Source organism: Giraffa tippelskirchi, chromosome 1, assembly GCF_054371585.1.
Source record: "Giraffa tippelskirchi isolate mGirTip1 chromosome 1, T2T-mGirTip1v1.2.pri, whole genome shotgun sequence".
Lineage (NCBI taxonomy): Eukaryota > Metazoa > Chordata > Mammalia > Artiodactyla > Giraffidae > Giraffa > Giraffa tippelskirchi.
Genome location: NC_137275.1, coordinates 63,394,795 through 63,466,883, shown reverse-complemented (window position 1 = coordinate 63,466,883; position 72,089 = coordinate 63,394,795). Strand labels below are relative to the sequence as shown.

General features: G+C 37.1%; 1 long non-coding RNA gene across 1 annotated transcript; it reads left to right on the top strand.

The window, feature by feature from the left end:
• The first annotated feature begins 28,014 nt into the window (after positions 1-28,014).
• LOC145521229 (uncharacterized) lies at positions 28,015-65,223 on the top strand. The gene is made up of 3 exons (XR_014065251.1): positions 28,015-28,157; positions 39,987-40,047; positions 63,320-65,223. It is a non-coding gene; the product is annotated as an uncharacterized LOC145521229 (long non-coding RNA).
• Positions 65,224-72,089: the final 6,866 nt, after the last annotated feature.

The window sequence follows — 72,089 nt, the reverse complement described above, 5'->3', positions numbered from 1 at the left end:
AAAGGTAAGAACTCCCCACCTCTCCCATCAATAACATCTGAAAGTGAACAAAAAATGGGTATTTAGTGGCTAAAACTGAGCCCCTAAGTTATAAAATTGACGTCTCCTTTTATATAATTGTCTATTGTACACCTGGAGAAGAAAAATCAGGCTTAAGAAGCTTTGCTAGACTTAGGCATGACAGGGAACTGCAATGGAGACATAAAATGATTTATCTTTTTATCTTGTGAACAAGATCTATGGCAAAGTAGAGATCCAAAACCTTATACAAAGCAATCATGGAGATATTTCAGACAAAGTCAGAAGAAAAATGATCATTTTTCCATGCCTCTCTAACCTCTGCTACCAGTTTCAGAATTAAATTGCTCTCTCTCTCTCACTTTTTTTTTTTTTTTGAGTCAGTAATTTGTCTCTTTGATTTCTCAGTTATTGAAAAAACAACAAAATATCATGTCTCTGAAACAGGCAGAACTTCTTTCTTTTCTGAAGGGAAGGAGACACCTTCCTGGGACAAGTCCTACAGACAGACCTGAGAAATAACACATTTAATAATTCTCTGGGGCTAGATGACCCAATCAATAGAACTGATAGTTTTTCCACTTATAAGCTTGAATTTTCCCACCTAGGACCTAGAGGCTTAATAAATCTATGGCATAGGGTCTGTTTTGAACAAGGCTTCAATTGACAATTGTAAGAGTAAGCGAGATAGAGACAAATCATGATTCTCTTCTTTCAAAATTATTTCTTGACACACCAAGTGTAAGATTTCAATCTCTGTGTGTGTGTGTTTAACAGCTGTTGCTGGTTAATATTTATGGTCTTTGGGAAGACAATATTGTTTAAGGAGAATGAGATAGCAATATGAGTTATATCCCTAGCCAAGTTTTTAAATCTACAGAGTATGACCTTGGGCATTCCTAGTGACTGAGGCATTGACTAGCCAATGCAATTTACATCACTGAAGTAAATGTAAATGGAAACTCCTGAGGTTATACAGTCCTGGCTCTACATTCCTAACCGAGTGGACCTGGTCATATGCCTCAATATCTATGACAGTCACTGATAAAGTGAGGATTTGGAACACTTTAATTTCCAAAGTCCTGACTGGTTCTAAAATTATGGGGTTCTTCATGCTTTCTCAGCAATTTACAATATTATCAAGATCTCTCAGCAAAAAGGCAGGCATTTCTAACAACAGATTCCAGATTTTTAAGGATTTGTTCTTTTAATTTTGTAAAGCACTCAGTCACTGTCCCTTTGAATATTAGCTTCTCATCATGGTATTTTCTTTCTTTTAAAACTCTGGTTTGTTTGCTGTTTTAGTCTCTAAGTCATGCCCAACTCTTTTGCAACCTTACAGACTATAGCTTCCCAGGCTCCTCTGTCCATGAGATTTCCCAGACAAGAATACTGGAGTGGGTTGCCATTTCCTTCTCCAGTTACTTTTAGGTTGAAACTTTTTTGGGTACTGTTAAATTTTAGCTTCTTGATGACTATTGATTCAAAAGACACCACCAGGCCAAAGAACGGGAAAAGGAAGGATTTATTACTTGCAGAAAGTAAGAAGAACACCAGGGATCTTTCTCAAAACAGTCTTTCCCAATAGCAATACTGGGGAAGTTTTAAGTTAAAGGTGCATGCATATTCATGAGGGGGCATCAGTGGTGTCATTGAATTTGGGCAAAGGTTGACGGAATCCAAGCTTTAGTTGACTGAAGTTACCGGGTTCAGAAAAAGTCAACCGTCATCATTCTTTAGGTTCTAATTGATCTTGTGGTTGAGTGCTTCAGGCAAATCTTTACCACTGAAACAGAACAAGGAGTCTTCACAACTGATATATTACCTTGCTATTGTTACTTCTCTTGCTTGATAAGATTCATTTGTTCCTGCATTTTTTGTACCCTTAAGATCATCAGTTAACTGAGACCTGTTCAAGGAAAAGCACTATGGCCAGGCTTAGATCATAAAATGCCTTAGGTCAAAAATGGCTTCTCGCAAGTCAAGAAAACCATGCCTGGTTCACTTTCTCCAAGACCCCCCTACTCTATCTGCTTAGAGAAGAAAAGAATGAAAAAATACATTGTAGTACATTCAAAAAATTGAAAATTATGTGGTGTTTAGAATGAAGGAATAGCAGCTACACACAAATAGATGACTATTAGAAGATGAAAGAGTTAAAAAAGAAAGTCACAAGAAAACAAAAAGAAAGTAAACATATATATATTTAATATATATATAAAATATATTAAATATATATATATTTAAAAGTCTGATAAAAATGTGAAAAAAAAAGCAGGAGAATGATTTAGAAAATAGTGTAAATCAGTATTCAGTGTTGTCTTTAGAGAACAGTTACAGACATCAAGGAGACAGACTGAATAAATTTAAAGATTTAATTGCCATTATTCAATGATTCATGAATCCATTTAGCAAACAGAAAGGAGCTCCAAGAAACTTACAAAGTGGGAGATTTTTTTATGTAGAAGGAGACAGGACAAGAAAGTTACTAGCAAAGAGTAGATTATTTTAGGGGAAGGCATAGGACTATCAGGCAGATTAGCTAACTAGTATTAAGCAGGTAATTCCGGATTGACTGGTTTAAGGTTCCACTCCGGGGAATGGTTGAAACTATAATTAATTTAGGTATTAATTCTTGGTTTGATGATCTGGGCTTAGAATAAATGACTCCATTTTGAGCCCATTTACTCTTTTTTTTAACACATGGAGCTTTAAGTTACATTATAGTTTTTTTAAGTTTAATTTTAGATTAATATACACTAGACCATTAATTTAATTCTAAAGCTGGGGCTTGTTACATTATAAAGGGCTTTCATATGCTGTATATTATTAATCACCTTTAACCTTTGCTCATATATGTATTATTTGATAACTGATAGTACTTTCCAATAAACAAATCTCTTATTTATCATTCCAATATGCAACCATATCCATATCTTCTCTTCTTGCTGTGAGCAGTCTCAATAATTTCTTTCTATTCCTATAATTTTAAACTAAGTATTGCGGACTCCTTTGGATATGTAGCTTGACATAGGTCAACTTTCCCTAAGGATGCATATTAATTGTCTGCTTCTTCCTCTCTGACTGTATTTCTACTATTGTGTTCAAGAAATACATGAATTATCCATTTTCATCTTCAAATTATTTGTTTGCTTTGTACAACACCTAAACTTTCTAGTGTTATTCTTAAATATGAAATAACACTAAACTGGGAATCCTATTTTAGACTGCAGAAAAGGAGATGCATAGAAGACCAGGAGTTTCACAGTAAGATAACTTGAGTGTGTATTGTCTAATGCAACAATTCCTTAGAGAAACAAGGATTGGAAGAACCATCCACACTATCTGCACTTTGAACGTGTATATTTAAATTTATCTATAACATTAATTTCCAGACTTTCCCTCAAACCAATTCTATACTCACATTTCAAATATTTCTTCTTTGAATATATTATATAAGAAAGTGTCCCCAAGTGTCAGGAGGAAAATCAGACACAATGCTCCTTTAGATGTTCCAAAACTAAGGGAAAGCATAATGCGAGCATCTTTTTTTCAATCAAAAAGATGCTAGAATTTTTCTGAAAAACACTTACCAGAAGGTTGTCATAAGAATGGATTCTCCATATTTCTGCAAACTTACTCAGTTACAATGCTGTTTCAAGTACCTAATACTTGAGCTGAAATAAAATGCATTTTTTTCTTAAGCTACAATTTAAAAAAAAAATTGCTTTATCAAAGTGTCCAATAAATAAGCCAGACTCTTCAATTACTAAAGTCTAGTTATGAAAGGAGAGTGATCAGAGGAAAGGAGGTTGTAGTTGGCTTTCTCTGGTCTTTTGTTATCTTCCCCTCTGTTTCTTACTGCAATATAAATGATGCCCTTTAGCTTGCTGACAGTAGCATTTGCTTTGGGCAAAAATAAAAAAGTATTCCTCAGAACACTGGCTAGAAAAATGAATGTTTGCTATCTCAACAAATTGCAGCATCTCCAAAATTCAAGATTTTTCATTATCCCTCAGTTGTAATAATATGAAAAATATAGCCTGACTCTCAGTTATGGAATATACTTAATGTTCAGCTTCTGGAATGAAGTCAAAGATGCATTAGGAAAAGCACTTAGACTTCCATGGTAGTCCAGTTTTGATTCCATGTTCCCAATGCAGAGGGCATGAGTTCAATCCCTGGTTGGGGAACTAAGATCCTGCATGCTGCAAGGCACCAAAAAAGAATAACATGTTTGCAAAGTTTGAATTGATTACATTAACTGAGGTTAAGGTGAAACACATAATACAATCAAATTACTCCTCCTTTTTGAAATCATTTAGCAACCCCTGGATCACTTATTCTTTGGAAATGCATACCCTGGCTAAGGTCACTGTCCCTGACACTGCTTCAGTCATAATTCTAGCTTTTTTCAATGCCTAGTGAAAGTCACTCAGTCATGTCTGACTGTTTCCGACCACATGGACTGTGCCATGGACAGAGGAGAATTCTCCAGGCCAGAATACTGGATTGGGTAGCTGTTCCCTTCTCCAGGGTATCTTCCCAACCCAGAGATGGAACCCAGGTCTCCTGCATTGCAGGCAGATTCTTTAGTGTCTGAGCTACCAGGGAAGACCTTCAATGCCTAGATTTATCCTTATTCTTAAAGTCTTGTCTCTCTGATTTTCTTATCAACCACTCTACCTCAATTTAAGTAACACTAACCAGATGGTCAACACCGAAATCAGATTGATTATATTCTTTGCAGCCAAAGATGGAGAAGCTCTATACAGTCAGCAAAAACAAGACCGGGAGCAGACTGTGGCTCAGATCATGAACTGCTTATTGCAAAATTCAGACTTAAATTGAAGAAAGTAGGGAAAACCACTAGTCCATTCAGGTATGACCTAGATCAAATCCCTTATGAGTATACAGTAGAAGTGACAAATAGATTTAAGGGACTAGATCTGATAGACAGAGTGCCTGATGAACTATGGACGGAGGTTCATGACATTGTACAGGGGACAGGGATCAAGACCATCCACATGGAAAAGAAAAGCAAAAAATGCAAAAAAGCAAAATGGTTGTCTAAGGAGGCCTTACAGATAGCTGGGAAGAGAAGAGAAGCGAAAAGCAAAGGAGAAAGGAAAAGATATTCCCATCTGAATGCAGAGTTCCAAAGAATAGAAAGGAGAGATAAGAAAGCCTTCTTCAGCGATCAATGCAAAGAAATAGAGGAAAACAACAGATTGGGAAAGACTAGAGATCTCTTCAAGAAAATTAGAGGTACCAAGGGAACATTTCATGCAAAGATGGACAAAATAAAGGACAGAAATGGTAGGGACCTAACAGAAGCAGAAGATATTAAGAAGAGGTGGCAAGAATACACAGAAGAACTGTACAAAAAAGATCTTCTTGACCCAGATAATCACAATGGTGTGATCACTCACCTCGAGCCAGACATCCTGGAATGTGAAGTCAAGTGGGCATTAGAAAGCATCACTATGAACAAAGCTAGTGGAGGTGATGGAATTCCAGTTGAGCTATTTCAAATCCTCAAAGATGATGCTGTGAAAGTGCTGCACTTGATATGCCAGCAAATTTGGAAAACTCAGCAGTGGTCACAGGACTGGAAAAGGTCAGTTTTCGTTCCAATCCCAAAGAAAGGCAATGCCAAAGAATGCTCAAACTACCGCACAATTGCACTCATCTCACACTCTAGTAAAGAAATGCTCAAAATTTTCCAAGCCAGGCTTCAGCAATATGTGAACTGTGAACTTCCAGATGTTCAAGCTGGTTTTAGAAAAGGAAGAGGAACCAGAGATCAAATTGCCAATATCTGCTGGATCATTGAAAAAGCAAGAGAGTTCCAGAAAAACATCTATTTCTGCTTTATTGACTATGCCAAAGCCTTTGACTGTGTGGATCACAATAAACTGTGGAAAATTATGAAAGAGATGGGAATACCAGACCATCTGACCTGTCTCTTGAGAAACCTGTATGCAGGTCAGGAAGTAACAGTTAGAACTGGACATGGAACAGCAGACTGGTTCCAAATAGGAAAAGGAGAACGTCAAGGTTGTATATTGTCACCCTGCTTATTTAACTTATATGCAGAGTACATCATGAGAAACGCTGGGCTGGAAGAAACACAAGCTGGAATCAAGATTGCTGGGAGAAATATCAATAACCTCAGATATGCAGATAACACCACCCTTATGGCAGAAAGTGAAGAACTAAAGAGCTTCTTGATGAAAGTGAAAGAGGAGAGTGAAAAAGTTGGCTTAAAACTCAACATTCAGAAAACTAAGATCATGGCATCTGGTCCCATCACTTCATGGAAATAGATGGGGAAACAGTGGAAACAGTGTCAGACTTTATTTTTGGGGGCTCCAAAATCACTGCAGATGGTGATTGCAGCCATGAAATTAAAAGATGCTTACTCCTTGGAAGGAAGGTTATGGCCAACCTATATAGCATATTTAAAAGCAGGGACATTACTTTGCCAACAAAAGTCCATCTAGTCAAGGCTATGGTTTTTCCAGTGTTCATGTATGGATGTGACAGTTGGACGGTGAAGAAAGCTGAGTGCCGAAGAATTGATGCTTTTGAACTGTGGTGTTGGAGAAGATTCTTGAGAGTCCCTTGGACTGCGAGGAGATCCAATCAATGCATCCTAAAGGAGATCAGTCCTGGGTGTTCATTGGAAGGACTGATGTTGAAGCTGAAACTCCAATACTTTGGCCACCTCATGCAAAGAGTTGACTCATTAGAAAAGACCCTAATGCTGAGAAGGATTAGGGGCAGGAGAAGAAGGGGACGACAGAGGATGAGATGGTTGGATGGCATCACTGACTCGATGGACATGGGTTTGGGTAGATTCCGGGAGTTGGTGATGGACAGGGAGGCCTGGCGTGCTGCAATTCATGGGGTCGCAAAGAGTCAGACACGACTGAGCGACTGAACTAAACTGAACTGAAGGTTGTGATCTAAACCTTATCCTTGTAAATAATTGCACCTCTCCATAATTTAAATTTTAACCACCACCATCTCCTCTCTCACCAGATGTTCTGTCTCTGAAATCTAACTCCCCCAATGCTTTGACTCTATATCACTTGATTCTATTACCATTCACTCTCCCTCACTGATGTCCTTACCTCCCTCTTTTCATAGCTTGAATTTCACAGTTAATCATTATGTATTCCCATCATGCACTCTTAGCAAAATTATCATACTTGCTTTCCTGCAGTCTTAGCAAGCCTCCAAATTTTGTCTAAAACTAAACTCTATTGTTTATTTAACTGTTAGCTAGGGTAAAGGATAAATTGTTTTATCAAAGAAACCTTCAAAACATGAAGACCTAAATAAAATAAAAAAAATTATTTTTTTTCTCAACTAAAGATATCAAAACAAGTGGCCCAGTTTAGCAGGGAGCCTGGACTCCATGCTGGGACTTAGACTTCCCTTCTCCTTCCCCATTGTTACAGCGTTATCTTCAGCTTCCTGATTAGAATTAGGTAACAGGTATGACCACAACTCAACTCATATTATCTGGAAAGACAGAATGTGTAGTTTAATAATGATATTCTAAACAAGTGAGGCAGGAGTTTCCCATATCACTTTGCTTGTACTCCAGGTAAAATTTAGCCACTTTTTCACACTTAGATAAAAAGGAATCTGTGAAAAAGAAGTCTCTAAGAAGGATGGACATTTGCATAAGTAACTTGATTATTATGAAAGGAAAAGTTAACAGTCCTTTTATTTGAACATAGCTGGAGGAAAGCATATAACCATGTTGGCAATTATTGTATTAAATTCAGTAGGAAATATGTATGAGTTCTCTGTGATTGTAACCTAAACTCATGCATGAGTACATTAGATCTGTACTCTCTAATTTCACCTGTCTAAGACCATCTTGTTAGGAATTTTCCCTTTTTTTTTTTGCATTATTAATTCCCTCTTTTTATTGGATCATCCACCTCATCATAAGCATATGTTTATGGTGTATATATATGCTGTATATTTATGGCATATGATGTGGTATATTTATATATATCATCTTTAAAATAAAGGAATACCTCTTGATTTTATATACACTAGTTGTGCTATTTATATTCCTAATTACTGTAAAGCACTTTTTTTTTAATGCTTATAATGTTCTCTCTTTTTTTTTTGTAAAGCACTCTTGAAAGAGTGGTCAATAAATGTCTTTATTTCTTTCCTCTCTTGATATTCATACATGTATTATATTTTTGCTTGCCTTCAACATTCCACCAAAATTACTATTCTCAGGATTATAAATGGCAGTCGTCTTGCTAAATCTAATGGCCAATTTTATTTTCAGTGCTCATCTTATGTGTCATTTTATGATCATTTAACACAATCACTCTACCTAGGTACGTTATAAGAGATATGCATGGTATCACAATTCTCTTATTTACCTTCTATTTCACTAGCTATACTTTCTTACTTTCATTCCTTCTTCCTCCTTCTCTCTCTGCTGCTAAAGATTGGATGCACCCTAGGACTTCCTTGTTTTTTTGATTCATACTGCTTCCTGTAGTAACTGCATCCAGTTTCATGGCTTTAAGTATTATCTATATGCTAAATAATCCATACTTGTGTATCTTACAATGAACTTAAAATTCTTACTTACAAGTCTAATAGGCATCTGAAATATAACATGTTTAAAAGTAAACTCACTTTCATCTCTAGATCTTGTCCTCCATCTCAATTAATAGCAACTTTATTCTTTTAGTTGGGACAGAAAACAGAGTTATCTTTGAAAACACTACATCATATCATACATTCATTCTTTCAGCAAATACAATTGGCTTTAATTTCACAAAATATACAGATTCTAAAGTATTTTTTCCACCATGATCATTCCTCTCATCTAAGCTACCAAAATTGCTCACTTTTGTTACTACAAGTGCTCCCTAAATTTCTTCCTGATTTTGCCCTTTTCCTCACAGTCATTCTTAATAAGATAGAAAGAGTGATCCTGTCAAGGCTAATTATGACACTTCTCTTCTTAAAATATTTAAGTGGCTTCTTATCTCAAATTAAATTCTTACATGTTTATAATCACCTACTCCACTCTCATCTTTCTATTCCCATCTCACCATGCAGTGGTTTATTGCATGGGTTCAGGAGACTGACTTCTCAATTTCCAGATGTTGTTTCTTCCTTGTACTCCTCAATGTTCTCTTCTGTACAGTGGAGATAAGAATATCTACATCACTGGGTTTTTTCTAGGATTGAATTAATTAAATGTAAAGTACCTAGAATATTCCTGACATAATCACTGAGCAGTAAGGCTTAGATTCTACTGCTTTCTTCCCTCAGTCTCCTCTACCCAGTGACCTTCTTCTGAAAGTGAAAGTGAAGTTTCTCAGTCGGGTCCTACTCTTTGTGACCCCATGGACTGTAGCCTACCAGGCTCCTCTGTCCATGGGATTTTCCAGGCAAGGGTACTGGAGTGTGTTGCCATTTCCTTCTCCAGGGGATCTTCCCAACCCAGGGATCGAACCCGGGTCTCCCACATTGCACTCAGGTGTTTTACCATCTGAGCCACCAGGGAAGCCCACCTTCCTATTGCTCATAAATATGTGGAGTGCATTGTCACCTCAAAACCCTCATATTTTTTTTTCCTTTGCCTGAGTTTCACACCACCATATAGTCTCATAACTTCTATTCATCTTACTTTGATTTTTGCTCAAACTTCATCTTATTAGTGAGGCTCCTATGATCACCATATTTGAAGTGGAATTTCCACTCCTACACTAGTACTCACCCTTCTCATTTCCTACATGAACTTGTCTAGGCCATGCATATATTTACTATTTTTCCCCTAAACCTAGTAATAGGTTCATATGTTCAATAAACATCTGTTGAATAAATGAGTAGGAAAATATAATGTAATGCATTTGTGTTCAGCTTACAAACATCATATTTTATCTTAACAGCAAACTATTAAGCAGATATAATCTCTGTTTTACAAATGCAAAACCAAAACCTCAGAGAAGTGGTTAATAATTTGCCCAGGATCACAAAGCCACAAATGAGTAGGACTGGACTCAGACTTATGCTTTTCTGGACTATATATATATACATATGCATATATATATAAATGTGTGGTTATTTAAATAGCATGGCAAGTTGATTTTTATGACTCTTTGATACAAAAAATTGAGATCACATATACTTCACATCTAGACATTAATATTTGTTCTGACTGATATTTAAAATTTGAAGGTTATATTTTATGTTGCCCCATCTTTAAAAATGTTTAAAAATATTTTGTGTATGTCAACTGAAAAATATGCACAACATGAGAGCTGTGAGTTTAGTTTTATTTGGGAACTGAGGCTTACAGCCTCAAAGATAGCCTCTCATGGATCTCTGAAGAGCTGCTCCAAAAAGCTAAGAGGGGAGATCAGTATATATGGAACTTTAGAGAAGGTGTACATGCAATCATGCACATATCTCAGTTGAAGATTGCTTCTATTTACCAGGAATGGATTTTTCCATTAATGATTTGATGCTTTTCTAGGTATAAGAAGATAAAAGAAATTAAGTTTATAAAATTTTCTCCGGAAAATATCTAACTACCCAAAGGCTTGTTCTGCAAGCTTCGTCAGAACAGAGTGTCTCACACCTGATCATCACTCTAAACTCCTTTCAAGGGGTGTTGAAGGTCAATGACTGCTGGGACTAGCAACTTCATTCTTATAGAAGCAGATGGTGAGCAACATTTTTTAGTAGTCATCTATATCTAAAAAACATTAAATCTTATCTGAAAAGGAATTGACTGTTTTTAATGAATTACTCTGATGAAGAAGACCACACCTTCATAATTAGAAATGTATTACTGTACTATATAATATTTTTAATATTAACATAAATACATCCCATGTGGTGGAGAACTACATATATATGAAAAAAAGTTTTTGAAATTCTGAGAGCATATAAAATTCTGTTCTGTGTTCCTCACAACTCCTCTGTTTGAAAAAAAATTAGGTCCTCAACCACTTCCTTCACAAGTAAAACAACACAAGAACACATTAGATTTCTGTCTAATTTCAAGCTCCAAAGTTACCAAATTACTAAGTAGGAAACCTTAATTTCTGTGTCAGAACAGAGACTATTCTTTAAAACCTAGAGCCAAAGGAAATATATGTGTTTGATGACTATCCAAAGAATAACATTTCCTCAGGTATTGAAAATAAAGACTATAAGCATTTGATAAGGAATGACTGCATCAAGTATTCCTAGAAGGAGGAGATTTAGTTTAGATCAAAATCAGGTGAATTAGTTTAAAACTGATCTAAGATTTTAAAAGGGTAAATATTTCTAGGTAGCTGACCTTTACTGTTACTGAACCAAATAAATTGGTTCTCAGAAATATGACAGAAATTGAGAACTGTAATTTTCTCATTAAGGAGATAATTACCCAAATAGGAATGCAATTACCCAGTGATGAACAGTTGCAAAAGATAGATTCAATTTTACTAGTGAGAATTGAAAAGCTGTCAGAGAAAGTTCCAGAAGGAACAAAAGAAGCACTCACCTTGGTCACAGATCTCCACTATTGTTAATGACAACCATGAACGCTTTACCTTTGAAAAGATACCTGCTGAGCCACACAATGGAAAGAGACCTGGGAGGAATTGATACTTTCACAAATTCAGGGCACTTTAGTACTAGATGACGGGATAGATAAAGTGAGAAATAAGAAAAACTGTCAGCTACTCCATCTTCAAACATACCATATTATCTCAAACAAGGCATTTTTTCACTTTCTTGACTAATCTCTTGCCCTTTTCTACCCCCAGCCATCCTCAAAATTTCTGGTATTTCAGCAGTTACTTCAGATTTTTGTTTGCTTATTGAAAATCCTTCTATATTTAACAAGCTTAATAAAGGAAGATTTATAAGGCTGGTTTATAATTGCAGAGAAATCCATTTGAAAATAATGGAATTTTATCTGTTTAGATATCAGTTTGGTGGTGGTTTAGTCTCTAAGTCATGTCCTACTCTTGGCAACCCCATGAACTGTAGTCTTCCAGGCTCCTTTCTCCATGGGATTTCCCAGACAAGGAGGTGGAGTTGCCTCTTCCTTCTCCAGGGGATCTTCCCAACCCAAGGATTGAACCGGGGTCCCTACATTGCAGGCAGTGTCCCGCATTTCAGGTGGATTCTTTACCAACTGAGCCATCAGGGAGATATTGAATTCTCCAGGTAGTGTGTATACACCAAAGTAAAAACGACGCTTGGATGGGATATTTTACAATTTAATATTATGATGAAGGGTATCAGAATATGACATCTCAAATATACCTTTTTGGCATATGGGTTATTTTGAGCTAAAGGCCATTTAGAACAGCAGACCAGAAATTCTCTAAATATAGGGCACACATTTTCTTAAAGGCAATTTGCACTTATAAAGAAAACTGGTATTTGTAAAGGTTGTCCCTCTCCCCTATCAAGACTCAAAAACCCTTACTGATGACAAAGCACTGACTTAAACTGCATAACAAACTTTGCTAAACAACTCCTGCTCACCATAATTTTATTGATCCCCTTCCTGTAACTGAGTGGTGACCCACAAGAATAAGAACAATGTTCAAAATGAGAACTCTGACTCCTAAATTGTCCAGTACTAAATTTTGAAAAGTGATAGAGACAGAATTGACATGAGTGTTAATACTGACTGAAAGGGATGAATCATTTTTACTAACTCTAACACTATGTCATGTAACTCATAGTATTAATATATTTGGGCAATTCCTAGACAACATTTAGGCTATGCTTGGGAAGGAGGATGAATAAAGGAATACATAGAAAAAATTAAAAATCATATCATAGAAATAACTGATAAGAATAAAATAGTGTAACTTACTTCCAGAAACAGAAACATGCACCACGGTGTGCCATTTTTCTCCTTTCTTTATTCCTCATTTTTCCTCTTTTGCCAAGGTATAGTAGCTCAAAACTGATGTCTGGAATTGTACATTTGAAAGAGCTTAAAAAAAGGAAGGCTTGGGAAATAGTTTTTCAGATGTTTACAGTGAAATTGTAAGACACCTGGAAAGCCTAAGAAATTTCCACTATGACTCTTACACGCCCTTTTCTCTAACACTTGTTTCTCTCCATCTCTTCTTACACATTTTAGCTTCCTAAATCTTCCCCCTCAAAGCACTTCATAAAAGCCAAATTGCCAAAACACTAGTTACTAGTTTACAGCAAATATTTTTCCTTTTTTCCAGGAGCCCTCTTTGATTAACTAGTTTCTGAAGTCAGCTGAAATATTACTGACAATTCCCTGGCTCCCAGACCAACTGAAAAATTTGCACCTGCTTTTTCCTAGATTGAATGCCCTTTCAGAGATGTCTCATGTGTAGCACTTAAAAATAATAGCTTCTAATGCCAATGATGCTCTGGTTCATTTTCATCCAGAATATGTTTTCTCATAGAGCTTCCTCTTCAGTGAAACTTTCCCTCAAGTTTATCCTAGGTGGGTTACAGGTGTAACCCTGGCTATTGACTTCTGTGAATGCTGCTCAGCGTTTGCCTAGTCTGAGGGCACTTTCAGCTGTCCCAGTGGGCAAGAAGAAGGATGAGCAACATCTAATACACTGGGATACTCTGCATATTCTGCAGCAGTGATCTGTGTGCGCCAGCAGCCAGCCTCATCTTGCCCCTCTGTCCATCAGTTCACAAGATCCCGATGGAGCTTTTGGACAGTTCCTTGGTCCAGGTGTTAGGGAACTGTTGACTGGAACCACTCTCCTTGGCCAGGCTTAGTGATAACCACTTGCCTGAGTGGTCTCACAACAGAAGGTCTCAACAAAGAATGAGGCCCTGCCACTGGAAACTAACCAGAAAAATTTAAGACTGGCCAAACAGAGGATGGGAAGTGATAACATGTCCTACCAAACTCCCAGAAACCCTCACACTGGAATCCATCTTTGCTGGAAAATGTGCACATCACCAGGGGAGACCCTGAATTAGACCAAATATGGGCCAAGAAAGATGAACGACCAGAGACAACCCGGGAACTAACCCCATTATCATAAAACCTGAGACTGTGAGCCACATAGCAGAGCAGTTCTGGGTTCCCTTCCCTTGCTGCTCTCCACCTGGATGCTCCTTCCCAATAAAATCTTCTGTTTTGTCAGTATGAGTGTCACCTTAGACAACTTATTCTGAGTGTTAGACAGAGCCTATTCTCAAGCCCTGGAAGTCAGTCCTCTTTCTTGAAACACAGGTGTTGTGGGATGTGCTATGTAGGATGAAGAGCCACCAGTTGGAGTGAGGGGGTAGACAAAGCTCTAGCTAGTTCACTTGACTGGCTGAATTCACACTTATTACATATTTTTGTCTCTCTGTCTCTAAAGCCCTTCTAGTGACAGCAAAGCTAGAGGCCTAGTGACAGCATACCAATGCCTGCTTGCTCTGGTCTTAGAGAGTCAATGATCCTTCGAAATGCTGACTTGCTTTCAATCTATCCTTCTAATCACCAGAAATTTTAACATTACATCTATAAATGAAAAGAAAGGAATTATTATTAGATTATTTAACTAAAATTTCAAAAACTATAAACTTTGAAATGATCACAAATATCTGTTTGAAAATTAAATTTGCTTTCATAACCCATTTTTTAGTTTTCTACATTTATCTGTTTTGCTGTTGCTGTTAACAGCGTCTTGTAGTTTTTAAGATATCGTTATTAAAAATGTTAATCAGATGTTACAAATAACTACTTAAACAATTTAAAAAAAAGTCATACTCGCTGATGTAAGCACATTTTTCTCATTAAAATTTTAAAAGTATTTTACCTTAAAACTTTTAGCAAATTAAATACTAATATATTTCTCAAAACTGGATTTAGTTTATTAGAAAACAAAAAGAGTCTTTTCTGCAAACCTTGTAAAAGTGGAAATACCAACTCCATTATCCCATCATGTCATTTCTATTGTGCAGCACAATGTAAACAACTTTGAGAAAAACTGACCTAACGGATTTGTGAAGATCTGTGGTCTCTGGGTTTTGAGTGTGTGATTACTCAAGGTTCTATATGCCTTGGCTGGAAAGACGATGTGAATAACACAGGCATCCCACACTGGGGTAACACAGTGGCACTCATACTGTTCCTGCATATACTGAAAATCACACCTAAATTTATTTTAAATAAGTAATAGATAGATAAATAGATGAACAAATAGATAGATAAAGATAGATGATAGATATATGATAGATAATAGATATAGAGAGATGAAAAGAGAAAGGTGTATTCTCAATAAACATTCATATGCCACAGATTCATTTTTCCATCTTCTAGATTTCAAGTTCAACCATGTGAGGGTTGCACATTTTGGAGTGTTTTGTACATAAAATAATTTTTGAAACTGTGCTCCTCAGAGATTTGATATAACTCACTGAAGCTTTTTCATGATTGGTGCTGTATTTTTAATGATTTTCATTAAATTTTGGTTTATTGGCATTTAAATTCTGTATATAAAAGTCATACACAATTTATCAATCAGTACCTCTTTTTTCCCAGATTTGGCTCATATCTTAAAAGGGTACCTATAATCCTACAAAAATAAATAAATAAATAAAATAAAGAAAGAAAGAAATATACAAGGCAAATAAAAGATAACCAAAAAAATCTATCCTAAAATTCTGAATTTTCTGCTCTACTATGAAACCTTACTATTTATTATTGTCTGTAACTTTTCTTCCTTATCTTGAATCACTGGCAATATCAACTAATCTTGACTAGACTATACACTCTAAAAATAGAGAAATCATCACTCTTACCTGGGCATGTGGTTTGCCACGTGATAGTTAATAAGTATTTGCTGGGTGTTGAATGAGTATATTTTGCTCTCTATTTTCTTGTATCTTTTCATAAATCTCTATGAATTTATAGAATATTTGCTTTTAATTTTATGTCATAATGTAATTGATTTAAAATGTTTAACATGCTTTAACTACATAATTTCTGAAGTTTCTTTTAAAAATAATGCTTCACTTTAAATTTTCACTAAAGTTTTATGTAACTCATTAGGCAATAATTCGATTAGACAGTCATATCTGTCTATGGCTGTTCTTCATTCAGCTTTTTTACTCTTCAAGGTGACTGCCTGTTTTTTTTTTTTTAATCATTTTATAAATCCCTTTTCTATGAGATAAAGTAAAAACAAACTTTTGATAAATATGTTATTGTAAATTTGGCATCAGAATCTCACAATTTTATTTTGGTTTAAATTTCCATTCTGGGAAAAAGATCAGAAAAATGTATCTCTTTAATACATAAACATCAATTATATCTGAAAATAGATGGATATTTGATTTGTTTCCTTATCAGGTAGAAAAATAATTCATCTCTACCCTATAGTTGATGGTGCACTGTATTTTTCCTTCTGAAAAGTTCTGACTGTTGGATAATTTCAACTTGGCCCTCTGATTGTTTGGTTTTTTTCTTGTATGTTCTATGAGCTACATACCAACTTATTTCAAAATGGCCTTCAGCCAGGATGAAAATTAATGAAACTCTTTTTCTTATAGTTTAAGGATTTGCTTGTCCCTTTGATGCTGTCTTGAGTCCCTTTGCTGTGTGTTGAGATATACGTACAAGTTCATATCTGAAAACATATTAGGCTTTATATTTTGAAATGACAATTTTAATTTCAATTCAATTGTTACATGTTATGGCTCAAAGATCTCTGTAGAAATCTAAAAAATAAGCATATTCCCTCTCAATGAGAGCAAAATCACATTTTGTTTATAAATCATAATTGACTTGGGCATAAATCCTGGCTTCAACATTTAGTAAGCAATCTTGAAGAATTTATGCTTCATTTATGCCAGATTCCTCAGATCTAAAATGGGAATAATAGGGATAACCACCTCTAAGGTTCTTCTAGTGTTTCTATTAAACGATGAAGATAAAGATAGCACATAGTAATTGACTAATAAACAATTGTGTTATAGTCATTAAATTATTATTATATAAGCAATAACTCCCTCATGCTTTAAGGTAATTTTGAGAAATTGAATTCACTTACTCATTTACCTTATTTACTATATATTTAAACATGTATCAGGCACTTCTACATTCTGTGATATAGGACTATGGACAAACCCTTACCTTTTTAACACTTATTGTCTATTGGGGAAAAAAAACAAATCAAAACATGTATCAGTGCAATTCATTAAGAGTAAATGTCAAAACAATTTGTTTAATAATAAAATTACTTTAATATACAGTGTACATTATAGTCCTAATACTTTATGTATATTAATTCATTTACTCTCACATGACTATCACATTTATCCTACTTTCATCACATTTTAAGGTGAGAAATATGAATCAATAAAGGTGAAGTAATTTGCCCATTGTCACAAAGACAGTATATGGTAAAATTTGGGAACCCCTTATATTCTGTTTTTAAGCCTGACTCATAAAATTACTAAATAATCTTATTTCATTACAAAAAAGAAAAAAAGGAACTGAAAAAAGTGTTCAGTATGTCAAAGTCATAGAGTAGGATTGCTGAGTCATATGGTAGTTTTATTCCTAGTATTTAAAGGAATCTCCATATGGTTTTCCATAGTGGCTGCAACAGTTTACCTTCCCACCAACAGTGCAAGAGGGTTCCCTTTTCTTCACAATCTTTCCAGCATTTATTGTTCGTGGATTTTTTGATAACAGCGATTCTGGCTGGTGTGACATGATACCTCATTCAGTTTTGATTTGCATCTCTAATAATTAGTGGTGCTGAACATCTTTTCATGTGCCTACTGTCTCCAAATAAACATTGGAAAAATGTCTATTTAGGTATTCTGCCCATTTTTTTAGTGGGTTCTTTTGTTTTGATGCTGCTAATCATCATGAGCTGTTTGTAAATTTTGGAGATTAATCCGTCATTGATCACATCATTTGGAGGTTCTGAGGATGCATGCTTCCTTAGACATAAAGTTAAGACAGCAGTAGTCATGAGAGAATGGATTATCATAACTGAACTCTCTAACACCTTGTAACATTTAGAGATTATACTTAATAGCACACAACTTTTTTTCTGAAAATAAGTAGAGTGAGAAATCCAGAGAAAGGAAAGATTAACAAACAGGATGAAGGCGCTAATATTTAAGTTTACATATCAAACACTTTATTCATTCTTAATATCACTACATGAAATTCATTTCCAATTGTCATACTTCAAATCACTTAAATAGGTAGCTAATAAGCAGCAAAAATAGTATTTGAACTTAAATCTGTCTTACTCCAAAGCTATGCTCTTGTCAGTACTCATGTTTCTTTAGTAAGGAAGTCAAATAACTCTAGCTTCATTTCCAAACCCAAACTATAACCTTGGGGCTGTCTCCAGTAAACTGCAAACATAAAACTTTACTTGGTGTCTGAAGAAAAGATGATATTCCACAGTTAACTCTGACAACTTATGATCCAGAGAATAGGGACAATCTTTCCTGCTCCCTGGAACCGTCAAAGGACAAATCTTGAAAATAAAGGTTTATAGGCAAACAGGCTTCAATATACAAAGAGAACTAGAATCTTTAGCTCAGTTTCTAAAGGTGGAGAATTCTGCTCATACCTTAATTTCATGCCTTGGAGTCGTGTTTGCAATAGAAATGCCAAATCGATTATCCCAGATTTGAGAAAGGAGTCTCAAATTTATACTTCACTAAATACCTAAGAGGCCCCTAGGTAAGGTATTCTGAATCTCAGAGTTTTACCATTGGAAAGAGACAAAGAATACAATCAATGCCCTCATTTACAATGTGGATATTTTAAATACCTTACAAATTTGCCTAAAATGACTAAAAGTGACAATGACAGAGCTGGGATCAGAATTCACTAAAGAAATACATGTCTGCTCTAAATAGTGTAGATTTTCTTTTTTTATCCCTCAAACAAGCATATTACTTCAGCTATCTAACAATTTTCCATTTAAAAGATATTTGATTGTTTTTATTTAATATTTTGTTTTATATATAAATAGTAACAGAAATATTAACATCAAGAATCAGTCTTTTTAAATGCAAATGTCTATCATACAAATGATATTGCAAATGTTTTTGAAGAATGCTTACAAACCCTGAGAACAAATTTTAAGACTTACCTTTAATCTGTCTCAAATAAATTTATTTTTGATTATTCAAGACATTAAAAGAATGCCTTGGCCTTAGATTACCAATCACAAATAAACAAACAAATAGGTAAGCAGATTTGGCAGAAATCGGTGACATTTAATTAAATCTTCATTTAATTTTAATTTACTAGGAACCTATAGGTTTTCATGTATAAGACCCTCCCATGTGCAGCATTGTCACACCTCAGTCCTTTTAAGCTTGTGTTGCTCATTTTCAAATAAGGAATCAGTCTGTGTCATGTTATCTTTATATCCTCAGCATCTAACACTGTGTCTTGCATGGAATAGGTGTTCAACAAAAATGTTAAACTAACAAATGATATACAGGGACAATTATGCTGGTAATATAATTACAGCAAAAAAGACAACGTAGTAATACTACAAGATTTTAATTCATAAAAACAGCATACTCTAACATTAGTCTGTAAAAAGGGTTAGTTATCATGAAATATAGAAAAGTACTTTTGTCTAAAATCTGTGAGATTCTTAGAAACCACAATCAAAATGATAGTTAAGCAAGACCTTTTACAGAATGTTTATACTTGACAAAGGAAAGATACATTTTAGTGAACAGTGGAAAATTTCAGCGCTTTCTAAAAGCAAACATTGTTCAGAAGAAAAAGAAAGCATTGATTTTAGTTAATGAGTGTTTTTCAGTTTCTTGCAATATGGAATTCTTAATACTGGAGATGTTTTCTTTACAGCAACAAATACACTGAATGTTGCCTTGAAAATGCCATCTTCAGGCATCTTTCTGTTGACAGCACTCAGTAAATGCAGTCTAGTATCTATTGTTGCCAATGTTTGTTCCATTTTTCAAATTAGAATCCATGCCCTGGAGTGGTGTAGTCGAAATGTGATTGACATGGAGTGGCCATAGAGGTAAGGTAGCAAAGGTGATGTGATGAATACCAGTTTAGTAGATCAATACTGGTGAGTGCGGATTTTCATATTTCTCTATTTAACCAATTTTGGTGGGAAGTACTAATAAGGAGTGAAACAGACAAAGCATGGTTGAAAGTAAAAAAGCAGAAACACTGCTTGCTCTGTAATTTTTCTCTTGAGTCACACAAAGTAGGCTAAATACCTCAGTTTTGGACAAAGTCCTTTCAGTTTGTGTTGCTTCATGATCTTCCATCTATGTAAATAAGGACTAACTGGATAAGATGAGCATTGCTTTCTCAATCAGGCTGGGCAATAAGTGAACAGCCACACTTTTTGGACAGTCTGACAGCCCCCTGATAGTGTGCTAAGGTTTGATCATCTGGTAGAAACTTAAGGGAATATGTACTGTCCAGATAATGCCTTTATTTTTAACTCTATTGACAGCAATTTCACTTATGTGTGTTGTATATATGTAAATATACATGTGCATAGTTTATTCATTGTTTCCTGAAGATGTTCTAATATTAGATTATGTTTTCTATGTGTATCCTCCAGGTTCTGATCAAGAAACAATGAAATATACTAATTACTAGTTATCATGGTTTCACTTCTTAGAATTAGAACTCCAAAGTTATCATGGATTAAGTATAACAAAAAGGTTTTTTCATCATATAGGCTATCCAAGATAATTCTAGCTTGAACAATTCCAGTGTAGTACTCATCCACTGTATTATTCAAAGACCCATGTGTGTCTGCCTTCTTCAACATATACTTTCTAATCCAACCCACAGTGTGATGACCAGCCAATGAAAAGGAAAAAAAAAGAGAAAGTGCCCACAGGGCCACTCACAGAAGAGGGGGGTGGAACAGGAGGTGGCATGGGGTAGGTGGCACCAGGGTGATTAAGAACCATCCTTGGAAGTATGCATATCACACTGAGAACATTTTATAATGTGGCCAAACCTAAAACCAAGAGAAACTGAAAAATGAGGACTACTCCTGTGCCCAGGAAGAAAATAAAATAGGTGGTAATGAGCAGCTAGTTATCTCTGACACAAGTGACATGTACAAGAAACGGAGCAGAATGCTATGGAATGCTAAGAGCTTTCTATAGTCAGCTTTTAGTTTTGATTTAGATTATTTTACCTATGTCTCATAAACTATTGTTTCTTATTTTATTAACTCTTTGCATTAGTCTTTTCCCTAGACAAAATCTCCCAGAGATATTTTTGTTTGTTTCTCTTTACCTACAAAAAATGTTTCCTTTAAGTAAAAATTTTATGTACATAAAAGAAAAGAAATATTTTATATTTAAATGTCTTAAATGTTTGCTTAATAACGATGCAAAGCATTCTCAGTGGTGTATTTGTGAACCAGGATCCACTTTATCATATTTTTTTAAAATCAATGAATGAACTAAATAGGTATTCCTGTTGTAGCAGTGGCTTCATAAATCTATGTTGTTGACATAGCCATTTACAAAGAATGGCCAATTGAAAACACTTTTCTGAATTTCTTTCATGTTGTTCCCCTACATAACTAGTTTAGACTTCTGGAAGCTAATTTTTTCCACACATAATTACAATTTTATGAGAAATTCACTAGCGAAAGTTATTATACATTTGGAAGAGTACTTCAGAGCCTATTTACAAACCAGGCAGGAAGTATGTAGATTTCATGCATGGAAAAGCATAAATAAAATTCATTTTTAATCATGTAATTGTACCGTTGTTTGTTTCCATGTAATTGGTGAGGAATTACATTTCTATTCATACCCTGGGTCCACTTTTGGAATAAAGCAAATGTAGTGTGAAAATGTCAGCAGCATAGTTTAAAATTACTGCTTTTAAGTGCTATAGTGTTATATTTTTCAGTGTTTGGTGAAGTGTAAGAAATATCAGGTAGAAGAACATGATGCATTGTCTGAGTTTATAAGTAGGGAATTAATTAAACAATCAAAATACTGAGATACTTCTTTCACATAAGGTTGCTGCAATGGGAAATTATTTTTAAAAATGAAATTATCCAATAGTTACTATTTTAACTTTTTAAGCACAAGTGTCTGTACTGATGTGTGTGGAGAGGGGTGAGGAAAGGTGTGAGCATATATCTGCATGACTGTTCTATGATGAAGGGGCCACATAATTCACCTAACCTACAGCACCTTTATTTTGTAGATCAGTTAGGGAAATATCTTTTTCAGAATCACAGATTCCTCAATCCTAGAGAGAGGAGAAAAATAACACATATGTCATAATTAATTTAAAGAAAGAATGTAAGTGAAGCCAAGCCCACTGCCTGGTATATTATATAAACTTTTCACAATTATTGTTCCTCCTTTTTCCATTATCACAGGCACATATGTATAGGCAGAGCCACAGCTGGAATCTGATCCTGAATTTTCTGATTCCATAGCTGGGATGTTTCTGTAACTGGCAGCTATTATTAGAATATCCAAAATAGGTTAGTAAATTTGAATGCCGGTGTTTTCCTGGTGTAGGTGCATATACGTTAGTCGTGTTTGACTCTTTGAGACCCCGTGGATTGTAACCCGCCAGGGCCCTCTGTCCTTGGAATATCCCAGGGACGAATACTGGAGTGGGTTGCCATTTCCTACTCTAGGGGATCTCTATGACTTAGGGGTCAAACCTGCATCTCTTGGGCCTCCTGCATTGGCAGGTGGATTCTTAATCACTGCGCCACCTGGGAAGATTTCATTGTATGACTCTATTTAAAATGTTCCTCCACCAGCAGTACGGAAAAAAATAAAAAAATAAAAACAAATAAAAACAAATGACAAAACAACAGCAGCAAATAGGTCCAAGAGAAAATAAGCAGTATAAAAACTGTTATGTCAAAAGTGAGAAGTGCCATACTATATATGGAATAAAGGTATTCATCACTTTTTCTATGTCTTAAAAATAATCTCTACTGATAAGTCAGACAGAGAAAGACAGATACCTTATGATCTCTTTTATAAGTGAAATCTAAAAAATAAACAAACGAAAAAGGGAAGATCATAGATACAGAGAAATCAGATTAGTAGTTTTCAACAGTGTGGGTGTTGGGGGGGAATGGAGTAAGTGAAAAAAAAAAAAAAAAAGATCTCAACATCCGAAGTGCCTACTATTTTCAAGGAAAGTGTCTCATTTCCATTAACAAGGAAACCTCCTAATTCACAAATATACACAGTGGGTGATGTGTGTTAATAGCACTCTTAGCAACCGATAATGTGGTGCAGTTAATGTGTCTCAGCTTGAATTAACTTTACCACAAGCCATTGTTTCCTTTTTATACAGCACAGGATCCTGTGGAAAAATCTCTTAGAATCTCACAAGGGGAATTCAATTAACATTACTCACAACTGTACAGCAACATAAAAATGGAGGCTATTTTAACCTTTCTCAAGTTTCCTGCTGATCAATTCAATACTTTCCATTAGTTTAACTGGAGTTATTATAAACTCACCTTCATTGTTCAGGAAATACCTTTCCACTTATCGGGAAGAGTACATCTGCCAATAGGAAGCCAGAATAAGACAAACAGACTGAAAAAATTTCTGAATATAGTGTGTAGGTTTGTCCTTGGGGTAACATCACTTAACATGACATATTTTAAGCCCAGGGGCTTCTATTACAGAACTGATTCTTTCCTATATGTTTGTCATTAAAAATATTAAGAATTTTAGTTACCAGAAAATTATAACATAGATTTACTTGAACACAGAAATGATTTATCCTCTCTGAAATATGGTTACAAGCAAGAAAATATTTTATAGGTGCTGAAAGGCTCAAGTGTCCTTGTTTGCATCCTTCTTCCATGGTGCCCATATTCTATCCCACAGATTGTGTTACTAATTTTATTCCCCAATGGTGTCATTTTCCCCTATCCCCATAGTCACCACTCAGCTCCAAAAAGACAGACCTCCAACTGGTCTCCCACAGCCATTCTAGCACGTTCTAATTCCTCCCTTGCACTGTGATAAGAGATGTCTTCAAAATTCAAATCTCCTCATGACATTTGCTGTGATAAAATACCTCTAAGGACTGCCCAAGTTCTTAGGTTTAAAGATCAACATCCTTGCAGATAGTCTTGCTCAGCTCAGCCCTTCCTTAGCTTCTTAAACATCACACACCTCACACTACCCTTTGATCTCTGGGCTTCAATCACACTGACTTTTTGATTTTTTAACTATGCCTAGCCTTTGCACATGTAATTTATCAGTTTGCTTTATTAACTTATACACAGGGAGCAATATGTGAGAAGACTGTCTTTACTTGCTGTTACATTGTGGATGCTATTAGTAATGAATGAAGAGAACAGAGAAGATATACATACATACATATATATATATATATATATATATATATATATATATATATATAATCAATGATGCTTTCTATGGTTCCAGAAAGAATAGAGAAAAATTTAAATTTAGTTAATCAAAGCCGCATTCATATCTTCCTACATTTGGTTTAGTCATGCACTTCCCAGGTGGCACTAGTGGTAAAGAACCTGCCTGCCAATGCAGGAGACATAAGAGATTCAGTTTCAGTCTCTGGATGGGGAAGATCCCCTGGAGGAGGGCATGACAACCCATTCCAATATCGTTGCCTGTAGAATCCCATGGACAGAGGAGTCTGGTGGGCTACAGCCCATAGGTCTTGAAAAGTCCGACATGAGTGAAGTGACTTAACACGTTAATTCAACAAAGTATGAGCAAGAGAGAGATAATTGTATATTCCCACCAGGTGCTTACAGTGTATTTAGAAATACAACAATGAAATGAACTGAAAATGGGTAAAGAGTTCCAATTTACTCATGTCATCCTACTAGTTATTTTGTATTACTAAATATTTTCCACGTCAGTATGACAATGTTAGGTTGGCATATAGCTTCTCTCTCTCTCTCTCTTTTTAACATTAATTTATTTCTGGCTGTGCTTGGTCTTTATTGCTGTGCACAGGCTTTCCCTAGTTGTGGCAAGTGGGGACTACCCTGTAGTTGTGGTGCGCAGGCTTTTCATTTCAGTGGCTTCTGTCATTGAAGAGCATGGGCTCTAGGCATGTGAGTTTCAGTAGTTGCAACACTTAGGCTCAGTAGCTGTGGCTCACCAGCTTAGCTGCCCTGTGCCACGTGGAATCTTCTCCGATCAGGGATCAAACCCATGTCCTGTGCATTGGCACGTGGATTATAAACCACTGGGCCACTGGGGAAGCCTTAGCTTTTTAACATGAAGATACTTTAGCTCTTGGATTTAAAAGAAAGAAAAGCCTTTGAAGGACAAGACTGGACAAGTGGAGTAACTAGTTACTGGAATCTTTCCATACAGAGGGCTTCCCTTTTTATAGTATTGATTGAGAAAAGATATATTCATTCTGAGTTTTGAATTTTGGGGACATTGAAAACCATGGGCCACCTCTGTTTACTGCCTCTCTTTGACCATGGATGATTAATGGCTCCCAGTAGCTCTGGAATGTGTTTTCTTACAGAATATGATCCATCCATTTGTTGTTCATTTATGTTGATTTACGTAAGCATTTCCTGAATGCTCTATAGGCTTGATATTTTCTCAGTCCTAAAAATATAATAATGACTCAAAAAAGTAAAAATCTAGGAGGACAGGAAAAAATGAAAAGCTATAGTATAATATGCAGTTTAGATGCAATTGGTTGTTACATGATTAAACAATGACCCCCTAGTATTACTTAAGTCAAGGAATGATGAAGTGTCATTTGACTTCACAATGTGTGATTACTTTCACTTTATTTTTATTTATTTGCTTATTTGTATTTTTCCCTTTGAAACCTAATCTACAAGTATTTCTTTTCCCTGGAGAAAGTTAAATATATTGTGTTTTTCTTCACTGCAGTGTGAGAGAAGATTCCAGACAAAAGAGAGAAAAATGAAAGGTCAGGGAATGCAGATCAGGAAAAGCTGCAGGGCTAAGCCCTCAAACCAAAAATATTCCCAGGACTAATGAGTAAAACACATAATCAGCATTTTGCAGAGCCTATTGGAGAAAAAGAAGTAAAAGCCTCTGTGGTCTTGATGTTAATAAGAAACATTTCCTCTGGAATAAAAGATTTTCCAGTCCTGACATCCTACTTTCTGGTCTATAATCTTGCATGAGCTATTTAATCTCTCTGAGACTAATTTCTTGTACAAAAATGATGTGAAAGAATGGTACCAGCTTCACAGGATTATTGTGAGAATTAAATAAGATTACTCATGTATTATTTCCCCTACAGTTCTATATATAAAGTGAATGCTCAGCAAAAAACTTATTTTACTATTATTATTATTAGTTTTTAAAAAATAAAATCTAGACTCAATTATATGCACATAACACATTCATTAGATAATTATAACAGACTTCAAATAGAGCATTTTTGAATAATTGTGCAACATTATCAATAGGAAAATACCGAGTTGATATAACAAAATGAAAATAGTCACTGCTTCATTTTGTTGATAACATAAAATACTTTTTTCTTACACTTTCCTTAATTTTGAAACTTGCAGCAATGTAATGTAGGTTACCTTTAAGATCAATATAAAAATAAATTTGAAAAAAAATGTTTTTAATGCATCCATTCTAAAATTTTACTCTCTCTCTGACTGTAATAAAAAAAAAAAAAAGAGCAGCTCTTTACTTTTAAGACAATGTTTTATTTTATTTTCTGGAGATTGAATTACAATATCTTTCTCATTCTTCTGAATATCATAATCATGTCACATATTGATGTATACAGACAATTTTCAGTTCATTCCAGGTTATTGGAATTTTTTGATGAAAATCTTTTCATATTCAAATTGAATTGTTTATATGTTAACTTATTGTTATTTTTGCTAGTACTTCTATAGTATTCTTAAAATAATCTTAAAAGCTAAACTTTATAGCACTGAAGTCCTAACAGACATGGCTACTGATGTTTTTACTTATTTACACTTTTATTTATTACCTCTCACTGAAAGAGAATATAAACATCCAAAGTTATTTCAAAATATTTGACTTGACATTTTACTTCTGTTATATGATAATCATGTATTCTATAAATATTTGCTGAGTTACTAAAAATGTTCCAGGCATTTAGTGAGTACTGGGTTAAAATAATAATGTAGCATGTTAGGTTGTATTGTATATTCAATAATATCTACCGAAGGAAACATGCTCAGTTGTTTCAGTCATGTTGGACTCTTTGCGACCCTATGGACTGTAGAAATCCAGGCTCCTCTGTCCATGCGATTTTCCCAGCAAAAATACTGGAGTGGATTGTCATGCCCTCTTCCAGGGATCTTCCCCATCAAGTAATGCAACCCAAGTCTCCTGTTTCTGCTGCATTGCAGGTGGATTCTTTACTGCTGAGCTACCTAGGAAGTCTAAAAGGACCATATGGATGTCAATAAGTATACACAGCTACCGTGGGTGGTCAGATCAATATAAAATTTTTTGTGTGTGTTGTGTATCCCCCAGATCAAATAACAGGGGTGCTGTTTTAGTTACCAGTATATTGCCTCTCGGTCTCAGATTTAGTCTACATTGTCTTTTCTGCACAAATTAATGGGTCCTTTAAACAGTTGTTCTTTCTCAGGCGGCACAATGAAGCTTTGTTATTTGTGTGCGCTGGAGATGGAATGCAGTATGATGGGGCTTTCCTTCCTTATTCTAGTGTGCGCCTCTTACATGCCCAGTGCCCAACTCCTACATCAGGGGTGAGTGCTCCAGCACCAGACATCTATAGCATGTGTACCTTCTGTAGCTCCCAGAATCTGTGTGCTATACCCATCCCGTGGACAGCTTCCTCTGATACCTCAGAAGGCAGATTTCTAGTAAGTTCAGTTGGTGCAGCACCAGAGGGACTTCTATGCCATTCAGTGAAGTGAAAGTGAAAGTCGCTCAGTTGTGTCCAACTCTTTGTGACCCCACGGACTATGTAGTCCATGGAATTCTCCAGACCAGAATACTGGAGTGGGTAGCCATCCTCTTCTCCAGGGGATGTTCCCAACCCAGGGATTGAACTCAGGTCTCCCACATTGCAGGTGGATTCTTTACCAGCTGAGACACAAGGGAAGCCCACTCATTCAGTGAGTTATGTTTATTTCCTCTCTAGTGAGGTCTGGATCACAGCCCATGGAGCAGTGGTTTTTCCTTATCTTTTCTATTCCTCCACTTCTTAGAGTTCCCCTTAACACTTAATCACCAATCCCTCATTTCTCCAATCCCCTGGCATAATTAGTATTCTTTATATCCTATTTTCAAATTACCATTTTTCTGTCTCCTGAGTAGACCAGGCAGATACAGGCATCAAATCTAAGCTGAAGGTATTTGAAAAGTTTTCCCATAAGAGGTGTGTCTTCTCAGTTGAATTTTGATATCGGTAGACACTATTAATAGCTAGGGCTTCCCTGGTTGGCTCAGTGGTAAAGAATCCACTTGCCATTGCAGGATTCTTTACCTGTGTTTGATCTCTGGGTCAGGAAGATCCCCTGGAAGAGGGCATGGCAAACACCTTCAGTAGAATACAGGAAAATTCCATGGACAAAGGAGACTGGTGAGCTACACTCCATGGGGTAGCTAAGAGTAGGACACAACTTAGCAACTAAACAACAGGATGCTAATTAAGAGGATAAGGGGAAATATATAGGATTTAGGCAAAGGTAACTGATGGCTGGGGTTTTCCAGGTGGTGCTAGTGGTATAGAACCTGCCTGCCAATGCAGGAGACATAGAAGACCCAGGTTCAATTCCTGGGTCAAGAAGAGCCTCTGGAGGAGGGCACAGTAACCTGCTCCAATATTCTTGCCTGGAAAATCTCATGGACAGAGGAACCTGGTAGGGTATGCTCCATTGGGTTGCAAAGAGTTGAACATGACTGAAGCAACTTAGCACAGCACACACAGTGATTAGTGGCTAGAACAAGAAAATGTTTAAGTTACTGGTTCTCAAAGTTTGATCCTTAGACTAGTAGCCTCAGCATCCCTTGGGAAAGCAACAGGAATTTGAGTACCCAAGACCTACAGAATCAGAAACTCCAGGGCTAGGCTTAGCAATTTTTGTTTTAATGAGTTTTTACAAGATTGTTACACACACTGAAGACAGAGAACAGCCACTTGGATTGGAAATAATTTAGATGTAAGTTTGTTCCATTCTAGTCTTACAAGCCACTCCAGTATTATTGCCAGGAGAATCCCATGGACAGAGGAGCCTGTTGGGCTACAGTTCATAGGGTTGCAAAGAGTCAGACACAACAGAAGCAACTTAGCATGCATGAATGTGGTCTTACATTATAATCATGGGTAAGTATGCTACACACTAGGTCAGAACGAAGAATATTTCAAAAAGTGACATCTGTATCTACCTTCCAAGTTCTTGGAATTTGATGCTATTACCACAATGGGAAAAAAGTCAACACAAAACAGAAACAAAAAATGGGAGCATGAGAAATGAAAAAAAAAAAATGAGTAAAGAAAAAAAATGAAAGAAATTTTTTATCAAAAAAATCAGCTTTAAAATATTAAGTGTTTAATATGATGTACTTCAGTTCTTCTAATAATGCCATATCCTGCCATCTCCACAGAAGATTAAACTGTATTAAAATCATTGCTGTCTTCCAACTTGCAGTAAGCCATGCATATCAACGTAGCAATGTTCTCCACGTAACATAGTGTTAGAAATTTCTCCATTAACAAAGTTTTGATCATGTCGTTGCTTTTTTTTTCCTTAGGTGCCTAAAGTCATTCAATAGATCTCTTATTATTGTAGAGTGATAACCAGAATGTGTTTTAAGGTCATCTTATTCATGTGAATAAAATGTGAAAAATATTTCCATTAACCAGACTGCCATGTACTTCTCCTCAAGGTTAATTGTTTCTTCTGATCTCCAGTTAAAACCTATTATTCTTACAACAGAGATTAACAAAGCAACTGAGGAAGCATTCAATATCTGGGAAGATACTGATTGGAAGCTTTGGTTCTTTTCAGATATGGAACAAATATCATTCAAAAATTAGCTCAAAAGGTAAAAAATGATGATAAATTATTTGATAGCTTTGCTCCTAGATATTCTGATTAAAAAAAAGAAACTTTTTTTAGATGCTCTGCTTTTAAAGGCAAGTTAAAAAAATATTTGATAGGGAAAAATAGTCAAAAAAAAAACACTTATTTCCTTTTACTAATGTAACAAGTTAATCTTAGAACAACTTAAGAAGAATATGTACTTTCCCACTATTTCACAGGTGAAAATGATTGTTATTGATAAAGCAAAGTACAGCCCAGATCAAAATTTTACATGAACTGCTTTAAAACACACGAGCTTGCAGGTTTATAGGGAAACAGTGATATTCAATTGTATGGGCACCAGAATGTGATATGCCAATAATAATTAACTTAGTGTCTGAACCAAAAAGAACAATTGTAAGCTATTACTTCAAACTATTAAGCATTTTTTTTTTCAAATGCAGTCTCTGTAATTCATCTCAGTTCTGAAATTTTTTCTCTGTATAATAGAATAGATTGCTGAGATTTATTACAAGAAGCTTTTTTTCTAACTCTCGCTACTTCCATAATATTTGCCTTATACAGTCACAGGAGCTTCCCTGGGGTGCTCAGATGGTAAAGAATCTGCTTGCAATGCGGGATACCTGGGTTCTATCCTTGGGTTGGGAAGATCTCTCAGAGAAGGGAACAGCTATCCAATCCAGTTTTCTATCCACAAAGAGTTGGGCACGACTGAGCGACTTTCACTCACTTCACCATACATTCATGCTGCTGCTGCTGCTGCTAAGTCGCTTCAGTCGTGTCCGGCTCCGTGAGACCCCACAGACGGCAGCCCACCAGGCTCCGCCATCCCTGGGATTCTCCAGGCAAGAACACTGGAGTGGGTTGCATTTCCTTCTCCAATGCATGAAAGTGAAAAGTGAAAGTGAAGTCGCTCAGTATATACAATTCCAAGAGTATACACATTTCTTTTTTAATCCCATTGGAGTTTAAACATCTTCAACCATTATAAAACACACATGGGGACTCTATGTACCAGAAATTTCGAAGTCAGAAGCTAAGTTTCAAAAGATAGTATCTTGTATGATAAAATTACAACTATATTAAAAGTATCTTAAGACCTCTATTTAGAAGCCTAAAATTGGTATGAGTGCAGTATAAAAGTAGCCCATCATTCCTGTGAGTATAATTTCAAATATATAATTAATCTAACTAGCTTAATGAAAGAAAATAGAGTTTGAGAAACAGTTAACTGAAATTTCCCTTTTAAAAATACACAGGCATGGGAAAAATCTGATAGGTGATGGACCTTCAGATAAAATCAATCTTGAGTCCACATTCCCCAAAAAAGCAATATTTAAGAGCCCTGCCAAAAAGCAGACAATGAATTATTCAACTTCTTGCCCATGGCATCTTTCTGTCTCTATCCATCCCCACCAGAAAGTCTTCGAGTAAATATGAGTGATCAAAACTCCTATCTTGAGAAAGTCATATTAAGAAAATATGAGTGACTCTTAGGCCACCATTTTATAAATATTTGGCTAAATGATATCAAATAAATGCTATCTCTTTGGGCCCATTTAGCTAAGCGGTAGAAACAAATAGAAAAATAACTAGAAACTATTCTCAAAGCCACAGTATCACTGCTGCAAATGACACTGATCAAATTGCACCCTACATCTTTGTGGTGTGAAACTATAAGAGCTCAAACAAAAATATTGACAATGAATCACAGTGCTCCTGTTATACCAAACAGAAAAGTAGTTTTAGAAAGTCCTTTAGCTCTTAAGCACTGGAAATATTAGGCCTATACACAAAGGGACAGAAGTAGCAGAGTGGAACATTACCTTTTAACACCACCTTCATGTTCTCACCTATCTGTGCATTTTGCTAAATTTATGTACCAGTTTGTGATTTTGGCCACACACGATTACTACTTTTTTTTTCCTCCTCCATATATTTTACAGACCACCTTTCTGATTCATATAAATACATCTAAAAAGGAAACTTGGAAATCCCTGATGGTCCAGTGGTTAGGACTCTGCTTTTACTGTATGGCTAATAAAATAAAAAAATAAATAAAAATGAAAAATAAAAAGGAAGCTTTATGTTGCCACTATAAAAATAAAGCCAGTATCATTTAACAGAGGAAACATGTAAAATAATTAATCAAAATTTTGTTATTAAAATGTAGAAGACGCCTTGGCCAGCTTATGGCTCTGGTCCTAAGATTTTCTGTAGTTCTGGTAATGGAGGCAAGCTATTTATCATCTAATTGATAAAATCTAATACTAAGTAATGAATATGACTTTCTCCTTCATGGTAGTAGACACACTGACAGAGAATCAAAACCCAAGACTATTTAACTGACTGTGAAATGTCAGAAGACAGGTGATAAGTAAGAGATCAAAACTTATTCAGCTAAAAACAAATGACTTATATGTCAAGAATTAAAGAGTAAGTTAGACTACTCAATAGCAATAGTGCTTCTAGTTGGTGATAGAGCAATGCTTTCTTACTAAGGAGACAACATTTCATCTCGACATTCTAGGCTTAGCCAAATTTTCTATCAAAAATTCTGGGAGAAAAGCATTTTCAGATATGCAAGCATTCAGAAATGATCTAATATGTACCCATTCTTTAAAAAAAACAAGAAAGATGAAGTGAGATCTACACATCAAGATTTCCTACATTAGAAATCAAGAAGTTAAGTTTAGCGTGTAAAATCTTCAGTAAGCCCAGAAAGTGAATAGTTAAGATTGAAGTAGAAGGACAGAGAACGGTGAGAGAGAATCTACTAGGAAAACAAAACAGATAGATAATAGATAGATAGACAATCTGATAGCTTTAAGAACTATAAATATTAATAGTCAGCTGACATATAAACTGGTTTACTGAAATTAACAGGGGTTCTGATCCCTTCGTGGGGATCCTTTAGAAAAGGAAATAGCAAACCACTCCAGTATTCTTCGCTGGGAAATCCCATGGACAGAGGAGCCTGGTGAGCTATAGTCCATGGGGTCACAAGAGTGGGCATGACTTAATGACTAAACAACAGCAACAACAATGACAAAATTCCTTTGAACACAAGCAAGTAATGTTATTTGAAATTATTTTCAATATCAATATAATTCTCATTTATTGAATGATTCCAAAAAACAAAGATATGCAAACTTTCTAATTCTTGCAGTGACCTATGATTACATGGTAATTACTTGGTGAGTACCAGTCGTTGCTGTTGTTTAGTCGTTATGTCCTGCTGACTCTTTTGTGAGACCATGGACTGTAGCCTGCCAGGCTCCTCTGTCCAGGTGATTCCTCAGGCAAGAATACTGGAGTGGGTTGCCATTTCCTTCTCTAGGGGATCTTCCCTGACCCAGGGATTGAACCCGTATTTCCTGCATTTGCAAATGGATCCTTTACCACTGAACCACCAGGAAAAGCCAGTTACTGATTACCTTTATTTTACACATAAGACAATTGAAGCATGAGTTAAATACCTTGCTTACGGTCACACAAATTCGTAAATGATGAGACTAGAATTTAAAACTGTATTGGTCTCTGCTAAACTTGCTTCTAAACAAACAAAATGTAGGCTAGATGCTTCCTAATATGATCCAAAAGCCTAGCTCCACTGTACATGGCATTCTGGTGTTCTCAGTGAGTCCTACTCTCCTGTCACATCTGTATCTGAGCTTTAGAGCTCTTGTCTCTAAGGCAATCTCTCTATATTTGTCACCTCCTCCCCTAAGAAAATAGTAAGATGACTCAGTTCACATGCATGCCAGTTTAAGGATTACACTAAACTCAGGAGATGTTTAATAGGCAGAGACATCCTCTCATGTGCATATCACAGATTGTTAGATTTGCTCATAATGCTGACTTTGGACACCTCAGCTCTAATACAGAATAGGGCGTACTGTGCCAAAATAATCTTTAATATCAAGGCTAGAGAGTTTTAACACACATTCTCTCACACATACACACTCATCCCCACACCCACATTAGAAAACAACACTGGTCTTCCATAATGTCAAGTTCTAAGTAAGCAAGCTGTTCACAGAAATAGTTGGGTTTTAGACTTTTGTTAGATATTACCTCTAATATAACATGTATTTTATAGCAATTTTATTATTCTTTTTAACTTCTACAAAAGAGAAGCTTGTACTGTGTTGGAGAATCTAAAAGTGTTTAATTTTTTGGAAAATAATAGGAGCCAAAGCAATAATGGTTATCATTTACATGATTTCATATGACAAAATATAACACAATTTTAAAGCTTTTAAGACTGCATGCCCAGTCACTTCAGTTGTGTCCGACTCTTTGCAGTCTATAGTCCTGTAGCCTGCCAGGCTTCTCTGTCCATTGGATTCTCTAGGCAAGAATACTGGAGTGGGTTGCCATGCCTTTCCTCAGGGGGTCTTCCCAAACTGAGGATTGAACCCACAGCTCCTATGGCTCCTGCATTACAGGCAGATTCTCTACCCACTGAGGTACTTGTAAAGCTCTTTATAACTGTAATGGTCACTAATTTTTAAATATCTTATCATTGTACTGGAAGGAGTTTTGCTAGAATACATTAGAACTTGAATAATCACTGTAATAATCAGGAGAATTAATTATGAAATTCTCTGCAGTGAAACAACAATTTTCAACTACATTTCAGACCATACTTTTCAGTGAGTGTCTTGTTTGTTTTGTTATATTTCTCCTCATGGGCTACTTTGGAAGAATTATTCTTAAAAAAATATGCTGTAGATTTATTCAGAAGCACTTCATAACTTTAGCATAAGTATTTATGTCAAAAGGCACACTCTGGAAGATGAAAGTTGGTAGCAAGCATGTCGGACTGGGGAACATTTTTTCCAGTGCAAGGCTTTGCTGCTCTGTAACAATAAATAGCCTTTCTGCACTCAGTAGTTTCCAGCTCCAGAAATTAATGCTAGCACTCAAACTGGAAATCTCACTGGACTGAATACTAGAAAAAAATTCTGAAAGATCATAGCAACAAGAAAAAAAAGTATTCAAAGTCTAAAACCTGGAACTAATTTAAGCTGTTAGAAAATCGTTGCAAACTGTATTATGCCTATTGCTGTTGTTGTTTTAATCAAGAAACTGCCATCCTCAGACACATTTTATTTAATAAGTTGTTATTATTAACTTATTTATTACCTTTTACCACACCACACCCACCCCACTCTGCCTTCCACTCTTACCTTCTGCCTCTTCTTACAAAAGCGGAAAAAGGAAACAACAAAATAAGATGAGATTATCAGTATATTTGTAAATAAAACAACCTGTATATGCAAAAAAAAAAAAAAGAAATTACACATGCAATATACCAGGCAAGTAGAAGTGTTTCTTTAGCATTACATAGTGGAAGAATAGTAAGTTAGACTCTTTGATTGACTAGCAAAGAATTAAAACAATAAGTAATGAGAGATGAGAAAAGTAATGATTCATATCAATAAAGGAATAAAATTTCTTGTACATTGAAAGTTACATACTGTCAAACCTGTGAAAAAAGGTAAAGTCATTCCGATTAAAAGTCCATATCTAGGTCTCAAGAACAACAATCTCTTTATTTTTAAAAATATATATTCGGGTCCATTAAACTGACATGAATTTCATAGAGCTAGAAGTTTAGGAACTCAAAATATTTTAGTTTTATTTTTTAATTCTAAAAAGTTAATACAATCTGTACACCTTCAGGATATCATTCACAAGGTTTGATTCAGCATTTAATGATTACAAATGTTAATATTTTAGAAACTAAAAATATGAGTATTCTCAGAAGTATAATTCTGATGGTTTAGCCACAAATGTGCCTTACATGTGAGAAAATGTACCTAGAGGAATGTGTAAGTTTGCAAAAAGTACTGCATGATAAACTGGGGAACAAAAAAACATATATAAAGTAATAAAAATTTGAGAAATGATGCAGATGGAAATGAGCAAGGGGTATTCATAGATTCAGAGAATGTTTGTGCTTGGGGAGACTTCAGAGAGCATAGAACAAACACCTCATTTTTCAGCAGGGGAAACAGAAGCTCAGAGGTATTACAAAACTCAAATGATATAGTCCTAAGGCGAGCCAATATTGTAAAATAACTAGACTCATTATTAAAATTACCCAGTCTTGTTTACAAGACCAGAGGTGTGCTCTATTTCTCACTTTCTTAGAAGATTACCTCTAAAGGGAAAGATAAGATCACTAAGTGTTTCCCATTTACTACCTAATTTACTTAGTTTACTTGTTCTAGTTTCAGCAGAAGCTTCATACAGTGATGACCAGGAGCCCAGCTAACTTGTTTGCAAGTTCTTAATTGCTGCTAAGGGTGCTTAAAATCCAGACTACATAATCTTTACATAACCTTTAACATAATTTATACATTGTAAATTTTATAATAGTAAATGTGTTCTAAATTTGTGACCACAAAATACCTTTTCTGATGGCTTTGTTACCTGGTATTCCATTACTGAAGGTCATTTTTCTTGGTTTATTCCTCTATCTCTGTCTACTTCTAACAATAAATATTTATCAAGGACTGCTTATGTTCCAGGCACTGTGATAGCCGTGAGGACACTAAAATCAAGACAAAATGGAAAGATTAGTAACTAGTTCTGCAGTTTGGGGAAAATGACTTAAGCTCTTACATCTCATATCTGGAAATCAGAGGTTATTAAGTGCATATGAGATTAGGAAAGTAGGGACTTTCTTGGTGGTACAGTGGTTAAGACTCTGCACTGTCAGTGCAGGAGTACAGATATGATACCTGATCAGGGAACTAAGATCTCACGTGCTGCACGGTGCAGCAAAAAAGATTTAAAAAAAAAAAGAAAAAGAAGAATGAGATTAATTACTATCAGGTGCTTTTCCCATCACAATTTATCAAGAATAGAGTGGACTTAGAAGTTCAGGTGTCATAAATAAGAATGGAAGTTATTCATTTTATGGGAAATGGTATCATGAAAAGCTATTTTACAACTAATTTTGTGGTAAATATTCAGTTATTCATGATATACTTTGTATTTCGTTCCTTAGTTAAATGAAATTATTTATTCAAAGACTGCTAATTGAAGTAAAAATATTGGAGAAAATAGGATATTTGGGGATATAAAGGAGGAAAGATTATGATTTCAGAGAAAAATATATATGGAAAGTGGATATTTATCAGAAAGAAAAATGAGAAAAAGTTGACTAAGAAAGGAAAGTAGGTCCAGAAATAAAGTTACTAAACATAAATTCTGTTTGTGACAACACTTGTCCCTCTAATTTTTCAAATATAAATAAACTATAAACTTTTAGTTTTCCTATGATTTCCTTTATGTAATACATCTGATTGAAAGAACTTACCTTTAAGTTTATATCAAGGTAGTAATTTTAGGCGTATTGTCTATTGTGGGTGCTATGCTGCCAGATTCTGCCTTCAGTTCTAGAGGATTTATTCCTTCAGCTCCTGGGAAGGTTGTTGGCTCATAATTTGGAGCTGAGAGCTCACTTTGGGAATTGTCTCAACTGATGATGACCACCTTCCTGAAAGACAAACTCTGTTCCCTAGGAAGACCATATCCAATGACAGGTAAATGCTGGTAAATAGAGACATGACCTGCTTGCCTCAAGCTGGAAAAACACTGAAGGATCATCTCAGCTTCAGTGTGTCCCATAAGATCCACTAAAGTTCTTACTGTAATTATGTCTTAGGTTAACTTACCTCTATGATGTGAGGCGTAAAACTTGAGGGCACATCCCAGTAAAACTCCAGCATCTAACCTCCTTTGCCCAGTCTTCTTCCCCAGGAAAACCAATCTATAACAATGGCCTTCTTTTTACTATATTTTAAAATATGATGTTCCTTGGATTACTTTTGGATAAGCACTAATTAGATCCAACTGTATGGAATCTATTTTATCTTCATGCACAGAACTACACAAATCCTTAGAGAAAGTATGGGTTAAGTATATTGAAAGAGTGAAATTATGAAAAATGCCAAGTTAGTTTTCAAGATATTGGCAAAGATCAAAAAAAATTATGAAAAATGCCAAGCTAGTTTTCAAGATATTGGCAAAGATCAAAAATAGTTAAATAAGGAAGAAAAAGAAGGAACATGATTATAGAGAAGGAATTAACACTTGAATACCTTATACAGACATGTATAGTTTTTCCTTTTGTTCACAAATATTTTTAATCATTTCATGGACACTGTAGGTGCAACAAAATGCTCCAAAAGAATAAAATTAAAACATCAAACATGTTTTTAAAAATTATGTAGGAAATACACACCAAAAAGAGATAATTGACATCCTGAGCTTTTCCAAAACTTTTACTTTTTGCTGATAAACAGAAATATGAAGTTAGATTAGAAATTAACCTTTATTTTACTTTAATTTATTTTCACTCTAAAAATTATGTTTTGGCTGGATACACCATTGTGAATTGTGCCTGAAACTTTGTGTACTTTTTCAAAATGTTTAGATTTTCCAAAGTACTAACAGACAAACAAAATCATAAAGGACAGTATAAAATTGCTATAATTCAATTTTCAAAAGGATTCACTTGTTTGGGTCTCTATGAATCATGACTAATGATTTGGACTAATGTGTCCTGCTTTCAAAGCTCAACAAACAACTTGCCAGAAATAAAGAACATTTTCATTGGTAATAGGATAAATTAAGGTACATATGTATAGACAGGCATGAAACCAAAAATATTTGGTTAAAAAGTGATAGAGTTCCTTGCTTATATTTAATGGTGGTATGGAACAGTAAGAATCATTAAGCAGTGCAATTTGTTCCAAGTGCTAGTCAGATATTTTAGATACAAAATATAGTGTACCAAACCTCCCTTTCTTCTTTAGAATAATTAAAAAATAAAAACCTTAACAGAAATAACAGGAAATTGCTGATTATTTTGGAATTTATAGGAGAACTAGAAAGTGAATTGTAACTCCAAAATGAGTTTTAAAAGAAAAAATAACCAAACACACTCATTAAGCCTCAAATAAATGTTCAACTTGTAATTTGTAAGTGTACTCAGATAAACGTGAATTATTGTACATTTCAGTTACACTAGAGATCTAACAGTGAATTAGGTTGGCACACTGACAATAAACCAGAACTTCAGAAGAGATTTTAATTGAGGGTTTTACCTTAATTATGAAAGGGAACATCTAAGAAGTAGTTTAAGCCTAAAAGCAATAGAATTTAACAAGAAACAGTTCAGATTCTGGCTAAAGGTGATTAACCTGAAAAAAAATCTATTTTATTTAGGTGTATAAGCACCTAAAATTGTAGAGGTAAGGAAGCAAGCATCATCTCCTTTTGAATATATAAAAATGTCCAGTCTAAAAACAAGTTGGAAAAGCTTTTCAGTTTCTTTAGAAAAATTGTACTTAAGAAAAGCTTAGTTAGCTGTCATATTATGTAAAATTATCTATAGTTCAAAGATGCTATTTTCACATGGTTGATTAATCTAGTAAAAGCTTCTTTGAATTTCTGAACTACATATTTGAAGTGTTTTGACTGCTGATGATTTTCTCCTTTGAAAGTTAATCATATCAAATGCAGACAGGCATAGCCACTAACACTTTTAATATTGATTTATATTTAAGATACATCAATGCTAAATAAGTGTATGAGGTATATTGATGGGCATGACACAAATGTTGACTACCATTTTTGCACCAAATAAGAAAAAAATAGCAGCTGTTAGATTTTTTTGTCTCACATGGTGCTGTGAACACTACTGACTTTTCAAATTCTACAAATCTAACAGTTAATAAAATAAGCGTACACAAATACTCAGTTGGAAATATTTTTGGCGAAGTTGTAAAGGCTCATTTAAAATGATATTAAATGAATAAACCAGGAGAAAACACTGTTTTCAAATTTGTATATCTTTTGAAATTGTGGTTGCAGGAAAGAAATGGAGACACGGAAATAGAGAACAGACTTGTGGACACAGTGGGGAAAGGAGAAGGTAGGATAAATTAAGAAAGTAGCATTTACATATATACACTATCATGTGTAAAATACATGGCTAGTTGTTTTTGTTGTTCACTTGCCAAGTGTTGTTTGAGTCTTTGTGACTGCATGGACTGCAGCATGCCAGTCCCTTCTATCCTCCACTATCTCCCGGTATTTGCTCAAATTCATGTCAATTGAGTCAGTGATGCCATCTAGTCATCTCATCCTCTGTCCTACCCGTCTTCTCCTGCCCTCAATATTTCCAAACTTAGCTGAATCTTAGCATCAGGTGGCCAAAGTATTGGAGACCCACTTTCAGCACCATTCCTTCCAATGAATATTCAGGGTTGATTTCCTTTAGGATTGACCTGCTTGATCTCCTTACTTCCAAGGGACTCTCAAGTCTTCTCCAGCACCACAGTTTGAAAGCATCAGTTCTTCAGTGCTCAGACTTATTTACTCACATCTGTACATGACTACTGGAAAAACCATAGCTTTGAGTATACAGACTTTTATCAGCAAAGTGATGTCTCTGCTTTTTGATATGCTATATAAGTTTGTCATAGCTTTCCTTCTAAGGAACAAGCATCTTTTAATTTCATGGCTACTGTCACTATCCTCTGATTTTGGAGCCCAAGAAAAACTCTGTCACTGTTTCTACTTCTTCTCACTTATTTGCCATGAAGTGATGGGACCAGATACCATGATTTTTTTTTTCAATGTTGAGTTTGAAGCCAGCTTTTTCACTCTCCTTTCACCTTCATCAAGAAGCTCTTTAGTTCCTCTTACTTTCTGCCATTAGAGTAGTATCATCTGCATTTCTGAGGTTGTTGATATTTGTCCCAGCAAGCTTGATTCCATTTTGTGATTTATCCAACCCTCTTTTTTCCTTAATGTACTCTGGATATAAGTTAAATAAGCAAGGTGACAATATACGGTCTTGACATACTCCTTTCCCAATTTTGAACCAGTCCACGTTCCATGTCCGGTTCTAACTGTTGCTTCTTGTCCTGCATACAGGCTTCTCATGAGACAGGTAAGGTGGTCTGGTACTCTCAGCTCTTTAGGAACTTCTCACAATTTGCTGTGATCCACACAGTCAAAGGCTTTAGTGTAGTCAATGAAGCAGAAGCAGATTTTTTTTTTTTTCTGGAATGCCCTTTCTTTCTGCCTGATCCAACGAATGTGAGAGAGAGCTAGTGGAAAGTTATTATATAACACAGGGATCCCAGCTTGGCCTGTTGTGAAGACCTAGAGGGGTGGAATGGGACAGAGAAGGGAGGAGATATATGCATAATTATGGCTGATTCGAGTTTCTATAAAGCAGAAACCAACACAACATTGTAAAGCAATTATCCTTCAATTAAAAAATAAAATTAAAAAATTAGTGTATCTGTTGACTTTCTGAGATATCAGTAGAGACTTTAGATCTTAAATCTATGTGGCTTTTCAATTGTTGTTATGTGTTCAGTCACTTCTTACTTGAGTGCATATTTGTTTAGGATTTCATATGTTTCAAGTCAAAAGGCAAGGTGCTGAGGTTGTTATCCAGAACAAGGCAGAAACTACTCCTATTCTGTGAGCAAATACAAATACAGTCTACTTGGGAAAATTAAATTAAACCTATAATGAATAGAATACATGTCTTCTGCAACATTTTTAGAAGCTTTCTAAAAGCATTGACTCAGATGTGTTAATTGAATTCCATTTCTACTTTGGTTTCTAAGGTTATATTTGTAAAATAGGGATGATAATCTTTACCATCTTTACAGGATTGTTATGATTACTAAATGGGATAGCAGATGAAAATGTGTTTTTGTAAAACTATAAAGTGTCTTGTAAATACAGAGATGACAGTACTAGTATTGTATTGTATTGTATTGTATTGTATTGTATTAACTAGATCTCATCTGCTACCTATGTATTCTTGTCATTCCACTCTGTCCCTTCCAGGTCCAGTCTTCTTTAGGGATGAGATTAGAAGGGTCACATTAAATACCTGTATTTCTTTACATTAAAAAAAATATATATATATATATATATGTAATATGGCTTAATTACAGACATTATATGTGATATATTAATAACATGGACAAGGGGAACACTCAGGAGGAACACTCAACCTAGTCCAGGAGCATCCATAAAAAACTTCCCAATGGAAAATCATCAATGTTACTTGAATTAAAAGTGTTCTGTTTGCTTTAGGTAGTTAAGGCAAATGTGTGGTGATAATAAAATTACCTAAAATATTAATATATGATACCTGAAAAAAAATCTTCTTTATTATTTACAAAACAGTTCTAATTTGTTATTCTTGGCTGCAGCATGTCTTTCTTCCCTTTAGTGATAGAGTGATAGAGTATTCTTCCTTTTAGGGGGCTCCAGTTCCACAATCCCTTATTTCTGTATCATTATTTGCACATAGTTACTGGAAAATAATGGGGGTTCTAAGGTGGTGTTAGTAGTCAAGAATCCACCTGCCAATGCAAGATACATAAGAGACACAACTTCGATCCCTGTGTCAGGAAGATCCATTAGAGGAGGAAATGACAACCCGCTCCAGTATTCTTGCCTGGGAAATTCCATGGGCAAAGGAACCTGGTCTTACAGTCCATGGGGCCATGAAGAGTCAGATATGACTGAACGACTAACAGTGGAAATAATAAGACAATATGGAGGAGGCAGGTTTGTGTTTCAAAGCCTTAGACCAGAACTGGGATTTCTTTAACAAAACCTAGTCACATGGCCAATCCAAGAGGGAACAGTGGCTAAGAAATATATCACATGGCTAGAAAGCTGTCTTTGAGTAATGACTCTGTACTATGGAAGCAGTTAGTATAGGTTAGTAGACAAATACTCATCTCAGACATAGGGCCCAAATGTTAGAAAGGTGCAAAGTGTGCAAGGGTGCAAGTATTAGGAAGAGTAGTAAGATAGAAATGTTAAAATGTAACAGTCTAGCATGTGTTCATGCTTTATTCAAAATAAAATGAATATGGTGCATATATACTGCTCAGTGCCGAGAAAATTAGAAAACAAACATGCAAATGAAAAATTATCCGAAGCATCTGCAAACTTTGATAGAAACATAATGTTAAAATGTTAATTGCTCAGTCATGTCTGACTCTTTGTGACCCCCTGGACTGTAGCCCACTAGGCTCCTCTGGGTAGTGGGTAGTGATTCCCTTCTCCAGGGAATCTTCTTGACCCAGGGATTGAATCTGGGTCTCCTGCATTGCAGGCAGATTTTTTACTATGGGAGTCACTAGGTAAGCCTGATAGAAACGTATTGAAGAGCTAAAAAAGCGAGTCATTTTTTTTGAGTTTTTTGTGGAAACAAATCATTGAGACTTTTTTTTTTTAATGAGATCTTCAGGGTTTGAGAACCCAATTCTGATTGATCAGATATAAATTTAAAAGATGACAAATTTTGGACAGGAGTTGGTCTGTCCTGATGATCTCAAGCTAGAATCCATTCCACTTATATGAGAAGCACATCATTTACATATTGATCAATTCAGATATAAAGCTAGTTTAAAGCACTGAGTCCCAGGAGGATTCACTTGTGGCTCAGCTGGTAAAGAATCTGCCTGTAAAGTGGGAGATCTGGGTTCAATCCCTGGATTGGGAAGATCCCCTGGAGAAGGGAAAGTCTACTGTAGGGAGCTGTGTTATGCATTACTGACAAAATGGAGGCACGGTCCCAACCCCCTCTCCTCATCCCACAGGCACGGTCCCAGGATGAAGGAGTTAGGTCTTGTGATTCTGACTTGTCCTTTCCTTCCTTTGGTTGAGTTGGCTGGAAAAAATGTTATAATCCATAAAGTTAACTATTGACATTTGTTCAAGGATCTTTACAAAAAATGTTCCAGTATGAGCACATAGGCCACAGCTTGAAGCCATGGGAAACATTGTTATTCGAAACCTGCCTGTGAGGGAAATGTTTATGGCAAAAGAAGTTTGCTGAGTTTAGGGTTTAGGAATAATTAAGAATAGTTAGAAGCTAAAAGTTTAAGGTATGTTGTAGTGTTGGCATATTTTACTATAGCTTATAGAGACTAAGAATTTTAGAGATACTAACAGCTAGAAGCCTTTTTAGGAGATAATGAGCTTAAGCAGGATTTAGAAAGATAAGAAATAAACTGAGGAATGTGGTATGCAGCCCAGAGACAAACTTGAGTTACAATGTAATCACAAGGACACTAAAGAGGGAACTCTGAAGGACAAACAATGATTTATGGAGACAGTAAATCTGGGTGAGGGGAAACTGAAGATGTCAAACCTCTGACCTAATGCTTTTGTAAAAGTATAAAAGAAAACCTGATGCTTGAAATAAACATGCAGTCCCATACTTTGAGTCAGAGGCTGCATCATTCTCCACCGACGCGGCTCATCCCTTCAGGCTGATTCCCTGGCTGCTGGAGCTGGACTCCGGCAGGCTACTCATTCCAGGATTCTGGCCTGGAGAATTCAATGGACTGTATAGTCCATGGGGTTGCAAAGAGTCAGACAGGACTGAGCAACTTTCACTTTCCCAGGAGGATTTAGGAGCCGATAGAACAATAAAGGTAGATTCTGGGGTCAGGTTTACAAAAGGTTTATCTTCAGGATGTCCAGTAGTTAAAGTCCCAAAGACAATGATTAATGTTTTACAAAAAGGGATCAATTCCTGACAAAAGAGCAGTCATCTATGGTGGATCCAAGCAAGAAGGGGATCAAATTTGAGATATTTATATTGACAACATAAAATTGTACAAAAAATCAAAAGAGCAGGTAAAATATATGACAGAAATTTTCCTGAATCTACTTCAGAACCTAAAAGCTGAGAAGAGAGTAATAAGAAAAACAAGAAAAGTTGATATTTCACTTTCTTTTAGACCCCAGTGGGAGCGTAGAACCAGCCTGTGTCCCTAGCTGCCTGCATAACACTGATTGGGTCCCTTTTCCACTGCTTTACACCTAGGTTCCTGAGCAGTGCTTTGCTGTCTCTAGAGTTCCAGGCCCTACCCGTGAAGGCAGGTCAAATAAAAGAAAGAAATAGAGACAAAAGAAAAAGAGAGGGAGGGATGGGGAGAGTAAAAGAGAGAGAGAGAGAGAAAAAAAGAAAATCAACTTTGACAAGTCTTTCATTTTTACCTTGATTTTAATTGTATACTTTAGCTTCACTACATACTCATTCATGGATTATTTCCTACCACATAATATAAGCTGTGTGAAACAATATCAATGCCGTTGTTTTCTTCATTGCAACAGGCACAGTAAGTTAATTTAATTGAATAAATTTTACATAACTAGGCCATCAAATGTTCTCCCATCCTGAGTATGAGAATCTCTAGAGCAGAACAGAGGAATCAGTAAAATTTACTTAGGACATATACAATATAATTGATGGTTTAAAGTTTAGTCAGTGTAAAACTCTCATAGGGAGTTTATAGACAAAAGATTCCATAGTGAATTATCTTTATTTGAGATTTCTTTATTTCAAGTTTAAATATATGTGGTGAACAGTATGAGAGTTAAATTGGGCTGGATTTGACAGAGGGCACCGGTTTTATTGCGTCTTTTATTCTTGTCTGTGTGATTCTTGGTTGATAGGAGGCTTCTTTGTATTAAGTGATTTCTGAGACGGCCTTCTATTGTAGTCTGGATCCTTCCAAACAGTTTGCCAATTCACAAGGCTTTGTATGTTAACTTCGATGGAGTAACTGAGATAAGATGAAATAATCCTGATTCTATGGAGTCAAACTGATCATCTTTGTCTTCCTCTTCTGAATCTCCACCTTCCTTAGACAGGCCTAAGTAAACCTGATGGACAGGAAGTGAAGATATTTTCTGGCTGTGTTGGTGCATTCCAATAAGCATGTATACATTTTCCCATATTTTTCTGGTTAACATTATTGTACTGCAACAAGTGACTGTTAATTACCCTTTAGAGTTAGAACCTTTAGTCTAGGCAGAACACTCAGTTTGGTCCAGTCTAGTTAACCAGAATTGTGAAGTTATTAATACAGAACCATTTCCTTTATCAATTTTTGTGTCCTTTGCATAGATATCTCCCTTAAGGACTTTTAAGGGAAAAGGTATCATAGGGCTAAAGCATAATTAGAAGATTTCTGGCTCCTCCAGCCTAGAATGATCTTGATATTACCACTAATATCTCACTTTGTCATTCTTATTTTTGCATTTAAAATTGTATAAACTACCTAGTTTCAAACAAAACTAGTATTAATATTTTACTGTCTCAAAAACACAATAGTTCTAGCCATAAGATTCTTTTTTAAAGAACTAAGACATATCAATTTACAACCTTCATAACTGTCCTAGAGATGTCAAGGGAGTGTGTGATTTCCTCAGTTCTGTCTTGTCACAACAAAAAATTGAAGTGATGGACCAGCGTCATACCCTCAGACAGACCATGCCGCAGCTCTTGGACAAACAGTGTCACAGCTCAGTTTTATTTAGAAAATAAAGGAAAATACATCCTCGAGGCATGAGGACATGCTGACCCAAAAGAAATGAAGAGAAGAGAGAGAGAGAGAGGGAGGGAGAGAGGGAGAGGGAGAGAGAGGGAGAGAGCACGCATGTGAGAGAGAGAGACCCCTGGCCCTTTGGGTCCTCTTTTTATATGTTTTTTCTCATTCCCCTGGGAGGCATCAATATGGTATAACAGGGACTGGTAGGGGCATTCACCAACTCCAAATTTCCATTACCAGAATGGCTCAAGTCCCTCCCTGTTCAAGGATCAGAAGATCTATCTCCTGTCTGTATTGGAGTACAACCCCTGCCAAGCTGTGTTGGCTCTTTAGAGGTGTCCTGAGTAATCTTATCCCCAGAAACTAGATTTTTGGGGTTTTATTAGAATGGCACTCACTTGTAGTTCTAAATAGGTATCTGAGCTCTCCCAGGGGCTCACAGGTGTATTGAGTGTCCTCTTCTGTTTTCCTCCGTGGCTTGACTCATGAGTAGTGAATCCAGGAGTCATGTCCTGGTGCCTTGACTGCTGTAAGGGTAGAAAATATTATAAGGTAGGGGCCCTTCCATGTGGACTGGAGTTGAGCCTTTGGGGACTCATCTTTCTAGACTTTAATTGGGACTTGAGCCCATGGGGCATATAGTGGTGACTCCTTAGAATCTTTTGGGCCCTGGTTCATCCTGGTTCACACCTCACAAGCATATATCCCGTTGGAATTGCCCAATGGCCATGGTATAGGACGGGAGGGTCTGAGCCTCTGGATCTAGGAAGATGTCATTGACATAAATAAAAGGTCTCCCATATAGCATTTCATAAGGACTAAGACCAGCCTGTTCCTTAGGGGCAATACGGGTGTGGAGGAGAGTTATTGGTAAATCATCCTTCCATCCCAGGGAGGTCTCTTGGGTTATCTTTTTTTTATCACTGATTTTAAGAATTGGTTGGCTCTTTCTACTTTTCCTGAAGACTGAGACCTCCAGGCACAATGGAGATAATAAGTAACGCCCAATGCTTTAGAGATCGCTTGGGTGACCTTAGAAGTAAATGATGTCCCATTGTCACTTTGTAATGGCCTGGGCAGACCAAATCTCAGAATGATTTCATGGAGCAATTTTTTGCCACCTCTTCAGCTTTCTCAGTCCTGGTGGGAAAGCCTTCAATCCATCCTGTGAATGTATCTGTCATGACTAATAGGTATTTATACCCTTGAGAAATTCGTATCTGGGTGAAGTCCATCTGCCAGTCCTCTCCTGGGTAGGTCCCACGTCACTGGACAAGCTGGGCCAGCTTGGGTCTTCGAGCTCCTTGGGGGTTGTTTAATTGGCAAGTGGGACAAGAGGAGGCCACTTGCATTATAGTTGTTTGGAGGCCTATTCCTCTGAAGGACCCTTCTAGTAATCTTGTAGGGCCTTTTCCCTTAAATGAGTGGTGGCATATAAGGAGTTAACCAACTTCCATTGGAGGTTCCCAGGCAGAAAAAGGAGTCCTTCCTTTTGAAACCACCCCCATATGATCTTCTTGAAAGCCCTCACTCTTAGCTTTAAGAGTCTCACCTTCAGTATATGAAGGAGTTTCTGGCAAATTAGTCTGTGGAACTAAGGTGGCAACCCCTATTAGGTCATTGTTCTATAATGCTGCTCTCTTAGCTGCCTGAACAGCTACTTGGTTCCCTCATGCCACTTCCGTGCTCCCTTTTTGGTGTCCTTTACAGTGGGAGACTGAAACCTCAGTGGGCAGATGGACTGCCTCCAAGAGTCTAAGAATTTGATCACCATATTTGATTGGGGACCCTCGGGTGGTCAAGTGGCGTTTCTTAACCAAATAAATGGCTACTCTTTTTCCTTTTCCCAGCTCTAAAAGCTCAAGTCAGGGCTATGAGCTCAGCTAATTGGGCTGAAGTACCTGGTGGCAAAGGTTTAGAAGCTATAGTCTCAAAATTGGAGACTACCTCACACCCGGCTCTTCTTTTTCCATCCAAAACAAAGCTGTTTCCATCAGTGTACCAGATTTCCTCAGGATTGGTCAGAGGATCTTCTGACAATCCCTCTCAGGCTTTTGTCCAGTGGTCCAAGGTTTCTAGGCAAGAGTGAAAGGGAAGAGAGCCCTAGTGGGTAGGCAGGAGGGTGGCTGGGTTAAGAACCTCACAAGGGGATATAGTGAGGCCTGGATTTTCCATCAGTGCTACTTGATATCTGAGGATTCTTTGATCAGACATCCATAAATGGCCTCTCCCACTTAGGAGTTATTTCACTTGGTGGCTGGTAAAAATAGTTAGTTTGCCCCCAAAGGAGAGTTTTAAAGCATCTTCTATCAGGATTGCAATAGCTGCAAAATGTCGAAGGCAGGGAGGCCAGCCTCGGGTGGTTGGGTCGAGCCTCTTGGATAAGTAAGCTACAGGCTGGAGCTCAGATCCCAACCTTTGAGTTAATATTCCCAAGGCTATTCCTTCTCTTTCATGGACATAAAGTTAAAATTCTTTTTCTGGGTCTGGCAACCTCAAGGCAGGTGCTTGAGTTAAGGCTTGATTTAGTATAGCCCCTACCTTCTTTTGAGGAGTTCCCCACATCAGTGGGATTGAATCATCCCATCCCTTCAAGCTTTCATGTAAGGGCTGGGCAATTAAACCATAGTTGGTATCCAGGAAATATCAGGAAAGCTCACTATTGTTTTCAAGTCATGAGGGAGGGCAACTGGAAGATTCCTTGTACCCGATCACAGGACAGCCTCCTGGACCAGTGTGTAATCTGAACTCCCAGGTAAATTCTAGACTATCTGTGCCTTAGCATGGGAGACTTTATATCCCCTCTCTGCCAAAAAGTTTAGAACCTAAATTGCACGTTGTTGGGCATTTTTCTCATCTGGAGAGCAGATTAGTAGGTCATCTACGTATTGTAATATTTTCCCATTAGGTCCCAGGTCCAGACCTAGGAGATCCAGGCTTAGAGCCTATCCAAAGAGGTGGGGGCTACCTATGAACCCCTGAGGTAATACTTCCCAAGTCATCTGTTGGTGTTTTTCTCCTGGAGCCTCCCACATGAAGGCAAAAAGATATTGGGATTCTTTAGCCAGCGGTATGCAAAAAAAAAAAAAAAAGCTTCTTTGAGATCCAAGACTGTAAACCACTTGGCACTGGGTAGGATTTCTCCCAAGATTACATAGGGATTGGGTACTGTGGGATGGATGGGGACTACAGCTTCATTTACTATCTGGAGGTCTTAAACCATTTGCCAGGTTTCATCTTTTTTCTTTACTGAGAGGACCGGGCTGTTACACAGCGAATTGGTGGGGACCAATAGCCCACAAGCAACGAATTTATTTATTAGAGGCTGTAGTCCCTCCCGATCCTCTCTTCTGAGCAGATATTGTTTCTGGTTAGGAAACCAAGTGGAATATCGGAGGACAATGATGACCGGTTCAACTTGGTGGGCTTGTCCAGGAGTCTCCTGGTCCCACACCTGGGGGTTAATTTTGTCCTCCCATAGTTTTTGGTCTCTCTCTATTGGAGAGGGTGTAATGAGTTCTTCAGTAGTAAACAGAAACTGTGGGCTCTAAGGGCTGAAAAGCTTCCCATCACAAGGGTGGTCCCCAGTTTAGTGAGTACATCTCTTCCCAGTAAGGGAGTAGGACACTCAGGGACCACCAGACTGGTGGGAAAATATTTTTCCACCCCAGCAACAAAGAAGTGCTCTGGTGAATCTTTTAGTAGTTGTTTTTCCTGTAGCACCCAAAATTGTACAGGTTTGGGAAGAAAAGGCTCTGGAGCAGGAAGTCAGGACAGAGTAGGTAGCCCCCGTGTCAACCAAGAAATTCTCGGACGTACCTGCCACATCCAGTTGCAGCCTTGGCTTCAGCCCCGTGATGATTATCTGTGACAGGCAGGCTGGCTGTAGCGGGCCGCTTCAGTCCTGTTGAATCATTCTGAGAGAAGGCTTGCCACTTGACCTTGAGGCTCTTGGGTCCCAAGGGCAGAGTGCCATCCAATGTCCCAATTGATGGCATTTATATCAAGCTGTTTTAGGAGACTTGTCACGATTTGGACACTCTTTGGCCCAATGCCCCGCCTGTTTATAGATTAGGCATTTGCCTCGTACCTTGTCCTTCAGGGACTCAGGGTTTGCCATAGGGCTTCCCGGGAGGGGGGCCAGCATCTGGGCATGCCTGTCTCTTTCCTTTTCTCCCTCTCCTGGGCCTGTTCTCTGTTATGAAAGGTATTGGTGGCTGTCTGGACCATCTCATTTAAAGAGGCAGCAGGGTCCTGCTACTGTAGCTGTCGTAAGTTTATCCTGATGTCTGATGCACATTGGAACAGGAATTTGTCCTTTAAAATCACCTGTCCCTTGTTAAGAGTCTAAGTCCAGATTGGTAAACTTTTGGAGGGCTTCTTCCAGAAAGGCAATGGGGTTCTCATTGGGCTCCTGAGTTATTGCTGAGACTGGGCATAGTCCCACAACTAATAGGCTTCCTTCTATTTCCATTTCCATGGGTGGACTTCCTTAGGTGTGAGTCTTCCTGAAGCTTATCCTACCCAGTACTGTTGCAACCTGAGAGCCAGGCATCCCTGGGTTAGGGTGCAGAGCCTCAGCAAGCTGAGGCATGACAGCCTCCTGGAGATCGAATCCTTGGGCAGGTCAGGGAAGGTTGGCCTCCCAAGAATTGGATCCCTGGGCAGGTCAAGGCATGACAACCTCCTGGGACCCTTGAACTGGTGGATCCCAGAGCAGGTTGAGGCATAACTTTTGAGGGCCATATCCCTAGGCAGGTCGAGGCAGGTTGACCTCCTGGGACCCCTGGACTGGAGTTGGGTATCTCCAAGGTCTCCAGCATGACCAGTGCTGGATAGGATGAAGGGGTTGTAATTTTAACTTATTGCTAGTTTGTTCACCACATATGGGAATAGATATCATGATGTAAAGCAATCTAAGCCTGTGCCCTGAGACTGGGAACCTGGTGAAATAGTCATAAGCCTTATCCTCTTACTGCTCTAAGGGATTGTAAGTCACTGATTTCCTCCCCTAGTCCTCCATAAGAGCAGGTTAGGGTATCTCCAATGGTAAACATCTCATTGTCATAGACCCACTTTAGGTAATAAAAGAAATAATGACAAAGAAGTGGGTTATCTTGCCCTGTTAGGGGCATTAAGATTATTTTAATAATAAGTGGGATGGAGCAATGTTGCCCACAAGGGGGCAGGGTTCTGGTTGTAGGAGTTAATAAGTGGCTTAAGAACAAATTTATAAGAGGCAACAGACCAGATGTTCCATAAAAGTGGAGTGGGGATTTGATCCGGGGGTATGTTTGTGACCTTAGGAGAAGAGTGGTAAGGGTTTGGGCCCAAACAGCCTGCAGGGCTAATTCCCAAGGTGACAAACATTATCCCTGGAAGCCCAATTGCCTTTGAAGGGATGCCAACAGATGGACTTCTAGCAGGCATTGTGTGCCTGTCTCCCACCCTAGTGGGTTCACTGAGAGATGCTGATGTTGCACATGTTGTAGGAAACATGATAGATGAATGCCTGAATATCTAGAGGGAACATTGTGGGCCTAGAAGGGGCTCAGGAAAAGAGCATGAAACAGGAAGGAAGGGGGCAAGGAACAACTTTTGAAAGAATGGCATAGCACAAGGGCATAACTTAAACCAATTAAAATCAGTTAGGTCCAAGATGACAAGTCAAATTCAAGTAAACCTTAATCCTGAATCTGCAAGCTAAATGACACAGCCAGAGGTGGCAGGACAGTTCCAAGGCACTGTCAAAAGATGGAGGAGTGGGTGGTTCCACAATGGTTGGGATGATCCTCCCACTGATTAGCATATGAATTCACCCAGCTTGCAAAACCTAGCCAGACCACATTCCATGGCCCAAGCACTTGCCCTCTGCAATGGCCCACATCCTGCAGAGTGTGGTTCTCCCAGAATCCTAACAAATCCACCTCTTACCTATTACTGTGTCTCTAACTGAATTTTTGCAATGAGACATTAGAGCCTGAGCTTCATTATATCCTGAAGCCAGGCATCATGCATGGGTTTTGGCCGGGCTTATGACCCAGGAGAGAGGAGCTGAAAGACAGGAGGAAAAAGCAATCCCCTTCATAACCTGCCTGAAAATCTTCTCGCAGATCTGTGCTGGCAGTTTTCATTGGCCTGATCCTTGGCACAAAGAAGATTAAGGACAAAAGAAACCCCACTGCCTTGGGTAACAGCTACTGGGGCTCAGCAGATAGTGGAGCCTTCGGGACAAAATGAGGAGTAGCCTCTCCAGAGTTCCTCAATTGCACCCACTGCTGCTCACCTGTTCACCTGGGAGGTGGGGGTGGGGGGGTGGGGGGGTAGGGAGGGTGGGTTTAGGAAACAAGAAATGAGAGATTGTAAAGGAATTACGATTTTGTTAGGCATATGTCCGTCCAGCCATAGGAGCGAGGACCTCCTACCCTAACCAGAGGTCTTCTGGAATCTGAAACTGAGCCGTGTGAGCTTTCTGCTGAGTTCATTTTTCACTGTCCCAGTTTCCAGCATGCTGGGCTTCTTGTCACTTTCCCTGCTCTGGGTTTTCTTCGGGTTCTGCTTCCACTGAAGGAGCTTTTGCCAAGTTGGGCTCCTGCTGTGCTTGGCCTCCTCCTTGTGGGGACCACACCGAGGTTGTTTCAGCCAGGTTAAATCGGAGTTGTGGCACCATAGATATCGAGGAGTGTGTAATTTCCTCAGCTCTGTCTCGTCACAACAAAAATTTGAAGTGACAGGCCAGCATTAAAGCCCTCAGACAGACCGTGTCATAGCTCTTGGACAGATCAGTGTCACAGCTCTTGGACAGAATAGTATTACAGCTGTGTGTTACAGCTCAGTTTTATTTAGAAAATAAAGGAAAATACATCCTCGAGGTGTGAGGGCATGCTGACCCAAAAGAAATGAAGAGAAGAGAGAGAGGGAGGGAGAGAGGGAGACAGAGAGAGAGAGGGAGAAAAGGCGCATGAGAGAGAGACCCCTGGCCCTTTAGCTCCTTTTTTTATGTTTTTTCTCCTCCCTGTGGGCCTGCCCTATGTAAATTGGGCTAGGCCAGAGTGCTGTTTATTTTACCTGAGGTCTCATTCCTGTCCTCGGACCTTCTTTTCTATTTTTGTGGGGTTTTCCCTTCCTTGTCTTTTAGCCACCGCCATTCTGGACTCCTTTTTCCTATTCTAACTATCTAACAGAAAGAAGTAGCTAATTTTGGAAACTTATTTAAATCACCAGAATATCATTTAGAACATTATGACTTCTTAATGTCTATAGAATAGTGCTCCAATAACCTGGAAGACACTATTCAGTTTTTAAAACCTACTTCTAGGAAGACATTGTAGATCACAAGGATTAACAAATTAAAACAAATTCAAATTAGCAAAATAAAACAGAGAACTCTCTCAGAGTGATGGAAATAAGACAGACTCAGTAACTTTTTAACCTGAATATTATCAAAATGTTAAATGTGAGAGTGATTGAGAGGTTTGGAATGGCATTAATGACATTCATGCTAGGTAAATTTAAGACAATAAAAAATTATAATATTTTAAAGTGTATTTTTTCCTTTGAAGGAATTCTTTCATGAGCCCTAAGGGAATTGCTAATTATTACTTCTTCATAGATTGTGAGAGACACAAATTATTAGAGTTCTAAGAAAACAGTTTTTGTAATGTGTTAATGCTCCAATCTTAATGTTTAATTGATTTAATTAATTTCTTCAAAGGCTTATATATTTAAAAATAATAAATTTAAACAAGTTTCATAGTTTTGGAAGAGTTTATACTATTTCATTATCAGAAATTAAATATACCCTGAAGCTACTACATCAAATACATATGTGTTAATTGGGATATTAGAAAATGAATTTTGGCTGTGTTTCTCAGCGAATGAAACAACAAATTACTGTGAGATTCCTAAATGTATTCTATTAAAGTGTGGGTTTACTGAAATATCCCTAGTCAACATTTAATCATATTGAGAGATGGGAGAATGTCTTATTCATCTATAAAATACCGGCATCTAGCAAACCTTATAGTTCCTACTTGGCTTTATATATATATATATAGATATATAAATATAATGGAAAGATACATTTAGAGCACAAAAGTAATTTATTTAGATACTCATAAATGTATAATTTATTTGTGCTTCAACTAAAACTTAATCTGCTATGATTGTGTCTATTAAACAGAATGTTAAACTGAGTTCATGCCATGATATACAAAGCAGATTATAACCTGCTGTGAATGGAAGTAGAGGTTATGATATTTCTGTGAGTGTCATATCAGGAAGTGTTTTCCAGCACACTCAATTATTTTGTGTGTATATATGGTCAGGGTAACAAGCCTACTACTAAAACATAGTGAAGTGCTAGAGTTAGGAATGCTTCCACGTGTCTCTGAGACATCATTGTATTATAAGAACACTTGAGCTCTACTCGTTCTACTTATTTGATGCTATTTTACATCTCACTTCTTTCAAAGACACTGACAATAATTCTTATACTGAAAAGTTTTCCTTGACTTCCTAACATCTAGCAGAAGCACTTTGTAATCCTACTACATAATGAACAAGTTTGTGCTACAAATTACAGAGAAAATCAAGTTACACAGCAATGAGTTAATATTGACTAATTTCGTGTGAATAGTCATACATTATAGCTTAAATAATGTTTTACTGATAATGTGTATAGCCCAATTGGGCCAAATGTGTTACATTTGCATTTTAGGCCATAAGTGTAGGTACTCCAAAAAAAATCTAATATCTTTAAGTTCTAGAAACTACCTCAATAATTATTTGGACAACAAGCAAGGGAGAAAAGGAAAGATATTCCCATCTGAATGCAGAGTTCCAAAGAATAGCAATGAGATAGAAGAAAGCCTTCTTCAGCTATCAATGCAAAGAAATAAAGGAAAACAACAGAATGGGAAAGACAAGAGACCTTTTCAAGAAAGTTAGAGATACCAAGGGAACATTTCATGAAAAGATGAGCTCGATAAAGGACAAACATGGTATGGATCTAACAGAAGCAGACGATATTAAGAAGAGGTGGCAAGAATACACAGAAGAACTGTACAAAAAAGATCTTCATGACCCAGATAATCACGATGGTGTGATCACTCACCTAGAGCCAGACATTCTGGAAAGCGAAGTTCAGTGGGCCTTAGAAAGCATCTCTACAAACAAAGCTAGTGGAGGTGATGGAATTCCAGTTGAGCTATTTCAAATCCTCAACGATGATGCTGCGAAAGTGCTGCACTCAATATGCAAGCAAATTTGGAAAACTAAGCCGTGGCCACAGGACTGGAAGGGGTCAGTTTTCATTCCAATCCCAAAGAAAGGTAATGCCAAAGAATGCTCGAACTAACACACAATTGCACTCAACTCACATGCTAGTAAAGTAATGCTCAAAATTCTCCAAGCCAGGCTTCAGCAATACATGAACGGTGAACTTCCAGATGTTCAAGCTGGTTTTAGAAAAGGCAGAGGAACCAGAGATCAAATTGCCAACATCCGCTGGATCATGGAAAAAGCAAGAGAGTTCCATAAAAACATCTATTTCTGCTTTATTGACTATGCCAAAGCCTTTGACTGTGTGGATCACAATAAACTTTGGAAAATTCTGAAAGAAATGGGAATACCAGACCACCTGACCTGTCTCTTGAGAAACCTGTATGCAGGTCAGGAAGCAACAGTTAGAACTGGACATGGAACAACAAACTGGTTCCAAATAGGAAAAGGAGTACGTCAAGGGGGTATATTGTCACCCTGCTTATTTAACTTATATGCAGAGCACATCATGAGAAACGCTGGGCTGGAAGAAACACAAGCTGGAATCAAGACTGCCGGGAGAAATGTCAGTAACCTCAGATCTGCAGATGACACCACCCTTATGACAGAAAGCGAAGAAGAACTAAAGAGCCTCTTAATGAAAGTGAAAGAGGAAGGTGAAAAGTTGGCTTAAATCTCAACATTCAGAAAACTAAGATTATGGCATATTGTCCCATCACTTCATGGGAAATAGATGGGGAAACAGTGGAAACAGTGTCAGACTTTATTTTTCTGGGCTCCAAAATCACTGCTGATTGTGCTTGCAGCCATGAAATTAAAGGACGCTTACTTCTTGGAAAGAAAGTTATGACCAACCTAGATAGTATATTAAAAAGCAGAGACGTTACTTTGCCAACAAAGGTCCGTCTAGTCAAGGCTATGGTTTTTCCAGTGGTCATGTATGGATGTGAGTGTTGGAGTGTGAAGAAAGCCGAGCGCCGAAGAATTGATGCTTTTGAACTGTGGTGTTGGAGAAGACTCTTGAGAGTCCCTTGGACTGCAAGAAGATCCAACCAGTCCATCCTAAAGGAGATCAGTCCTGGGTGTTCATTGGAAGGACTGATGTTGAAGCTGAAATTCCAATACTTTGGCCACCTCATGCGAAGAGTTGACTCATTGGAAAAGACCCTAATGCTGGGAAGGATTCGGGGCAGGAGGAGACTGGGACGACAGAAGATGAGATGGTTGGATGGCATCACCGTCTCGATGGACATGGTTTTGGGTAGACTCCGGGAGTTGGTGATGGACAGGGAGGCCTGGTGTGCTATGATTCATGGGGTCGCAAAGAGTCGGACACGACTGAGCGACTGAACTGAACTGAACTGAATCGCTAGGTCATGTTTGACTCTTTGCAATCCCATGGACTGTAGCCTGCCAGGCTCTTCTGTCCATGGGATTTTACAGGCAAGGATACTGGATTTGGGTTGCCATTTCCTTCTCCAGGGTATCTTCCTGATGCAGTGATCATACCCACATGTCCTTCATTGGCAGGCAATTCTTCACCTTTGAGTCACCAGGGAAGCCATATACATATATATGTATATACACATACAAGTGTACACATGTGTATGTGTATATACATATATACCTGTATATGCATAGATGCACACACATATACATATATGTATATACACATATATATTCCCCAATACACACACACACACATATTCTCAATCACACACACATACACACACACCCATATTCTCAAATACATATATTTGGGGAAAAAATTGAGATGAAACTAAAATGCTAAGATCCTGAAATGAATTTTAGTCATAGTAAGGAATTTATTTTTTAATATTGAACTATTGATTCTAGAAAGAATTCCTGAAAATTAACTGTTAAAGAGTTGAGATAAGTAAAGCTATGCATGCATTCATGTGTGCTCAGTCATTTCAGTCATGTCTGTCTCTTCGAGACCCCATGGGTGGTAGCCCATCAGGCTCCTCTGTTCATGGGATTATCCAGGCAAGAATACTGGAGTGGATTGCCATTCCCTCTTCCAGAAGATCTTCCCAACTCAGGGATTGAACCCGGGTCTCTTGAGTCTCCTGCATTGAAGGTGAATTCTTTACCTCTGAGCCACCAGGGAATCTAAAGATGTAAATCTCTAAAATTAAATGATTTCTGATAAGATAATTGATAGAAAATATATAATACCATGTTATTCAGAGATAGATAACGCCTATATTCTATGGCAGAAGCATATTGCAATATACAAATCTAATGACAGAGTATAATTCTTTACACATCAGTTCAGTTCAGTTCATTTCAGTCGCTCAGTCATGTCTGACTCTTTGCAACCCCATGAATCGCAGCACGCCATGCCTCCCTGTCCATCACCAACTCCCGGAGTTTACCCACAGTCATGTCCATTGAGTCGGTGATGCCATCCAGGCATCTCATCCTCTGTCGTCCCCTTCTCCTCCTGCCCCCAATCCTTCCCAGCATCAGGGTCTTTTCTAGTGAGTCAACTCTTCGCAACAGATGGCCAAAGTATTGGAGTTTCAGCTTCAACATCAGTTCTTCCAATGAACACCCGGGACTGATCTCCTTTAGGATGGACTGGTTGGATCTCCTTGAGGTCCAAGGGACTCAAGAGTCTTCTCCAACACCACAGTTCAAAAGCATCAATTTTTCGGTGCTCAGCTTTCTTCACCGTCCAATTCTCACATCCATACATGACCACTGGAAAAACCATAGCCTTGACTAGACGGACCTTTGTTGGCCAAGCAATGTTTCTGCTTTTTAATATGCTATCTAGGTTGGTCATAATTTTCCTTCCAAGGAGTAAGTGTCTTTTAGTTTCACATAGAAGCCATTTATTAAATGTTTATTGAATTAATGATGAATGAAGAGTTCTAAGAACTTCTTAGGATCCACCCAAAGCAAAACCCATGTTTATTTTCAAGAGATGGAGCATTGAAATATGGTACTTTTTTATTCTCTGCTTTCTATTTTAAACAAGGATTATCTCAATTGTGGGAAAATATTTTAAAATGCTATGAAATTCATTTTAAACTCCAGTATAAAGCTTGAATAAAATACCATCTACCTAAATAACATAACTGAATAATCATTTTTAAAATATCTCAGTGAGGCCCACTCTGATATATTCTTTGAAATAATAATGATACAAAGAACTTAAAAGAAGGATATATATATACAGATATTTTGAATGCACAGAGAAGTGTGTACTTAATTTCCACTTCAGGACAGGTAAATGCAGGAAGGCTGCAAAGCATTTCAAAAACACATTTCAAAGGAGATAACATATTTGAATACATTTAATCGAGTACATTGTTGGAAAGTAAAGCTCTGTATCTCTCTAAAATAAACTAATATCTCCTTGAAAACAGTCTCTTGAATCCTTGGAAGACTACCCCACCACTAAAAAAAAAATTGTTTGCAAAGTAAAGGTCAACCTGGAGAAATTGTCAATTTTCTTTCTGTAAAGTTAAATAAGCTTTTGTTTGTAGGAAGTGGGTGAGGAGATGACAACAAGGTTGAGTGAATCTCTATTTCATCATTCAGATTTCCAGTTGGTTTCTTCAAGCAAGTAATTGCAGAGAAGTGAGTTCTTTTCTCAGTAGCTAGTAATCTTTCTTATTCTTCAAGCTATGACTTTCATATCAGTCCTAGGGGCTTTTTTGCTATTTGTATTTACTCTGACTTACAACTAGCATTAAGGCTCTCAGTCAAGACGGACATGAAGGAGAAGTGGATGGCTTTTAGGGCTAGGAATAAGAGCTTCAGGCTTTCTTCTTAGATGTAACCACATTATTTTTCCAGATAGATTGCTTTTAGCTTTTTTTGTGTGAAATTATTTTGTAGTCTTACTCCAATTTCAGTTACAGATTAAGAAACAAAGAACTTAACCTTTAAGTTCTGACTTAACTCTAAGGAAGCTAGGCGATTACAAGTCTGTGTTTTCTATACTTCCAAATGCAGTGGTTAGTTCATTCTGTTGAATTCTATAAACTAGGTTTATTTATCAGAGTTCTTCAGAAAGAATATACAGTAAGAAGACTAATTATAAGGAATTGGCTCACATGATTATAGAGTCTAGCAGTTCCCAAGAAGTGCAGGGTTTGTGAGGGAACTGGAGATATAGGAGACCCAATGTTTGCTTTTTCTAGTTCATAGGCCAGAAATCTACAGATCCTGGAAGAGCTAATATTTCAGCTTGAGTATGAATTCAGGAAAAAGCCACTGTTTCAGTTCAAAGGCAATCAGACAGAAAGAAATCTCTCTTACTCAGGGAACTTTCAGCTTTTCTGTTCTATTTATGTTTTCTCCTGACAAGATGAGGCCTATACATATTATGGAGGGCAACCTGCTTTACACAGCCTAACAATTTAAATTTTAATCTCATCCGAAAATATCCTCACAGAAACACTCAGAATAATGTTTGACCAAATAACTGGACATCCCATGGCCTATTCAAGTTGACACAGAAAAGTAACCATCACATTAGAAGTAGTATTTTTTTTTTCATTGCTTCAAAGCAAATGATCAGGTAAAATAATTCAAAAACAAGCAAAAAACTATAACTTGTAATTTTTTTTTCAAAATTATAACTTAGATAACCTTATATAAGTTATATAACTTTATATAACTTAGATAACTTTATAAATACAACAAAATTTTTTTCAAAACTAAAAACATAAATTATAAGTACATATTCTATACATACAAGATATATAGCAATTATTAAAAATTAATAGAAATTACATCCAGTATTTACTAAGTATTTGAAACATGCCAAACATTAGGCAAGTTATTTAACATTCACTATTAGTTAGGAAACTATTCTCACTACTCAAAGAAAGACTGATACACAGCTGGAGAATGGAGAAGTAGTGAAGTCCAGGTAGAACTGAACATTTCTTGGACTACAGCAAATTTCCATGTTTTCATTTGTACACTGCATGAAGTATATGAATTTGGCCCAGAACCTCAGCTGAACTGTGGTTTCTGTTTATCTGAAACTTGCTAAAATGTGGGAAATGATCATATGAATCATATCACAGCTCATTGGAAGGAAACTCTCTTCAGTTATTAATGCAGTCCAGCAACAGACAAAACCCATATACTCTCTTAACCATGCAGGTCCCATAAAAGTACTTTTATGCATTTTACAGAGGATATTTAAGAAGTAGGTAAAACCTGGGATTAGAGAAGAAAGTCTACTTATTCTGAAATTCCATCGAATGTGGAAAAGCATTTGTTTTGGTAAAAGTTTAATTCAGGTTTTTTTTTCACTCTAAAAATATACATTTTTTTAAATTTTTCAAAAATCAATTTTACATTGCATAAGAGGAGACTTAAAAATATAACTCAAGGTAAACATTAAGATATACTTTAAGATATACTTAAGGTATGTCATATTTGGGTAATATGATGTGTCAATATGGGATCATCCTTCATAAAAATAAAAAAAGTGCCATTCTGAGGATTGATGTTGACAATGCAGGAGGCTTTGCATGTGGATGGAGGAATATATGAGAAATCCTTATACCTTACTCTCAAATTTGTTCTATATCTAAAATGGCTCTACAAAAAGTCTTTAAAAATATAACTCTACTGATCTAGTATTTCTAGTAATTCCATTTATAGTCATTTATATTTAAAAACTAATCAGTTAAAGACTTATAAATGAAAATGCTATTTACTAGTATATACTTAGTGCGTTAAAATATTACTATAAACTAAATATTCAGTCTTTGGAAATTCAGTTCAGTTCAGTTCAGTTTAGTCTCTCAGTTGTGTCCAACTCTGTGACCCCATGAATCGTAGCACGCCAGGCCTCCCTATCCATCACCAACTCCCAGAGTCTACCAAAACCCATGCCCATCGAGTTGGTGATGCCATCCAACCATTTCATCCTCTGTCGTCCCCTTCTCCTCCTGTCCCCAATCCTTCCCAGCATTAGGGTCTTTTCCAATGAGTCAACTCCTTGCATGAGGTGGCCAAAGTATTGGAATTTCAGCTTCAACATCAGTCCTTCCAATGAACACCCAGGACTGATCTCCTTTAGGATGGACTGGTTGGATCTCCTTGCAGTCCAAGGGACTCTCAAGAGTCTTCTCCAACACCACAGTTCAAAAGCATCAATTCTTCAGCGCTCAGCTTTCTTCACCACCCAACTCTCACATCCATACATGACCACTGGAAAAACCATAGCCTTGGCTAGACCGACATTTGTTGGCAAAGTAATGTCTCTGCTTTTTAATATGCTATCTAGGTTGGCCATAACCTTCCTTCCAAGGAGCAATCGTCTTTTAATTTCATGGCTGCAATCACCATCAGCAGTGATTTTGGAGCCCAGAAAAATAAAGTCTAACACTGTTTCCACTGCTTCCCCATCTATTTCCCATGAGGTGATAGGACCAGATGCCATGATCTTAGTTTTCTGAACGCTGAGCTTTAAGCCAACTTTTTCACTCTCCTCTTTCACTTTCATCAAGAAGCTCTTTAGTTCTTCTTCGCTTTCTGCCATAAGGGTGGTGTCATCAGCATATCTGAGGTTATTGACATTTCTCCCGGCAGTCTTGATTCCAGCTTGTGTTTCTTCCAGCCCGGCGTTTCCGATGATGTACTCTGCATAGAAGTTAAATAAACAGGGTGACAATATACCGCCTTGACATACTCCTTTTCCTATTTGGAACAAGTCTGTTGTTCCATGTCCAGTTCTAACTGTTGCTTCCTGACCTGCATACAGGTTTCTCAAGAGACAGGTCAGATGGTCTGGTATTCCCATCTCTTTCAGAATTTTCCAGTTTATTGTGATCCACACAGTCAAAGGCTTTGGCATAGTCAATAAAGCAGTAATAGATGTTCTTGTGGAACTCTCTTGCTTTTTCGATGACCCAGTGGGTGTTGGCAATTTGATCTCTGGTTCCTCTGCCTTTTATAAAACCAGCTTGAACATCTGGAAGTTCACGGTTCACGTATGGCTGAAGCCTGGCTTGGAGAATTTTGAGCAATACTTTACTAACGTGGAAATTAGTGTAATAAATTGTTGCATAGCCATAAGTTTTAATGCCCCAAAGCCTCTGTAATGTGGTTAGAAAAAAAAAAGAGTACTTAGTAATATAGAAAAAGTTCAAAGTTAATGCCCAAGTTAGATAGTTTATTTGCTCATAAACCTACCTCGTAATCTGGTCATTCCACTCCTAGGTATTTAAGCAAGAAAAAATGAAAACACATTCGAAGCTTATACACAAATATTCATAGCAGTTGTTCGTAATGTTGTTTCCACTGTATCCTCTGGAGTGAGTTTTTCATTGCATAAATGGATCCTGAATGAAGAGCTCATCATAGACATCTGATGCTAGCAAGGATTTTTAATCACACGTGTAAAATCAAAGAAATTCTCACACTAATATGTAAAAAACTATAGCTCATACTCTGCTCAGGGGGAGTTCATAAAACTGCCTTGATCATGAAAGAGTTATCTTTCCACATTCTGTCATTTATATTTCAAAGGGAAAGAGACTATAAGAGGCAAAACCATCAGTGTGAGTATCACCAGACACCCTACAGTTCCCACGTGCTGCTGGAAGAGACTGAGTGGGGAGTTCATCACTTGAGGCATCATAAATGTGGTATTGTACAAAGAGCTTAAAGATTTTATATAAAATAATTCTTGAGCTTCAGTATGGTGAGCCTTATATTGGAGATACCATATTAGCCTTTTCTATTTTTATAGTTTCCTAAGATTCATTTCTTTGGGATTGTGGATCTTGAGGACAAGCCATAGTCCTCATGTGCAGTGGATAATCCTTGCAGGGCTGGCTGCAGGCTGTACACTTTGGAGCTGACTAGGCAGGTATAAGTAAAAATTATCAAGTTACTTATGAGGAGGCTCTTAATCTTGAGCATTACATTTTCTAAGAAGCATGAACCATCTAATTATTGAAACCTTGTGAGTTTTCAAATGTGAACATTCATGGGTAACTTGATAAATCCAATAAATTAATTTTTGCTAAGGTGTTAATGACATATTGGCATTGTGAAAAAGCTCATTGGTTACTGACTAATGAAGTCCTAGACATCATTTCTCATTCAAATTTTCTATCAATAAGTGTGCCTGATGCCAAGTGGACTTCATGGAGTGAGCATTTTATCTTACTAGGTTCTGATTTATAAGAAGTATCGGTTTCAAATTGGTCTGTATATAGCTGATTTTCAAACAGTTAGTTTAGCTTTCAAATAAAGGAAAGAGTAGTGAAAACTCACTTTCTACCTCTAGGGTTTACAATATTTATTTGGATAGTTAAATTTTCAAGTTCTACAGTTATCTTAGAAAGAATTGAAGATACTACAGAGAACCAGAACCCACAGTGTAAATCACCAAAATACTGAGGTATTCAATCTACAGTTACAGATAAAAAGAGACAATTTAGATTTTTATCCATATCAGAATGCAAAATGAAGTCCTAATAAGATGCTTTAGAGATGAGTTATCCAGCCCTTTCCATATATTATTGTAGAAACATTATTTTCCTTTATACAGTATTTGAGATTATAAACTATGGATGTGTTTTGCGTGTGTGTATAATAGATTCAAGTTGGGGGAAAGGGCATCTAAACTCAATCTCTAATGTACCTTTCTTCTGCAAAGCAAAAGAAAAAATAAATGAGAGAATTACCACACAAAAGTCTTCAATTTATTCAGGGAACTTTATTCATTGATATATAAATTTTTTATTCAGGATAATTTATGTATTTCATAAGAGAAAAAATAGAATAAAAATGTGGTTGTTGGATAATACCACTTTAGTCTCTCCTTTCTTCTTCTGAGTAGTTCTCTAAAGACCATGGAGAGCCCTGCCACAAAGATAGTTGTAGAAGTGTGAAAATAATTTGAGACAGTAAATAAAATGAAAATCTATAATTTTTTCTATTGATTACATGGAAAAAGGAAGAGCACATGATGATTCTGACTGAATGAGAAAGAAAGCTTTATAATTCACATTTTCTTTTTTTAAAGTCTGGCTCCAAAGATCTATGATATATGCATATGAATTCCCTTCAACTTACAAGACCTCAGTTTGCAAAGTAAACTAAGAATAGAAAGAAACAGTGAAAAACTTTGCTCCTGAAATATTGTTCTCTTTTCATAAAATGATTTTTGTAATATCTTTATTTAAAGGAATCTATTACCTTCTGAGCTATTGTTTGAAGAAGTCTACTGAAAATCTATTATTTAAAATTGAAGACTTTGGGATTGTATTATACTTTCTGTTTCGTGGATAATAAGACTTACTCCTTTATCAGATATTCCTTTCAGAGAGAGTTTACATTTATTCCATGTAAGTTTCAATTGCCATTCAGAAAATGTATTCTTTCAGCAGCCCTTGTTTCTGAATAAAAACCCATTTAAAGTGTCCTCACTGGGCTGAATCTCTGTAGACTTCCTTTCCTTTCCCCAAATGAGCAATATATTTTATGAAAAAGATATATTTTTGGCTCTTTGTTCATTTCATATTTTTCATTTGTGGATGTGAAAGGTGTACTCATCTTTTCCTGTTGATATAGTAGGAAAATAGAAGTTACAATCGTCCAATAAAGGGCAAAAATAATTTCATTTTCTATATACCAAGGAATTGTCTTGAGCATACCATTAAATAATTTTTTAAGGAAAGCAAATTTCACAAGCAACTGGCATACTGACTTTGAATAGTCTTGGTGAGAGGTTAGAAAAAAGCATACAGCATGTTTGTACCTTTATGTTTGCCTCCTGATATATAACTTCAGTTATATATATTTTTTTCTAATGTTCTTTTTAACATTTGTTGTTGCTGTCTAGTCTCTAAGTCATGTCTAACTCTTTTGCAGTGCCATGGACTGTAGCCTGCCAGGCTCCTCTGTCCATGGGATTTCCTGGACAAAAATACTAGAATGGGTTGCCATTTCCTCCTCCAGGGGATCTTCTGGACCCAGGGATCAAAACTGCTTCTCCTTCTTTGCAGGTGGATTCTTAACTTCTGAGCCAACAGGGAAGTCCAGTGAAATAGAAGTATTCAATAATTAATCTTTAGCCCTCAAACTAAATTTAGGTTTACTATGGGGCACAGTTGGAGTGATTTTTAATATGAAATAGCTTAAAGATTGAAAATAATATAACATACATTCATGTAGACATACAATAATAGACAAACATTCATGTAGACATTCTGTTAATTTATGTATTTCTGGTCCAAATTGTTGTTATGTACAAAGTTTACTAAGAAACGTATTTGAGTTTTTGGCCAAGTGACATCTGGTAAACGGGCTTAGTTAACAACAATACAACCATGCTTATACTACTATGATTTTTCTTCCTTATATATTTGATGAGATAAATGTAATAGCTTTGATGAAAATGAAAAAAATAGTGTATCATAGTGTAAAAAGCATCAGCTTTTCAGAAAGAAGCTTCTGTGTATATGTTACAGTTCTTTTTATGCACCACGGGACAATATTAGAAAAATTAAATCCTCTACACCTTAAACTATGGTTAGAGGTTCGTGACATTGTACAGGAGGCAGGGATCAAGATCATACCCAAGAAAAATAAATGCAAAAAGACAAAATGGTTGTCCGAGGAGACCTTACAAATAGCTGAGAAAAGAAGAGAAGTAAAAGGCAAAGGAGAAAAGGAAAGATATACACATTTGAATGTAGAGTTCCAAAGAATACCAAGGAGTGATAAGAAAGCCTTCCTCAGCGATCAATGCAAAGAAATAGAGGAAAACAATAGAATGGGAAAGATTAGAGATATCTTCAAGAAAATCAGAGCTACCAAGAGAAGATTTCATGCAAAGCTGGGCACAATAAATTACAGAAATGGTATGCACCTAACAGAAGCAGAAGATATTAACAAGAGGTGACAAGAATACACAGAAGAACTGTACAAAAAAGATCTTCATGACCCAGGTAATAACAATGGTGGTGTGATCACTAACCTAGAGCCAGACATCCTGGAATGCAAAGTCAAGTGGGCCTTAGGAAGAATCACTACGGACAAAGTTAGTGGAGGTGATGGAATTCCAGTTGAGCTATTTCAAATTCTAAAAGATGATGCTGTGAAAGTGCTTCACTCAATATGCCAGCAAATTTGGGATGCTCAGCAGTAGCCATAGGACTGAAAAAGGTCAGTTTTCATTCCAGTCCCAAAGAAAGGCAATGCCAAAGAATGTTCAAACTACTGCACAATTACACTCATCTCACACGCTAGTAAAGTAATGCTCAAAATTCTCCAAGCCAGGCTTCAACAGTACATGAACCATGAACTTCCAGATGTTCAAGCTGGATTTAGAAAAGGCAGAGGAACCAGAGATCGAATTGCCAACATGCATTGGACCATCAAAAAAGCAAGAGAAAACATCTGCTTCTGCTTTATTGACTACGCTAAAGCCTCTGACTGTGTGGATCACAACAAACTGTGGAAAATTCTGAAAGAGATGGGAATACCAGACCACCTGACCTGCCTGTTGAGAAACCTGTATGCAGGTCAGGAAGCAACAGTTAGAACTGGACATGGAACAACAGACTTGTTCCAAATAGGAAAAGGAGTATGTCAAGTCTGTATGTTGTCATCCTGCTTATTTAACTTACATGCAGAGAATATCATGTGAAACGCTGGGCTGGAAGAAACACAAGCTGGAATCAAGACTGCCATGAGAACATCAATCACCTCAGATATGCAGATGACACCATTCTTATGGGAGAAAGTGAAGAAGAACAAAAGAACCTGTTGGTGAAAGTGAAAGAGGAGAGTGAAAATGTCGGCTTAAAGTTCAAGATCATGAGTAAGATGATAAGTAAGATCATGGCATCTGGTCCCATCATTTCATGACAAATAGATGAGGAAACACTGATAGACTTTATTTTGGGGGGCTCCAAAATCACGGCAGATGGTGATTGCAGCCATGAAATTAAAAGACACTTTCTCCTTAGAAGAAAAGTTATGACCAACCTAGACGACATATAAAAAGCAGAGACATTACTTTACTAACAAAGGTCCATCTAGTCAAGGCTATGGTTTTTCAGTATACATGTATGAATGTGAGAGTTGGAGTATAAAGAAAGCTGAGCTCTGAAGAATTGATGTTTTTTAACTGTGGTGTTGGAGAAGACTCTTGAGAGTCCCTTAGACAACAAGGGGATCCAACCAGTGCATCCTAAAGGAAACCGGTCCTGAGTATTCATTGGAAAGACTGATGCTGAAGCTGAAACTCCAATACTTTGACCACCTGATGCAAAGAACTGACTCATTGGAAAAGACCCTGATGCTGGGAAAGATTGAAGGTGGGAGGAGAAGGGGATGACAGAGGATGAGATGGTTGGATGGCATTACCGACTCAATGGACATGAATTTGAGTAAACTCCCGGAACTGGTGATGGACAGAGAGGCTGGCATGCTGCAGTTCATGGGGCCACAAAGAGTTGGGCATGAATGAGCAACTGAACTGACTGAAACCTAAATTACATCATGCATAAAATGGGCAAAATAGTATCTACCTTTCATTGTTGTTGTGATGACTTAATGAGTTAGTTTATGGCTATAAACTGCTTACTACACTACCAGCTCCTAGAAGATATGAAAAGGATGATTGTTATTTGTCACAGAGATATGTTAACCCTTTGTCAATTCATTTTCCTCCTTTTAGGCAAATAGATAGTGAGCATTTTCCAGTGTCGCTTGCATTGTGGTGAGGTTGTGTCACTGCAGTCCAGCAAACAGAAGTGACAGGCATCACTTCCCAACTTGGCCCATGGAAACTGCCCAAGTGGGATTTTCCCATATTCCCTATCATGTCATCAACTTATATAGACAAGCTCAGAACCTTTACAATGATGTGTTGAAGTTGGCAGAGGTATAATGAAAGAATTAGGGAAAAACTCAGTGTAGAACTACAGATCAAAAGCAGCTATTTTAGATTATACATAAGTTAAAAATAAAATACTATATATTGCCTATTTTTTGAACTTTTTTTTTTTGAGTTGCTAGTTTTCACTTTCACTAGTGTTATCTTAACTGAATATAGTGTCATTAGCAGAGCTATCTACTGTATCCATTGTGTCAATAGAAAATAAAAACAATGGGATAACAACCATTAATAGCACCAATGATATGCTGTTGTATGTCAGGTCCCAGATTCTTCATAGATTATATTCCACATCATATATTTATTGATGAGAACCAGTAATAAGCAAAATTAAATTTGATTTACTTACGTAGAAAGTAAACAATACAATGATTTTTAAGTCATCCGAAGAGTCAGCAGAGAAAGCTTAGAGAACAGGGTCAGAATATGGAAAGAAACCAAGTGAAATTGATCTCAGATGGCTTCTGCCTGCAACAGCTAGGAGTGGGGCTTGGGTTCCCAGACAGAGATCGGGGTCGGGTGGCCATGGTGAAAACACCAGATCCTAGCTGCTAGATCAGTGGTCAGTGACCAGGGCCCAGGCCCTTCAGCTTTGCAGAAAAGAATTTCCACAAGGACAGAAAACAGTAAAGCAAGTAAATAAAATGTGCTTTTTATTTTTTATCTTGTGTGCTGTTTTTTTCTTTTTATTTATTAAAAGGAAAAAGAGTATAGAACATGTGGATAAACACATGGGTGGACTCAGGGAGAGAGAGTTACAGAATTGCTTCCTCATTGCAGTTTGAATCACTTTTATGGAGCATTTCTTCTGCGTTTCCTTTGGCTAACTGTTTCAGTTTGCCTGGTTCACAGTCCATATTTGATATATCTCAGGATCCTCCCATGTGTGAGCTTGCTTCTCTTAGCCAAGATGGATTGTACTGAAAAGGCATGTGGGTAGGAAATACCCTTGATATAACTCCCCTTTGACTTCCAAGGAGCTTTTTTTCTGTGTATATTTGGTCAGGGAGGTCTCCTGACTTCGACAAAAGAAATGTGTGGTCTGGGCAGGTCCCAACCTCCTCCCTTAATTGTCCTTCTAGTCACATCTTCCCTTATGGCTCAGCTGGTAAAGAATCTGCATGCGATTTGGGAGACCTGGGTTCAATCCCTTGGTTGGGAAGATCATCTGGAGAAGAGAAAGAATTCCGTGGACTGTATAACTCTATAGTTCATGGGATCGCAAAGAATCGGACATGACTGAGCGACTTTTCACTTTCGTTCATGTCTTGGAGTTTCAATCCACAGGGAAGGAATCTCCAATCACTTTACCCTGGAGTAAGGGGCATCTACCTCCTGCCTCCAAACCGGGCATCCAAAAATCTACCCCTTTTATACAATACAAACAGTCTAAAGAGAATTCTTTCATTGAGTGTATGCCATTAGGTGGTTCATCATTCAGGGGACACTGACACCCATGCTGGGACCTCATCTCCATGAAATGTTACAAGACTTTCTGTCAATAGCACTTGATCCAGACCAGTTAGGAACCTCTGCTTGACTGAGACAATGCCGTAGTCCAATGCGTCACCTGACAGCAGCTGAAGAGAGTGAGTACTGGCTCCCTTTAGCTTTGAGAGTGAAAGGCACAGACTTCTCTTTTTCCAAATTCACATATTTGGAATTCTTAAAAGTAGAAAGGCAATTGAGTTTCTAGTTAAACAAAATCAAAGAGAAGTTAATGCTGCACTTCACTATTTTAAACTCTAACTATTTATATACTTCATTCTTCCTCTTATTTTCCCCAAAACATGCTCTGGCCTAACTAACTCTGGGATGGGACCTGGACTTACATTGTCCCTAATGGGAGACACATAAGGTTTCCATCAATATCTACATCAATATGCAGAAACTCTTTATTTATTTTGGCAACATGTAATCAAATATATTAAAGGTGAATTCTACCAACAGTTTTCACGCATGATATTGGGAAAGAAGGGAAAAGATGGAAATTGGTTGGAGACTGCCTTCCTCATTCTACAATGAATCAATCAACCAAAGAGAGTTCCAGAAAAACATCTACCTCTGCTTTATTGACTATGCCAATGCCTTTGACTGTGTGGATCACAATAAACTATGGAAAATTCTGAAAGAGATGGGAATACTAGACGATCTGACCTGTCTCTTGAGAAACTTGTATGCAGGTCAGGAAGCAACAGTTAGAACTGGACATGGAACAACAGACAGGTTCCAAATAGGAAAAGGAGTACGTCAAGGCTGTATATTGTCATCATGCTTATTTAACTTATATGCAGAGTACATCATGAGAAATGCTGGTGGAAGAAACACAAGCTGAAATCAAGATTGCCGGGAGAAATGTCAATAACCTCAGATATGCAGATGACACCACCCTTATGGCGGAAAGCGAAGAACTAAAGAGCCTCTTGATGAAGGTGAAAGAGGAGAGTGAAAAAGTTGGCTTAAAGCTCAACGTTCAGAAATCTAAGATCATGACATCTGGTCCCATCACTCCATGGGAAATAGATGGGGAAACAGTGGAAACAGTGTCAGACTTTATTTTTCTGGGCTCCAAAATCACTGCTGATGGTGACTGCAGCCATGAAATTAAAAGATGCTTACTCCTTGGAAGGAAGGTTATGACCAACCTAGATAGCATATTTAAAAGCAGAGACATTGCTTTGCCAACAAAAGTCCGTCTAGTCAAGGCTATGGTTTTTCCAGTGGTCATGTATGGATGCGAGAGTTGGATGGTGAAGAAAGCTGAGCGCCGAAGAATTGATGCTTTTGAACTGTGGTGTTGGAGAAGACTCTTGAGAGTCCCTTGGACTGCAAGGAGATCCAACCAGTCCATCCTAAAGGAGATCAGTCCTGGGTGTTCATTGGAAGGACTGATGTTGAAGCTGAAACTCCAATACTTTGGCCACCTCATGTGAAGAGTTGACTCATTGGAAAAGACCCTAATGCTGGGTAGGATTGGGGGCAGGAGCAGACGGGAACGACAGAGGATGAGATGGTTGGATGGCATCACCGACTCGGTGGACATGGGTTTGGGTAGACTCCGGGAGTTGGTGATGGACAGAGAGGCCTGGCGTGCTCCAATTCATGGGGTCGCAAAGAGTCGGACACGACTGAGTGACTGAACTGAACTGATCCCTCCTCTTTCACATCCCCCCCTTTCACTTTTTCTTTTCCTCCAGCCATCACTTTATTTGGTTGAGAGATCTTTTAATACACTTTATAATAAAAATCTGTATTCCCAAAACATATGTGACTATTGAAGCCCTACTTGAATATGTGCTTTGGTTGTCTATTAGCATGTCAGATAAAATGAACTTAAGTAGTTATTCCGTCAGGGGTAAATTACTACTCTTCTGTGTCTGA